The 72089-nt window shown below is 37.7% G+C and overlaps 1 protein-coding gene and 3 pseudogenes across 1 annotated transcript; 2 read left to right on the top strand and 2 right to left on the bottom strand.

Annotated features, from left to right (window-relative positions):
• The first annotated feature begins 13432 nt into the window (after positions 1–13432).
• LOC118608546 lies at positions 13433–13550 on the top strand (annotated as a pseudogene).
• Positions 13551–36538: 22988 nt separating this feature from the next.
• LOC107503926 lies at positions 36539–36853 on the bottom strand (annotated as a pseudogene).
• Positions 36854–61451: 24598 nt separating this feature from the next.
• DYNLT3 (dynein light chain Tctex-type 3) lies at positions 61452–71669 on the top strand. Its single transcript, XM_016132737.2, has 5 exons — positions 61452–61584; positions 64015–64056; positions 68750–68873; positions 69531–69608; positions 69900–71669. The coding sequence occupies exons 1-5, from the start codon at positions 61555–61557 to the stop codon at positions 69974–69976; spliced, it is 351 nt and encodes a 116-aa protein (XP_015988223.1). The 5' UTR covers positions 61452–61554; the 3' UTR covers positions 69977–71669.
• Positions 67550–67678, bottom strand: LOC118608551 (annotated as a pseudogene).
• Positions 71670–72089: the final 420 nt, after the last annotated feature.

Raw genomic sequence — 72089 nt, 5'->3', positions numbered from 1 at the left:
AAAGCCAATAGAAAAGCTAAATTTGCTTTGATTACAAGTTCTCTTAATACCTACGATCAGTTATTTAACAGATATTTATTGAGCATGGTCTATATGCTAATTACTGTTCTAGGTCCTAGAGATAGAGTAGTGAACTCAAAGGCGAAGCCCTTGCTCTTATGAAACATACATTCTATTGGGGAGGCAGGGTTGACAGCCAGTAAACAAGTAATTATGTAATATTTCAGATGATACATGCTAGATAGAAAATAAAGTAGAAAAGACATCGCGGAGTACTCTTATTATATATAGGGCAGTCAGTGAAGGCTTCATGATAAAGTAATTTTCAAATATGTTATAATGCTTTGATGTCTTTAGATTGGAAGATGTGACTTCCCACTTCTATGAACTATGAATAAATATTCACACATTAGGGCACTTAAATCTATTTGGTCCATCTACAGAATGATGGGAGAAGAGAAGACACCTATTAAGTACCTACTATGTGCTGAGCACTTTATATACTATATGTGTTATCTCACTTAATTCTCACCATCACCCTATGAGGAATTACTGACCTCATTGTATAAGTGGGGTCGCTGACCTTCAGTGAATATAAAGGAATAACCCAAGGTCATATCATTGTTATGTGTCACAGGCAGGATTTGAACCCAAGTCTGTTGTGATTCAAAGATTTGCAGCTAAATTTGGATGCCATAGATAGCTACTAGAAAGTGTCAATTAGAGGACTTATACACTGATCTTGAATATTAACTGATGTAAGTTCGTTTTTTATTAAGATCTCTCTTAGGGCACACACAACTTTCCACCTTGTATTTATTTATATGTATGTCAATTCTAACCAGGAGGTTACATAAGCTTTTCAAGAGTGAGATGTGCCTGAATCATCTTTGGTGTCTTATAGAGTGTCTGGCCCACTAAAACACATGTATAAAACCTTGACTGAATGAAATAAACTCAGAAGCTTAGAATTAAGTCAGTAAATATTAAGTCTCTCCTCAGACAACAGTAATGTTTTTCGAACACTAGAAAAAATCTACATGTCACCTGCTTCTACCAGGGTAATTAATAAAGACCTAAATCAGAAGCACTTAAATAGGATGAGAAATAGGATTTGCACATAAAATTCACAGCACTGTATTGACAAAGTGGGCTTAATTATTCTTTGATTGTTGGTGGTGTTGGGGGGGGTTGTTTTTTAAACACATGGAACCCCACCAACTGCTAGGCATGAGTTCTATGAAATCTTGAGAGATTAGACCTTTGGAATCAGACCTTGGTGTTCTTGAGAAGGTGTGCAATGTTGTTTTGTTTAATGTTTTACGTTTACATTTCTTCCAGACTCCAGTCATATCCACCCTTTCTAAACCACTAGAAAAGTGAACAATGAAAACTCTGTGTTTGAACCTGCAGCCATTCCCATTCTTCAGAGTAGAACCCAAAAGTTCTTTCCTTCTTGGAGACGCTACTTTGGGGAGCACTTATAGCCAAGCAAGTGGAATATTTTTTACACACAGAAGACTGAACTAGTGGGAGAAAACCATAAAATGTTTCCAAGTGAGACAATGGGTTCTGTAGAACAGGGCAGGGGTCCCCAACACCTGGGCAACATGGCCTATTAGGAATCAGGCTACCCAGCAGGAGGTGAGCAGCGGGCAGGCTAGCGAAGCTTCATCTGAATTTCAGCCACTCCCCAGGGCTAGCATCACTACCTCAGCTCCACTTCAGATCACCAGGCATTAGATTCTCATAGGAGTAGCTGTCCCTGGTGCCAACAAGGTTAGGGACCAGTGCTGTAGAATGATGTAGAATGGTGTTTTTTTAACACACCCAGGATCCATTCAGCAAAGCTTATAATGATTATAAAGAGGTTTTGCTTCCTCTGGCATGGAGGAGAAAGGATTTAGGATATGACGAGGATGATTCTCAAGGAGGGAGCATATGTGGGCCTCTGAAACAAAGCTACAGGCCAGGAGGTAAGGAGAATGAACCCTACAGAACTCCTTGAAGAGGGACAGGGCCAATGGATTAAAAGCACAATATATCTGATACCCGGTTTAAAATTTCCTTTCTGCATTGTACTTCCCTGATGTTATCTCCAAACCTTAAGCAAGACAACTTTCTGTTAGCTTGGCTCTGAGAAACAGGCATCTGTCTATAGTTCAGGGATGGAACAGGTCAGAGAGAGTCAGTGACATGGAGAGTCAGACAGCAGAGGGGATTGAGAGAAGCCGATGTGTGATCAGCTAAGTGAGGGTACAAGAGACAATTGGGTCAGACTTGTGACACATATAAAGACACACAGGGCTCCTCAAGCATACTGGGTAAGGAAAGTGGCTCCCAGCATCCCAAATAAAAAGCCACGCTCCTGGCTTTTTAAAGGGAGAAGTAATGCCGCCCTTCCACCAATCTGAGGACGGAAGAATCTAGACACATTTGGATGACACAGAAGAGGTGCCTTGTTTCCAAGGGCAATAAAGGCCATTGCCAGAAGTTACATGATGTAAGACAAACATGTGCATATGGAAAGTGCATTCTGTAGTCCCAGGTAAAGCACAGCACAAAATGGAAAGAGAATCTATATTTAAACACTCCATAAAGTACATCTACATTTCCCCTAGGCTAGTATTTACTTATGTTATTACTTCAAATTCTCCCCTATAAAATGTATCAACTGTTAAGTCCTAATAATTTTGTTTTACTGTCACTTGGAATTCCCCCCCGCCTCTGCAAAAAAAAAAATTGAATTTTATAATTGCAGAAAATTTGAGAATCTTTGTCTTAGAAGCTCTCCACCCAACATCATTTTAAGAGAGAAGTGAAAATTGCCACAGAAAAACCTTAATGGTCAGCCCCCCCCCCATAATAAGCCCATGTAATCTCAGAAGAGAAAGCACATGCCAACATGTCTGCACATCCAATACTTCTGGACAATTTTGGAAATTTGATTTTTGGTGTTTGAGACAGTGATGAGGTGGTAGGGAGGGGGAAAATTCTGGCTGATGTGTTTTGAAGTGAATATCTCAGATATGAAACTCAAAAAGCTGAAAAAGGATTGCTGTTCCACCAAAAAAAGAAATGAATAGCAACAGGAAATAAGCAACAGTCATAAAGTAATAAATCAAAACAAATTCTAAATTGGTGGCATTTCATTGCCAGAGTGATTTGCTCCTCTTCCTTCCAACTCCTCATTCTATTAACAAAGGAAGCAAAGTTGCCCTGACATCTAGGCTTCTTGGGTATCCATCTTTTTCGTCATCACTGTTCCCTCGTACATTTACAAAAATGTTTACTTAATTCAATGAGGTGGAGGCGGTAGCTCTCTACTTGATGTAAAAGTGAGTTACACTGTATTTTGTTATCAGGAAGGATAAAGGGCTATGGAAACATTGTGGTATGGAAATAATAGCTAAAACTTATTTAGTATTTACTGAGTGTCACATAAGTGAGGTAAAGTCATATGTCCATGTTATAACCATTAAGTGGCCAATAGCGGAATTCCAACCTCCATGCTTTAATTGGTATGGATTCACATCCTGGCTCTGCCTTCATGGACCAGATTTGATCTTAATGACATGGATGTTTCTGAAGTCCTGTATTTTGTGACCTTAGTGGAGTACCATACTTAATTTCCACCCATTTGGTTCTTCCATCAAGAGGGTGTTCTGGCATTCTTGGTAGCACAGTGAGAGTAACAGAAGTCCCTGGATTAGCAATCCTTTCCATTTGCTTAAACTTTCTAAGAGACACCAACAAGGCATTAAAAAAGGCAATGTAGTGTAGAGGTTAACAACACAGACTTAAGAGCCAGAATGTCCCTTTGTGAATACTGCCTCCTCCACTTAATTGCTTATGACATTAGGTTACTTAACTTCAAATCTCAGTTTCCTCATCTCCAGATAGGAATAATAATGGCATCAACCTTTTAGGGATATAGCAAAGATTAAATGAGATAATAATCCAAACCCACAGTGTAAAGGCCATACTGCTTCAGTTCCTCATACACATAAAGCAGAAGTAGGCATTTGGAACAAAAGACCTTTGCCCCCCATCCCTGGAGAGAAGAAAGGAATCATGTGACCCTTTTAAAGGTAAGAGAGAAGTCAAAAGTCAGACATACCAGTGCAGGAAGCTCTAGTGAAATACAAGGAATTTTGCTGCCCTAATACTGTAGCTTTATGCTGGAGGTTCTGGGCACCATATCCCATCAGCTGAAGACTGTATCTGTATGGCACTAATGTAAGGGCCCCTTGGCAAGGCAAAAAATACAAAGGTAGAAGTGTATATATCATCAGTGACCACCGATTATACCAGTTGGCTGGAGAAGATTCTATAGGGAGGGGACTAGTGGGAGACACTGTGAGAAGTGTAGGTGGAGGCCTATCTGTGGAGGTTGCCTTTTCCTGGCCCAAGTCTTAATTCAAATCTGGCACTTTTGTGAAGTTTCAGACTTTGCCATGTTATATATATATTTTTTTTTTGTAACATACAAGGAAATTTACTTGGAAAGTTACGAGAAAATTTTTGATAATATACAAGGAAAATAACAATTATTGGCTACCACAAACTCCTAGTTAGCTGAGTGGGTTATTATTCTCTAAGATTTTCCATCAATACGCAAGGGATATTAAACCACATAACTGAATGTACAAATTTATATGGGTCAAGTAGCATCTTGGCAATATCAGAATATCTTTTGATCTTCCAAGTAAATATTCTGGTCACATTACCACAGTTGGGAATGTTTATAGACTACATGCATTTCTGAAGCGCGCACACACACACACACACACACTCAGATGTATTTGTTCCTACTTTTACTGGTAACCAGTCAAGGATCCAGATATTGGCTATACAAATGAACACTTAATTTTTTACCCAGATGTATCAAAATCCACCTTTTAAAATACTACACAAATGTAAACTTTTTCAGTGTTTGCAGCATTAGCGACATCATGGTTTTGCCTATTAAATTAAAACACAAAAAGATCACCAAAATGTTCCAGTAAATATTTAGTTGGAACAAGGATAAAAAAGAATAAAGATTTCATATGGCCAAGCTCACAACTGGCCATTTACAAATAAATATACCTACACCCAAAGCCTTTTCATTTAGTGGAAATGTCTTCTATCAATCAGTAACTGCCATGTGACACAGACCACACTTCAGAGGGTCATTCTAGCTTGAGTTGAGTTGGAGGGTAAGGGTAAGCTTAAAATCGATTAGCACAATTCTGTGACCGTTTGGGTGTTTAGGATACTTAGGCCAAAGAAATTGGTATATGAGTGTGGGGGATGAACAGAGATATATTTCTTCCTTTATATCTTCCCCACATAAGAGCATGAATATGCTTTTCCATATGTCTTTGCTTGTGGCTTTTCATTTATTACAGAGAAAGTGAAATGGGGTCAACCTCCTTGTTTACAATGTCCATGGTAATTAAATAAAGTGTTGTTTCACTTGGAATTAATCACATGCTACTCACTCTGCCAGATGCCAAGGAGAAAAGGCAGGGATTATCTTCAGTTAACAATATCAGACCAAACTGCTTTCCTGGAGCTAAGACAGACATAGCAAGTATGGTATAAAGCAATTAAAGGGTCCAGGGGGCCTCTCCTCAGAATTTCAAGTCCTGGGAGTATCAACACCTTGACTATCCCTATGCAGATGGCAGTTAATCAGGGAATCAGGAAGTTGAGTTCTTTTCTCTATGCCTCTATGACAGATCCTAGAGAATAACTCATTCACACTTACTCTAAACCCCTTTTAGCAAGTATTTTGTACTGCAGAGGCTAGACAGCTATAAAGAAAACACATCTTCTAGACTCCCTTGCAACTAAGGTTCCAGGTATGATTTAGATTCTACCAGTCCGATGCTTCCACACGAGGAGTGGAATGAAGAAGTAAACTGTGCAAGGGATATTGGTGATTCTTGTATGCAATGGACTAGAGAGACAGCTGGTTCCTCTGGAAAAGCTGGTGAAGGTTATTCCTACTCTCTAGCATCACAGGTGCTGAGAACTAGGAGGCAGCAGTAATGAAGTTTCTGCTATATGATATAGTTGGCAGTTCTCCTGGCCAAGTAACATCTAAACCATGTCCTCTGGCCCTCCTGGGAATTCTGTAAACTATCTGTATCAGTTATTCATGGACACAATAATACTGTATAACCAACCCGAAATTTCAGTGACATACAAAAATAAGCATTTATTTAGCTCATAGATCTGCAGGGCTCAAACAAGCTAGGCTTATATGTCTGTAGTCAGCTGCAATTGAGCTCACCCACACATCTGGGTGTCAACTGGCTGCGAGCCAATCTAAGATAGCTTCAGTTGGGACTTACTGGAATGACTTGGCTCTGCAACACAGGAATCTCATCCTCCAGCAGGTTAGCCTTGGCATGCTCTAGCAGACGACAGAGTAGCAGAAAAAAGTAAAAATGGCATATGCTTTTCAAGCCTCAACATGCGACATATCTACTAACATTTCATTGATCTCATAGTCAATCTCAGAATCAAGGGACATAAAAATATTCTCCTTTAGTGAGAAAAACTGCAAAGTCACATGCCCAAAAGATATAGGTAGAGAAAATTGGGGCCAGAAACACCCTACCACCTAATAACTCAAAATAAACCCTTCTGCTTAAACTAGGCAAAGGATTTGGTTGTTTTCAACTAAGAAACTTGACTGATACAGCCACACTGCTTGATAATCAAGGTTTAAAACTCACAGATGTGGCAAAACTCCACCAGAAAACGACCTTGGAAAACTGAATTGTTTCAAACAAATATATTGATTAAGAATTCTAGGATGGACCTAATCATCTTTGGTCTGCTCCTGCCCTCCCCTTTCTTATTTCTCTTTCATTACCCTACTGTCCCTCTCTTGAACCTTTTCTTTAGAGTCTGAAGAAGCAGAACGACAAATATATGCTAATACATACATTGAAAATTTCCAGAAAAATATCAAAAACAATTAAGAGGGGATGCCTCTGAATAGGGATACAGGAGTGTAGAGTGGAAAGTAGTTCTAATTTTCACTATGTGCTCTTTGATGGTTTAATTTCTTTTTACCATGTTAGTGAATTATTCTTTTTGTTAAAAAATTAAACCAAATTTTTTACAAAAAAAATGGAAATATAGATGGTAAAACAAAATCCATGTATAAACATTGGTTTTACTCATTTTTGTGCTTAGAAGCTATAGGGCTAGCCATAGTTAGGTACAAAAATGCATGCCACTGGCCATAAATAAGATTGGGATTATTTGATTAAAAATTTATTACCATGAGTCCACACTGATATAAATAATTGAACAGATAATTAAATGGAAGAGAAGAGACAACTTTCCCATGCAAAATTCCAAATAATTTACATAGATTCTCCACAATTAAGGAGACTGATCGTAATTCCCTACATCTCAAGTGCGGGCTGCACACAATGAATTCCTTTCAAAAAGGACAGTATGTAAAAGGGGGAAATAAGTAACTCTGCAGTGGAGAAATTTGAAAAACACTACTTCAGCCAGGTGGTCAAAGTCAACATCAATAGTGACAAGTCATGTTGACAATATGTGCACTTGATATGGTGTGGTGAGAATGGCATTTCACCTCTGTGGTCTTCATCCCAAATGATAACCCCAGTCTAATCAAAAGAAAAAAAAAACCACCAGACAAATCCCAATTGAGGGACATTCTATAAAATATCTGACCAGTACTCATCAAAACTATCAAGATCATCAAGAACAAGAAGACTGAGAAATGGTTACAGTCAAGGGGAGGCTATGGAGACATGAAGACAAAATATGTGGGGTCTTGGATAGGATTCTGGAACAGAAAAAGAACAGGTAAAAATTAAGAATATGTGTATAAAATATGGCCTTTAGTTAATAATAGTGCAACAATATTGGTACATTAACTGTAACAAATGTACCATTAGTGATATAAGATTTTAATAATAAGGGAATTTCAGTGCAGGAGTATGGAAACTCTCTGTACTATCTTAACAATTTTTCTGTAAATCAAAACTGTTCCAAAAAAATAAAGTTTATAAAAATTTATTAAGTCTAGAAAAGTTAAAATAAATCCATCAATAAATCAATCAGTAGGTATTGTGGAGGATACAAATGTCATTAAGTACCTAATTAGACTCATACAGAAATTTCAAACTGAAGCCAGGTGTTTGTATAGCTCAAAAAACCGACATTAAAAGGTCTACAGATCACTAATGAGACCATGTGAAAGAGGCTATGGGATGAATAAAGAACTGTCCCTGATCTGCATAGTAATTTTACAATACAAGGTTCACTATACACTTGAGCAGCCTTTTAATTTAGTAGGCAGGGGGAAAGTGTTTCTTTTATTCTTATATTTTAAGACTAGGCTATCACTGAGAATAAGTGTTTTTACTAGAGAGTTAGGAGGGGTGCCTGTGTTCTGCTCACTACAACTCACCAGAGGAAAGGCCTCAAAGGTGAAGAGACTCAGGGAGCCAAAGCTCACCCTACATTGTTACGTGGGAGTCACTAGAGAGTTATTTGAAGATGAACAGCTCTTAGTAGAGAAAATAGAGTGGAAAAGGTAGACTGATAAATGCAAAGGTAAGACCAACTCCTTTCAGAAGGAGGCAGGATATCCTAAAGTGTGAAGACTTGTCTACAGGGCACTAAAAAGTACAGTAATCTTAAAGAGATCCATGAGGTCAGAATGGGAATTGGGATACAGTGGCCCCTCCCCTCAGCATCCATGAAGAATACGAATTATGTGCTTTTCTTGTGGACTGTGGTTTAGATAACTTGGGTATTCACTTTAAAATTATCTCCTTCATCTGTTGAAATTTCCTTTATTTTGCTTAGAGCAAGTTTCTCAAGGTGGGGTCTATGGATTCCAAAGGTATATGGATAAAATTTAGATTGTCCATGAACTTAGATGGGGAAAAAATTACATCCTTATGTTCACTAATCTCTAACTGAAATCTAGTACTTCAAATATGAATGTAGGCAACAAACCACAATAGTGTTAGTACCTGTGACTTTGTCACCAATAGAAATCACAGACACTTGTTATGTCACATTAGTTACTGCAGATATTGTGAAATATTATCAATGCTCATTCCTATTTTAAACTTTGGGTGGCCATTAGAGCCACTGCTAGATCTTGTTCAATAAGTTTAAAAAGTATATATATTACTATATCACAAATTTCTTTTTTTTAATGATCTGATAAATGTATTTCAATATAATTTGGGGTTTTTTTGGTAATCCAGTGTGTTTATCAGGGAGGCCATAGGCTTCCTCAAATGGTCTGTAGCACAAAAGTATTCTAAAGGTTATAAAGCATGGTCCAGAGCTTAAAATCTGGTACAACTTTACAGTTTGTGTGGTAGCATTATCAAGGAAAACAAGAAGCAGGTTTGAAACTATAAAGAGAAATGTCATGTTAATAGCGTCACTACTCCCTACCATTATACTACTTCCCAATACATGCTTGTGTGCACAGACACATATACATACACACACAGGGAGCAGAAACAAGGGGGATTGTAGCCCATGAGTGCTGTGCCAAGACCAGCAATAAATTGACAGTTGGATCGTGCACAGCAGAGAGCAACGAGGGACCTCAGGGCATAATAGGAACCACAGGCAAGTGGATGCTGGAGCAGAAAGGACCCAACAAACTATTGTTTTCTAAATATACTAAGAACTTGACCCTTAAGGACCATAGGAAAACTGAATCTTGTGCACTGCCACACTAATTGATTACAATACACTTGGGAACACAAAGGGAAAAAATTATATCACATGATGAAGAACATTGACTCTGAGAGCCATTAGTTCACAATGAGGGCTACAGTAGGTTTTCACTGAAGCCATCTGATATTATATATAATATAATATAAATAATATAAATAATATAAATAATATAATATAATATAATATAATATAATATAATAAAGGTAGTATTTCAGATGAATGAAAAAAGGAGTTATTTAATTATTGGGAAAACTGACAAGTCATTCAAAAACTTGAAAGTTAATATATACCTAATTCCTTACATTTAAAAAATCCCGTATGAATTAAAGATTAAAAACAAACATTAAAATGCATAAATACAAGAAAAAAATACTGGATAATATGCTCATAATCTGGAAGTAGGGAAGTTATTTTAGGAAAGAGACAAAATTTAGAATAAATAAAAAAAATATTTGACTGAATTATTATTTAAATCTTCAGTTAAAAAACACAAACGAGCAAATATAAAATAAAATCATGAACTTGGAAAAATTAATTGCAACATCTAGGATATAAAATTAATGGCATGTATATGTAAACAATTTCATAAACTAATAAGTAATATAGTACTTCTCGATAGAAAAATTTATTATAAGGCAATTCACAAAATAGAAATACAAATTTTCAGCAAATATATTTTAAAAATTTAACCTTACTAATACTTAGACAGATATATAATGATGCAAAAAATAAAGTTATTTTAATTTTTTTTAGTTTTTATTTGTTAATCACAGTTGACATTCAATATCATATTAGTTTCGGGTGTATATCATAGTGGTTAGACATTTATATAATTTACAAAGTAATCCCTTTGATAAGTCTTACGCCATCAAACAACATATATAATTGTTATAAAATTATTGACTGCATTCTTATGCTAAAGTTTACATCCCCATGATTATTTTGTAACTACCAATCCGTAACTCTTAATCCACTGCCCCCTTCACCATTTCTCAGAACCCAATCTGACAACCATCAAAATGCTCTCTGTATCTCTGAGTTTGTTTCTGTTGTTTGTCTATCCTGTCCCCTACATTCCACATATAAATGAAATCATATGACATTTGTCTTTCTCCTTCTGACTTATTCCACTCAGTACAGTACCCTCTATGGCCATCAATGTTGTTGCAGATGGCAAGATTTTACTCTTTTTTTTATGTCTGAATACAATCCCACTGTATATATGTACCACTTCTTTATCCATTCCTTCAATGATGGGCACCCAAGCTGCCTCCATATCTTGGCTATTGTAATCAATGCTGCAATGAACATATGGATGAACATGTGCTATCAAAGTAGCATTTTAGCTTTCTTTGAGTAAATACATAGAAGTGGTATAGCTACGTCTTTCTTTGTCTCTTGTTATACCTTTGTTTGAAAGTCTATTTTGACTGCTATAAGTATTGCTATCCCAGATTTTTGTTAGTTTGTGTCATTTTTCATAAAATATTTTTTCCATCCCTTTATTTTCAGTCTGTATGTGTCTTTTGATCTGAAATAAGTCACTGCTAGGCAGCCTTGTTGTCTCACCCATTCAGTCATCCAACATCTTTTGATTAGAGCATTTAATCCATTTACATTTAAACTAATTGTTACTAGACATGTAGTTATTGTCATTATATTATTTATATTTTTTATTTTTTTTCTTCTTCTTAAAGAAGTTCCTTTAATATTTATTGTAATAGTGGTTTGGTGGTGATGAACACTTTAGCCTTTTTTTTTTTTTGTCTGGGGCGCTCTTTATCTGTCCTTCGATTCTAAATGATAGCTTTGCCAGGTTGAATAAACATGGCCGTAGGTCCTTGCTTTTCATCCAGTTGGATATTACGTGCCAACCCTTTCTGGCCTGCAAAGTTTCTTTTGAGAAATCAACTGACAGTCCTATGGGAGCACTGCTTTTCTCTTTTTGCTTTTAAGATTCTCTCTTTGTCTGTAACCTTTGGCATTTATTATGATGTGTCTTGGTGTGGGCATCTTTGAGTTCATCTTTTTTGAGACTCTCTGGGCTTCCTGGGCTTGTACATATATTTCCTTTCCAGGGAAGGGAAGTTTTTAATCATTGTTTTTCAAATAGGTTTTCAATTCCTTGCTATTTCTCTTCTCCTTCTGGTACACCTATGATATGAATGTTGGTGTGCTTGATGGATGTTGCCCCAGAGACCACTTAAACTATCCTTGTTTTTTTTTATTCTTTTTTTTTGATTGGATCTTTTCTGCTGTCTGATCTTCTAACTCACTGATTGGATCTTTGACTTCTAATATGCTGTTGATTCCTTCTAATGTATTCTTCATTTCAATTATTGCATTATTCATTTCTGATGGGTTCTATTTATGTTTTCTATCTCCCTTTTTATGTTTCATACCTCTTTGTTGAAGTATTCTTCCCCTAAGTTCTTTAAGCATCTATATAATCAGTATTTTAAACACTGCATATAGTGGATCTCTTATCTCCATTTTGCTGTGTTTTTTTTTGTCTTCTCATTTTGGATTTCTCTCAGTGTTTCTTTCCATGTATTAGATAGGACAATCAAGTCTCCTAGTCTTAGTAGAGTTGCTTTATATGGTAAGTGGCATGTGTGACCCAGTTGTACAGTCTCCTTGGTCACCTCAGCTGAGTGCTCCAGATGTGTTCCTTGTATGGGTTGAGTATGCCTTCCTGTTGTAGTTGAACTTTGTTTGCTGTTTGCATGTTAGTGGGAGAGATTGACTCTCAGGCTGATTAATTGTGAGGACTGGACAGCTGGCAAGTGGCTACAGTGGAGGAGCTGTAGTGCAGGGGCTGACCCTATGGAGTAGGATTTATGTTAGCAGGACTCTGGTGCCGTTTAGGTGTGTTGTTCTCAGAGGCTGCCGGGTGTTCTCAGAGGCTTCAGATCTGGCTTGATCTGAAGTTGGCTATTAAGCATTTGGCTCCTGGGGTCTGTTCAGAGGGGTTCCAACACAGGCTAAGTTTATCTGCAGCCTGTGCTCTGCCTCGAGCCAACTGGCATGAGCCACAAAGAAATCCACAGATGTTTTCCATCCATATTGGGCATGGAGGTACCTGGGAGAGGCTAAGCTGAAAACTGATGCTGGCCGCCACTAATGCCAGGCTTGGGGATACTCGGTAAGAGGTACAGGACATGCTTAGGCCAGATACTACTTCTTTGGATTTTGTGAACCTATGAGAAATTTTAGGAAAGTCTGCAGAATGAGCTAAGATGGGCTTCTTCTATTGAAAAGTCACTGGATATACCCTGGGTGGGATCACAAGTTGGTCGAGGCAGAGTCTCAGGTAATCACCAGGGCAGGGCCAATGGTATTAGCCAGGTTGATGGAAAATTAGATATGGTATCTATCTACCAGAGTCTGCAGGTTGGGTTGGAGGAGGGCTTAAGAAAGGAACAATACCTTCTCCTAGAACTTCTGTTTGGGAGAAAGCTCCCCCTCTAGCCCTCACCCTAAAACTAGACAACTCGGTGTCTCCTTGTATGTCTTTGGCTTCTTTCAAGCTGCTGCCTCAGCACTGAAGCTCAGAGCAAGTGAATTTGTCAGTGAGTAAGTCCATGTATGGGCCTTTTAAGAGGAGCTCCTGGGACTCCTTCAGCCCTTTATCTTACTCAGTCACTAACTCTACTAGTTTTCACAGAAAGAATTTGTGGATGTCTACAGCCATGCCACTCTGAATGTACCCAATCTTGTCTGATCTCGGAAGCTAAGCAGGTCAGGCCTGGATAGTACTTGGATGGGAGACCACCTAGGAATACTAGGTGCTGTAGGTGTTAACAAAAAAAGAATTTGTGGGGGCTTCTCTTCCCAACACTGGTGCCTCGGGCCAGAGCACCTGGTGTGGGGCTTGGCCCTTTGACTTCTCCAGTGTTACCTCTGAAGCTGAGATAACCCCCAATTCTCAATCAGTGCAGGTGGTGTGAGGCCAACCTGTTTCATATCTCTGCCCCTCTACCTGTTTAGTCTTATTTATAAAACTTTTGTTCAGCTACACATTAGGCAATTCTCATTGATGTTTTGTTCTGTAGGTTAGTTGAAATTTTGATGTAGTTGTGAGAGGAGGCTAGCATAGCACAATGTTTACCTATTCTACCATCTTGACTGAAACTTAGGAGATTATTTTTGACCTAACGTTTTGGTAAAGAAAAGAAAAAAATATATAATTGTAATGTTACAGTGTTAGATGGATATAAATTTATGTGGTACTTTCTGAAAGACAATTTTTAAAATATGTATTAAAATTTTAAAAAGGCATATAGAAGTTACTATGCTGTACTGTAATGAATCTTCCATAAAAATAAGCACTACCACAATTTCGAGTATATAAGGGGTTTTAAAATTTCTTATATTCATATAATGCTAGAAAAATATCATAATTGTAGAGTTAAAAAATTTTTGAAATTCAGTCAGCTATAAACTAGAATAGTGACCCTGCCAGTTATAAGCTCTGTGACCTTGTCAAATCACTTTGAACTTTAATTTCTTTAAGACAAAAATACAGATACTTACTTTGCAAAATTAATAGAATTCAGTGAGGTAATGATTTTAGAATTCTTTATTGGATTGTGTAGTATCCTTCCCCGCCAAATTCAAAATTTATGCCTACTTAAAACCTGTGAATGTGACCCTATTTAGAAATAGTACTTTTGCAGATGTAATCAAGTTAATATGTAGTCATATTAGGGTGGGCTCGAAATACATTTTAACAGGTGTTCTTATAAGAGAAAAATTTGGATAAAGTCTCAAATACAAAGGGGAGAAGGCCTTGTGAAGACAGAGACAGATGTTGGAATGATACATCTGTAAGCCAAGGAATGCCAAGGATTGTCAGTAACAACCAGAAGGTAGAAGAGGCAAAGAAGGATTCTTCCCTAGGACCTTCAAAGAAGCTGTGAGAATGCTGACACTTTGATTTTAGACTACTAAGCTCTAGAACTGTGAGAGAATGAATTTCTGTTGTTTGAGGGCATCAGGTTTATAGTACTTTGTTATGGCAGTCCTAGAAAACTACAACATGTATGCAGCACAGTACCCTACAAAGTAAGAGTTCACTAAAGAAAACTTTTTATATACTGGTGACAAACTTCTTTCTTATCTACAAATTTACTTTATGGTTTATTCTCCCTGTGATGTAGGTGGTTTTATTATTTCCAGGTTTTTTTTAAGCAGGTTAGAATCAAAAAGGTTAAATATTTTGTCACAGGTCGTAAAATTTAGAAGTAACTGACATTTATTTCATATTTACTTGAGTAAAAATACTCAATTTTTATTCATCACTTGACAATCTTGTTTGAAATTTCACCCCAAATGTTGATAGATAATTAGGTGAGCTTGTCTGCACTGTTTTATATTATATTATATATTATATTATATTATATTATATTATATTATATTATATTATATTATATGTTTTGTTAGCACAGCAACTTTGTTGGTGTTGGTTTCATTTTTTTTAATGTTATGTCTTGGAGAGGTTGTGGGGAGAAAGGAACTCTCATACACTGCTGGTGGACTGCAAATTGGTATGGCCACTATGGAAAACAGTATGGAGGTCCCTCGAAAAACTAAGAATTTTTCTACCATATGATCCAGCAGTCCTGCTACTGGGTATTTACCCCAAAGACTTGAAAATCTATATCCAAAAGATATTTGCACACCGATGTTCACAGCAGCATTATTCACACTAACTAGGACATGGAAGCAACCAAAGTGTCCTATGATAGATGATTGGATAAAGAAGCTGTGGCACATACATACGATGGAATATTAGTCATAAGATGAAATACTGCCATTTTCAAAAACATAGATGGATCCTGAGATTATTATGCTAAGAAAAATAAGTCAGATAAAGTTCAGAACCACATGATTTCACTCATACGTGGGATATAAAATTGAAAGCAACAAATGACATGAACGATATTTCAGTGGTTACCAGAGGGATTATAGACGAGGGAAGGAAGACGTCGACAGGGGTAGAAGGGGTCAAATATATGGTGACAGGAGGAAATTTAACCTTGGATGGTGAACACACAATGCAATACACATTGGACATATTATTGAATTGTATACCTGAAACCTATATGATTTTATTAATCAATATCACCTCAATAAAAATGTTATGTAATATCTGATATTATATATAAAAAGAACCTATATTGCATTTAAATTATAAAGAATAATAAATGAGCTTCAAAGACCCCATCGCCCAATTCAAGACCTAGAACATTACTAATGCTAGTGCATCTATTTTATCTTCTTACCTTACTCCCATCCCTATCTCCTCATCAGAGCAAAGCACTAGCCTGAACACTGGATTTTCCTTGCTTTATAATTTATCACGTATGTATGATTCTTTACAATATGCTGTTTAGTATTGTTTGGCTTGGGGCTTATAAAAATTATGCCCAACTGCATGAAGTCTTTGGTGGCTTGGTTTTTCATTCAGTATTTTGTTTCTATATGCATCTATGTTCTTGAATATAACAGTAGTCAATTTTGTTTCATTATAAAATAATAAACAATTATTTAATTTATCTATTTTCCCATCAATCAACAATTAGGTTATTCCAGTATTTTTGTATTATGAACCATGTTGCTAAGGACATTCCTAAAGAGAGTTCCTGGTTCACATGCAGAATAATTTCTCTAGCAGTTATACCTAGAAATAAAATTGCTGGGTCATATGGTATATGAATGCTCAATTTCACAAGATAGCGCCAAGTGTCCTTTTTCAAAGTGATTTCCCCAAATTTGCATTCCCATCAACAAGGTATATCAATTCCTATTAATCTATGTCTATACCAATACTTGATACTATCAGATTTCATAATATATTGTCATCTTTGTACACCACAGATAGCACACTGCTTCATTATATAAGGAGCATAAAAGTGTCAGCAAATTCCAAAGTTTTAACAATATAGCTTAATTCAAGGTCATACAATGTCATAACCTGGAATGCAGAGCCTGAGACAAGGATTTTTATGCAAGTAGTTTTTTTTTTTGGCAGGGGGGAGGGGGGATAGAGGGGATTGATTCCAGGGAAATGAAAGTAGGCAATTGAGAAAAAGGAATAGGAAAAGAAAGTCAATAAATCAATACAAAGTGTATTATTGAGTTGGCGACATCCGTGGGCAACTGGGGCTTAATCATGCTTAGACTCTCTGAAAACCTCTTAGAAGTAAATCATACTAACATGCAGTTCAGAATTATCTGGCTAAGAATGGAAAAAGGGAACTTTTATCCCTGGCTCCCATCCCACATTAGTCAAGGGCCATTGAACCTTTAACTTCCTCATATTCCATAATACACATGTGTGGGTGCCAGAGGGTTCTAACAGGCCTTTGTGTTGAAACATCAAACAAGTCCTGGGGTGGAAAATGAAATATTCACTGCAAGGCTAAGGCAAGGTGCTATCTGGCTACACCCACATGAAACTGGTTACTGGATCAGTGACTTGACTAAAAGGTGGGCTGAAAGGATGTACAGTGAGGCACAAGATGAGCCCAATACATATAGCTACTAAGTGGCAGAGATAGAACTCAAACACATATCTATCACAGTTCAAATATTAGGCACTTGGCATATAAGTGTGTAAACATTGTCCACTGCCTTCAAAATAGCCATCCTTACATTTCTTCTCTGCTAAGAGAACACTAATATGCCACCACAGACCCAAATCCCTTTTTCCACCATTCTAACAACCTCAGGGCTGGCATACATCCAAGAGGTCACTCCACAGTCCAAGATGGCTCTATACATCATGCCTGCATTCAAGGGTAGCAGCTGGAGAAAACAGGACCCTCCTTCCAGTCAAGTCAACTCTCTAGGCAGGCTTCCTAGAAGTCCCACAAAACATAACTTTATCTCTCACTAGCAGAACTCAGTCACAGGATTGTACTTTGGTGCAAGAGATGCTGGATAGCAGAGACTGTTCACTGGATGAATTGCCACCAGGAATAAAACTGGATTCTGTCACCAAGGGAGAAGGTGAGAAAGGATACCAACTAGAAGTCTCTGCCCTAGTATCCATTCAATTAGGGACAAGTTTTCAATCTATACCTCAGTCTTCCTCTTTGTAAAATGGAAAGAAAGTATTACCTCACAAAGTTGTTATGAGGACCAAATGAGATCATGTAAATAAAACTGCACAATGCCTGGTATGCAGAAAAATGATTAATAAACACTAGCTAGTATTAATTCACTTTGGTGACTCATCATCACCAGGCCTGACATTGAGCGGTACAACCTCAGAAAACTGATCTTATCAGTGTTTCTGCATTCATCAGGCTTGAAGGTGCTGGATGCTGACTCACACCCACAACACTACTGTTTAAAGCCAGAGTACTGGCTTAGTATCTGACAATGAGAAATATAACTTCTGGGCAGAACAGACAGCCTGACCAGGTTATTCTGTCCCAGAAAGCAATGAACATGGGGAATCTTAAGGTTGATTGCTGAATATGAAATCAGGAGAAACAGAATTCATTACACAATTCAAAAGTTTAATAGCATTGGGCTCTAAAAGCCTATTGCATCTATTTCTAAAACTGAGCTTGTCTAATGTGGTGGGTCATATGATCAGGCTGGAAACATGACAGGTAAACTGTCCCCTGGACAGTGCTAGGAGGTATACTACCAATAGCTGGCAAAATTCACCAGGACTGTGGAAAATGTGTGAAAGCATTGAGGGTAAACACTTATGGAAATGGCAAATCCATTCTAAATAGAGGCCCTATTATACCTAGGAGGATTTTGGAAAAGTTGTAAGTGAGGGAAATATTTTAGCAAGACCCATTCTTTTGAAAAGATCCCCAGAGTAAACAGGGAAGCAAGAAACCTGCTTTTATCTGTTTAAAAATATTTATTGGATTACAAGTTGAATCCATTTCTAAGTTTAAAATGGAACATTTTAGTTGTTTCATATAGACATAATAGAGAATAAAAATTAAAAACGTTTTAAATTGAGCAAATAGGAAAATATGGCATAATAATATATATAATATACATACATATGTGCATAAAATCTCAATTGTCATTTAATGTACAAAGATCTTTTTTATCCTCTAGGCTGACCATATACCTTGTGCTGACATTATTCTCTAAACAGGGTACAGTAAAAAGTAGACAAGCCACGTTGTATGAAAGAAAGAGTATTAACCTTTGGCATCAAAGCTGATTTGAATCTTGGCTTCGCCTCTTAAAAGTGATGTGATCTGAACAAGTTATTTAATATCTCTGAACTTTCTTTTTTCCTCTTGATAGACTGCAAAAAACTGGCCCCTACTCTTCACCGCTCCCTATATCCATGCTTTTTGCCATGTAACTTTGTAGGGTCCTCCCACTCTGACTCTGACTACATGGCCAACAGAATAAGGTGGAAGTGATGATATGCCAGTTATGAGTATAGGCCTCAAGAAGCCTGTGATTTCCATTTGTTCCCTCTTGCACCTCAGCAACTACCTTGAGAACATGACCGGGCAGCCTGCTATAGGATGAGAAACATGTGAAACAGAGCCTAGGCATACCAGGTACTTCAAAGTTTTCCTAGATCAGTCAATATCCAGGTATCCCCAAGATATTGTAAGCAATCCTAGCCAAGATCAGCTAAGCAATCTAGCCAACCCTCAGTTGACCCTAGACACATGAGCAATAAATGCGTATTGTCATATGCTTCAGAGGTTTTGCGGCAGGTTGTTATACAGCATTATTATGGGAATATATTACTGACATACATGCATCTGATATATTAGAGGTTACAAGGATTAAATGAGGTACTATGGGTACAGTGACCAGCATACTACAGTCAACCAAGAAAAAATAGCTATTATTCTTCTTGACAGATTTCTTCTTTATAAAATACAATCACATTCTTGAGATTATACCCAGTTCAGTAGTGTAAAGTTTTGGATAATTCTAAACCATTTAGTCTCACATTTATAGATCGTCTCTTGTTTTACTCCCACAAGAGAGTAATAACATCCACGGAACATGAATTTTACTAATTTAACTCTCAAATAGCAGGCCAACCATTTTCCCATCTCCAATTATTTTGGAGAAGAGAAACTGATGTAGCTCTCTGTTCCTCTCACATAGAAATAAAAATATAATTAAATTAGAAGTAATTTAATGTGTTTTGAGAATTTTGTAATGCCCCTTGAGATTGTACAATCTCTAGAATAGTTAATCCTTCAAAAAATTCACATATAGGAAGCAAGCAACTAGTCTCTTAAAATCATCTTTGAACTGATATAAGAGCAAGCTGAAATTTAGCTCTGCAGTTAGAGAAGGCACATGAATAGAAACAAATGGGCTGACATGTAGGCTGCATATTCATTCACCACAATTTGTGCAAGAAATTAAGAGAAACCTCAATGAAGCATTTTCTCCGATTTCCTCAGCCTTTGTCCTATGATCAGAAAAAAATAATTAGGCTTGGCAAAAGAAAAAAATGCAACACAATCAGCAATTATGATAGAAAATACTGCAGATAAACTTCACATACATTGATGTATGTAACGAGCTAGACTCCTCCAATATCATAAAGTCTCAAAATAACCAGAGATATGTGGTTCACAAAGTATGGTCCTTAGACAAACAGCATCACCATCACCTGGGAACCTGTTAGACATGCAAATTCTTGGGCCCTACTCCAAACCCACTGAATCAGGAATTCAGAGGCCAGGACCCGGCAATGTTTTTAACAAGCTCTCCAGGTGATTCTAATGCCTGTGAGAGCTTCAGAACCACTAATCTAGACAGAACCATTCTGCCTAAAGTATCTCTGGATTAGCAGCACTGGTATTACCTGAAATTAGAAGTGCAGAACCTCAGGCCCCATCTAGACTTACTGAATTGAATGTGAACTATAAAAAGGTCTTTAGGTGACTTGTATGCACATTAAAGTTTGAGAAGTGCTGTACTTATGCAATGGTTCCTGTTATAGGCTGAATTATGTCCCCTCCTCAAATTTATATGTTGAAATTCTAACCCCTAGTACCTCAGAATTTGGCTATATTTGGAGATGGGACTTTTAAAGTGATAAGGAAAAACTAGGTCACATGGCTGGGCCCTAATCCGATATGGCTGGTGTCCTCATAAGACAAAATTAGGACAGACATGCACAGAAGGAAGACTGTGTGAAAATAGAGAGAAGGCGGCCATGTACAAGCCAAGGAAAGAGGCTTAAGAAGAAGCCTACCCTGCCAACACATTGATCTTGGACTTCTAGCATCCAGAACTGTGAGAAAATTAATTTGTGTTATATGAGTTACTTAGTCTGTGGTACTTTGTTATGGCAGCACGAGCAAACTAATAGTTCCCAAACTCAAGTGCATATTGGAATTATCTAGGGAGTTTTAAAAATCCTATTACCTGGGTCCATTCCCAGAGATTCCACCCGATTTAATTAGTCTGAGGATTAGCCCATACATCTGGATTTGTATAAGCTTTCCAGGTGATTTGCGAGGTGCAACAAAGTTTGAGCACCACTGATAGCCTACATCATTCTTTTGACTGGTGGGAAATCTAAGACCCAGGTTCCTGCGATTATTTAATTTCATTCTCTCAATACTTGCTTAGCTGATCTCCCATAGTTATGTCCCCAAAACTTCTGTAGTACTTCAGGATTCCTATTAGGAAGGAGACTCAAGAAAGCTGGCAGTAATACATGCTCTCTTCGTTTCATGCATCGACTTTGCGTGTGTGTACTAGGTATCATCTTGAACATTTTTTGTAGTACATCTTCCACAGTATATGGATAGAGAAAGCACTCAAAGAAAATCTATTGCTGTAAACTGTCATTACTCACTACCTCTCTTTATGTTCTTCTTGTCCTTCCTGTTAAGTTGCCTTCCAGGTTCCTGGATCCAAATTAAGGACTCTAATATTGTTTAAACCAGCATTTCAGGGCATAGGTGCCAAACCACTAATTAGTTTGTTTCTTGCTAAGTTCTTTCACTTGTCCTTGTGAAGTTGTGAAGCAACTAAAGTCTATAAAGGCACACCTCATTTCATTGTGCTTCACTTTACTGCACTTCACAGATATTGTGGGGTTTTTTTTAACAAACTGGAGGGTTTTTTTTTTACAAGAACCTCTACTACCAAAATGATTATGACTCACTTTATTGCGATATTCACTTTATTTCAGTGGTCTGGAACTGAACCAGCAATATATCCAAGGTCTGCCTGTAGCCTACTCACAGGATAACTACTTACTAAATGTTTACTCTGTTCCAGAAACAGGAGGATCTGACCCATATTTAATACAATGGAAACAATATGAGCTATATCTATACATTTTTTCCTACCTGTAGTCTCTAAAAGTCAACACACTCTACAAAAACAATTATTTAGCATCCTTAAAATACTATACACCTTAGAGGGAAAAACCCTGTTCTGAATGCGCTTTTGCTACAATGATTATATTTGATTTTTTGCTTAGACCAATCATTAATATAATCACAGTTTAAAACAGAACCATTTTCATGACAGTCAAGCAGACTTGCTGGTTAGATTCCCAAAGCCGTTTCCAACTCCCATCTCCCTGGCCACCTTTCTACTATAGAAGCTGAAAAGCTTGATATTTTTCCAGCCTCCCTTGTCACTAAGGACTGCTATGAAGCCCACCTCTGGCCAATGAGATACAAGGGAGATTCTGTTGAGGAACTTTAAGATATTTCTTCTCTGGTAAGAGAAAGTGGCATGAGGAAAATTATTCTACCCCTTTCCATTCTCTATTTCCTGTCTTTGAACTTGAGATAAGAATGTAATGCCTGGAGCTGTTAGAACCATCTCAAAACCATGAGAGCAAGGTACTGACTCAGAACCCTGACATTGCTGGGCCACTGAACCAACAACTCCAGTGCTCTCCTGCTGTCAAGCTTCTCTGTTGAAGCCACTTTTAGTTGGCTTCTGTTACCTGCAGCAAAAAAAAAATCACAATATAAAGATATTTTCTATACATGTCAAACTCTAATTTAGTTACAACAGAGTGGTCTGAGGATCCACACCTTGAGAGCCACAGAATTATAAGGCTATCTTCTAGGAGTGAAGAAAAAGCATGCCCAGGTGGTGTTAAAAGAAATGCAAAGACCATCTGGACTGCTGAATTCATTTATCATTCATTCAACAGACCCACTTTAGTAGGCTCGTGAGACACAAAGATGAGTATTTCTGCCTTTCAAGAAATTTTACTATCTTGAGCAAGACTGCTCTGTAAAACAAGATGGTAAGCACGAAAATTATGCAGATGAGAGATGTTACCAGGTGGGAAGCCTAACTCACTTTGGGGCGCTCCCTGGAAAGAGCTGTAAAAAAATAGAGAACCATCAAAGCTTCAATTCGACTCTAAAAAGTTATCTCTGTGATCTGAGTAAACATGTAAGATCTTATTAATCTTCCCAGGGGAGGGGTTTTCTATAATTACAGACTATAAAGCAAATAACTGTTCAGGAAAGAGCAATTTATGATAGGCGACTCAGTCAACTGCCAGGAAAGCTTCCCCCATCAATCTTCCTCTCTCCCACAAAGCAGGATAAAGATTTGGTATTGTGGGGGAAGGGGAGGAATACTGTCCTCCCATATCAGCAGGGATGCTTGTCTAGAGCAAAAGAATTCTGTGCTGCGAATAAAGACCACCTGTTAACACTGCAGCAAAACAAACAATATTGATGATAAAGCAATCCATCAACATTAGCCACAAATGCATGCATTCTAGGAGGTTCTCTCCTATGCTACTTTTAAGCAAAAACGACAGCAATAATTAATACCTATTTAATAGTTACAGAAACGCTGTGCTTAGCGGTAGAAATGGGGACTCATCCTCCCCGCATTGATTTTTCTGAAGGCAGTTAGTGGAAGCGCAACACACACACACGTAGAGGAAAAGGAAAACTAACATGTAGCTTTACATTATTAAATCCTTTTAAGAAACAGAATAGGCCCTCATTGATTTTCTTACAAGGGAAATAATAGGTTTGGAAGCATCTCTGAAAATAGAGAAAATAAGACCAGCAGTAATCTCCTAAAATTTTCCTGGAATACATTAAAAATAAAATATCCAACAGTTCAATGAAATGTTTCAACATTATCGAGGCATTCACATTAATTGTGCCTCTGGAACATTTTGATTCGGCCAATGGTAACAAGATAGGCAGCCCTGGCATGTCCTGGGCTGGGGAGGGTTGTTCCAAGATACCAACTGAAGCTACAGTAAAATATCTGCCACCTCGCCGAGAATGAGGACACCGCCCTGGCAAAGGGTTCTTCCGCCTCCCCCCGCCCCACTCCATGCCCCGCCAACCTCTAAGAGTCACCTAGGAAGAAAGTGGGGGAGGAAGGAAACCCATCAAGCAAACCAAACATTCCTAGCCCCATAAAAGCCACATCCGGAGATTTGAAGGTACCCGGGAAATTAAGAATATGGCCCCAGAGTTTGCCTTGTTTGGGATATGAGCATGTATTTGATATTCTCTGTTGCGTTTTAAAATTCTAACTTTCTGTCTCTAATGGAGAGAACCAAAGAGAGGAAGCAACGGCAGACAGATATACAGACTGGAAGATCCCCTCCCGCCGAGTCACCAATGCACAAGGCATCAAAAGACAAGAAACTTACCTAGACGGAAAGGCGGTTGGTCCAAGCCTCCGGAAGGGGACAATATTCATGGGAGAGTCGTTGAAGCTGGGGACGAAATGCGAGAGATGAAGTCCCGCTCCTAACCCGGAGGAGCGGAGTGACTCATGCGCTCCGTGCCCGCCTCTCGCGCCATGCGCCCCTCTCCCTCCCCGCCCCGCGCAGGTACAGGGGCCGCGCGCTGGGAGGCGGTCTCCAGCCGCCCTAATCAACTGAGTTCTCTGCCAGACGCCCCCAAGCGGCGGCGCCAAAGCCCACCCAGGCAGACCCACTCCAGGCATCACCAGCCTCTCCAGACAACCGCCAGTCATCGCAGGACCAAAGCCTCCGTCGCGGATCTCGCCTCTCCCCTGCGCCCCCCGCCCCTCACCACCCCAGGACCCGCTGCCTCTGGGTTACCCATCTGAGATCAACACACGTTCCACATGCCATCTGGACAGTGCATGACCAAGGCCCTCCCTCCGGCCGTGCCAGGGGGCTCCAGGATGCACTGCCCCCCAAATCCGCCACTTTCGATCGCCCCCTTTTGGTGGCGTCAGAACCCACCCAGCCCAGAGACAGGTACAGCTGGCTCTTCAAGATCCCAGGTGTATCCTTTACCATAGGTCTCCCCTCTTGTCAGACCCAAACCTTGCAGGGACTCCTTACCCCTCCAGGCTGCCCATCTGACACACTTTACACCTGCCAGCTGGGTTTGGCAATACCCAGATCTTCCCACAGTTAGTGTTTATAGCCGGAGTATCCCTATTACCCATCACAGAAAATGCACAAATTACTCCTACCTGCTTAGAGTCCCTTTCGCAGAGGTGATTGTGAACCTCCCCCTTCTCAGATCCTCCAGAGTCCGAAAAAAATGCAGTGGGGATGATGGGACCCTGGTGCCAAGGGGTACCCTCTTATTCTGATGGATTAAGAAGAGCAGCTGAGGCCGTAGCCCAAGCTTTATTAGGACAATTGAGGCCCTGTAGGGTGCCAGGACTTTGAGAAGAAATATCTCCAGCAAATAAGGATTGGGAATTCTGCCCCAGGGCTTAACATTTTTTTCTGGTAGAGGTTATCTTATTCTGCTGGAGGGTGGGGAGGGAAGTGATGATATCACAGTCCTGCCTCTATCATATCAACTGGCAGGAAGAGTATGTACAATAAGAATCCCATTAGACTTAGCAAAAGTGAGGGATTATAGAGTTCAGAGAGAAATAAATACAAATGGAGAGAGAGTAGAGTATTTTCCAAACTTGAGGACAGCATTTCAGCTGCCATATTTGCTACAACTTGGGTAAGTAATGGAAGGTTACTGCCTCTTCGGAAATGTAGGCAATCTCACCCCAACACACACCCCTCATCATCTCATTACTTTTTGACCACCATTATAAACCTAGATCTCCCCCAGGATGAGCAGGAACTTAATCTTAATTGAAAACTGCAAGGTCTAACATCCAAAACCTTCCTACTCCTGCCTTCCACCTCCACCTCTATACTTTTCATCTTTCTTAACTGTTTTAATTTGCTTTTCTTCCTTTTCTATATCTACTTTCCTGAATATCATCCCTCGGTTTTCTACCTCTACTCTCTAAGTCTATAAGGTCATGTTTCTTTTCCAACTTTATTTCTTCTCTTTTTCTAAAGTCTCCCCTACTCTGCATTCTCCCTTTATATCTTATTTTCAAGTTTAACCCCAATGAAGAGCTTTTGCTGCTTTTTTAAGCTGGTAGGTACTCAGATCAAAATTCTCATCTACCAAAAATCCTACATTCTTCAGAATGTGTGTGTGTGTATATGTGTGTATCTATCCAAGACAATGTGTCTTTTCATGAAAGGTGATCAACCATATAAGTATTACTAGAATTTCTATCATCATCCATTCATTCAACTCACATTTACTGTGCACCCACTATGTGCTAAGCATTGTGTTAGATCCTGTGTTTATAGAGATCAATAAGGCTAAGTCACTACCATCAGGAATATACCAAGGGATAGGGGAAGGGGAGGAGCAGACAATAAAACAAAGTATGTAACAATGCTGTTGTAAGGAAGTGCACAAGGTGCTATAGGAATAAGAAGGTAGCTCATAGCACTCCATGAAGGAGGTGGGAATGATACTGAAACATTTCGCCATAAAGTAACAACTGAACTGAGTCTTATAAAAAGATAGAGTTTCTAGGAACATAATGGGAGAAGTACACAGAACATGAATAATTTACTGTGGATTCTTAATTTGTGTCTCTTTTCTCTTGTGATGGCATTATTCTTTAGGCAGATAGAGTCTAAGAAATCCAAAATTAAGAGAATTCTCATTCCACATAGCTCCAGCAAAGCTCCAGGGATAAATTCCAGTTGGATAATGTGTCTGTCCATCCCTGAAACAATCACCATAGCCAGGTAGGTAGTATATTCTGATTGGCTATCCTGGGTCATGTGCCCATCCCTGTTTGTTTGTTTTGGGGAGATGTGATTGATAGATAGTCTGAACTGATGAGGAAGGTACAGTTAGTTAGTTCCTAAAGGAAAAGATGCTAGGGACGTTGTCGGCAAAAGTAAATGTCAAATACATGTATGCAAGGATTTCCCTGAAAAATCTCTCATTTTGCAAAATAACACACTAAAATTAACAAAGCTTATAGAAAAAAAATAGAGTTAGGGACAGATCACTAAAAATTTATGCAACTTTATTAGCAGAGCATTAGCAGTGTATCTTAGGCAATAACTTGGACAGTTCAGACACACAGCTTGGTATGGCTAGAGGCTATCTCAGGGAATATTAAAAATCCAAGAAACCAATAAAGAGGAAATTCTGGCTCAATAGAGCTGAGACAATGCATATGGAAGCAAAGCTCTAAGCCAGCAAGGCTACCATTAAGGTGGGCAGAGAAGGAAATGCGATCTGCAGGAAGTAAGAACTATACAAGGCTGAAGATGTACTTCTTGGAGAGGAAGCCCTGGGTGAGTACCCTCACTTTTAATTTTCTGAAAATAAAGCTAAAAGGCTCTTGACTCTGCAACAGCCAAATTCAGTCTTTTTTAATCTCATTATGATGGTTATAATTGTTAACTCTAACACAACTTCTATATTATGTTGATGTTGTTCCCCTATTTGCAATTGCATATAAGCTAATTTTATAGAAAATGTGTTCTAACAGAAGAGATAACATATATTTATTTGTTACCTATCAAATATTTATCAAGCACTTGTGATCTAATCCAGTCTCATATTTTTAAATCCAATGATTTGTTAATGACTCCCAAATTGATGTCTTTGGTCTGAATATTTCTGAATTCCAGACACTTATCCAGCAACCTGCTTAACACCCTCACTTGGATGACTAATAGGAATCTGAAACGTACCTTGGTACGACACCCAACTCTCAATATTTCTCCCAAATCTTCTTCTGAGGTCTTCCCTATCTTGTTTAATGACAACTCCATCCATACTGATGCACAAACTAAAAATCCTTAGATCACTTTTTACTTCTCTCTCTTACACTCCACATCTAATCTATCAGCAAATACTATCTAGTCTACCTTAAAAACACATTTAGAATCTGACCACTTCTCACAATCTGCCCTGTTACCATTCATGTTCGACCACCATCGTCTCTGCTGTGCTATTACAAATAGACCAACTGGTTTCCTTGCTTCTACCCTTTGCCCCCTACAGTCCTTTCCCCCACAGTAGCTGAATGACCCTTTAAAAGTACAATTCCAAACTTGTCATTTATCTGTTCAAAATCTCCTATTGTCTCTCTGTCTCTCTCAGAGTAAAAACCTAATTCTTACAATGGTCATTAAGTCCCTTCATGATCTAACCCTTTTCATCTTTCTAAATCTAGCCTTTTCCATGATCTCCCTAGTTTACCTCACTTTATTCATACTTGCTTCCCTTCTATTCCTTCAACACACAAGGCTGTTGCATTGACAGTTCCCCCTGCCTAAAACTCTCTTCCTCTAGATAGAATCAGGGCTCACTCAACAACTTTAGGTTTCTCTTCAAAAGTCATCTCCCTTGGACCTAGAGGGTAGTATGCTAAGTAAAATAAGTCAGACAGAGAAAGACAAATACCGTATGATCTCACTTATATATGGAATCCAAAGAACAAAATAAATTAACAAACAAATCAGAAACAGACTCATAGGTACAGAGAACAAAATGATAGTTGCCAGATGGAAGGGGGGTAGGGAGGGTGGGTGAAAAAGGTGAAGGGATTAAGAAGTACAAATTGGTGGTTACAAAATAGTTACAGGGATATAAAGTAAAGCACAGGGACTATAGTCAGTAATGTAATAACTATGTATAGTGTCAGGTGGGTAGTAGACTAATTGGGGGGGGTCACTTCGTAAATGATATGCTGTACACCTGAAACTTATAAAATAATATTGAATGTCAACTGTAACTGAAAAATAAAAACAAACAAACAAAAAGTTGTCTATCCCTGAGGTCCTGCTTGACTACCTGATTTAAAATACTGTTTCTCCCACCTACCCCTGATCATTCCCTGTTCCCCATTCCTCCTGTATTTCCTCCATAGTTCTTATCTCATCTAATATACTAAATAATGTATTAACTTATATATTGCTTTTTTTTCTGTCTCCCACTTGTACGATATAAACTCCATGAAAACATAGATTTCTGTTTTATTCAGTATGGTATCCTTAGTGCCTAGAACACTATCTGGCATGTAGTAAGCAATCAAGAACTATTTGAGTGCACATTTTCCTACTATGTGCTAGGGACTGTTCTAGGCATTAGGAATATGGCAGTAAATAAAAGAGATAAAGCCTCTCCATCACGTGTATGTGTATGTATTTTCAACTAAAATACTAGCTTCTAGAAAGCAAGACCTATTTCAATATCTTTCAGCCAATCCTGTACTGACAAGCAAAGTTGTAATGCTTAAGAGAATAAATAATGTACGTTAGGTAATAAGGATTCACCTACTTACTAATATTTGTATATAAAGTCTGTCTGATGTGTTGCTTGATTTTTTTTTAATCTGGAAAGTGCAATTAATCATTAAGTCTGATTTCACTGAACACTTTTTTCTTTACTGGTAAATATTTCTGTAGCATCTGGACATTAAATTATCACTAGCTGAGTAAATCTGTAAATCTGCTTTGTCATGCAACTGTTCCATTCTTATCAGTGCCAGAATAAAAGAAAAACGTCTGAAAAGTTAAATTACAATAAAGCCACATGGCACTGAAATAACATGATCATAATTATGGAGTAGCACGCTGGTGTCATGGGGCAGCACATAATTAAATGGCAAATGAAATGAGGAGAGAGAATGTGTAATAAGTTCAGAGGTGGAGCAATAACTGGTGGGTAGAGCGTCTGGATGTAAGAGTTGGGCATTTTCACATTTCCAGCCCATTAAAGGTAGCTCCCTTGGATTTGGGAGGGATCACATTAAAATAACCTGTGGAATTTGCTCTTCCTATGCCTCTCTTTATCTTTTGATTCATTTCTAAGCCTTTGACCCACCAAGGGTGGCCAGGAGGCCAAAGATAACTGCATTGCTTAAGATGGTTCCAGATTCTCCCTCTAAGTATCAGGGAGTAGTTTCTTACTAAACCAAACACTAGAGCAGAATTGTAAAGTGTGGAGGTATTAATTTTGTCCACTTGAATTTCATTATTGTTCTTGAAGGTCTTTCAATCTGCCAGCTGCTCTCACCACCATTGTGGCCCACTGTTCCCTCACTAAAACTTTGGCACAAGGTAGAACAGTTGAGAAAATGTGGAATTTTAAATCAGAACTCTATAACATACCAAGGAAGAAAAAATAAGTATTTTAGAAAGAATAAATTATCTTCGGTAATAAAGAAAAAACATTCATCTATTATATATTTTGGAGGTTCTTTACATGTGTCTTGGATTTTCCTCTTAATAGCCTTAAAAGGTAAGGTAGATAGTATCATAGCCACTTTACTAATGTGGAAACTGAGGCTCAGAATGTTTAAGTGCTTTTTCTTTGGGCACATGAGCCCATCAGTGAAAAAAACAGAATTCAAACTAAAGTCTATTCTATAAGTTTGGTGCTTGTATCAATTAACCACAGCCACACAATGCTGCTGCAACCAGAATAATTTACTCTCATATATCTGTGGATTACATGAGAGCTGATTTAGGCTGAGCTTGGTAGGAGGTGATTCAGCTTCACTGAGTCTGTTAGCATAAGATTAGAAGCCTGGGGGCATGTTGTTCTTATGGTAATTGTAGAAGGGCAAAACACAAAAGAAAACTTGCAAAGCCTCTTGCTAGGCCCAGAACTGAGGTGGAGAAGCACAGCATCGTTTCTACCTCATGCTATTGCCAAATAGAGCCTTTGGCCAAATTCAAAGTTAAAGAACTGGAACACCGCACCTGTAGAAGACGCTGCAAAACTGCATGGCAAAGGGCATCTGTATAGGAAGGAATAAGGAATTGGAGCCATCAATATTTTCAAAGACAGTGCTCTCTCCCATTGTACCAAGTGTTGTGGTGCTATCAAATCCAAGACCCACAGAGCCAATTGAGATGAGTCGTGAGCCTTTATTAGCCGGCTGGCGACTGACTCTCCACCACGCAGGGTTAGAGGAGATCAGCTTCGAGCTCCCAGAAGAGGCAATTTATATAGCCACCAGCACATCCCTGAGCAGATCACCACACCCTGGTTAAAAGAATCAGAAGTAAATCCTTAATGCTGGCTTACTGGAAAATTGTCCACCCATAACATAAGCAACTTCTCCATAAGGGTTTCTCATCTGCATTTTAGCTCTCTGGCTGATACAATGGATGCCTAGTGTCCTCAAACCAGAGTCTGTTAAAGAGAAAATCACAGGCTCAAATGGTGTCACTGGGACTAAAAGCCCATGATATCAGATCTAGATTGAATACCTGATATAATCACAGTTTCAACCTCTCTCAGAAACATAGTCTTCATCAACTGGTCTGAAGCTTTCTGGTCAAGCACCAGGAAGGTAACCTGTCACATAGGCCCTTTTCCATCTCCCATAGAAAGCAGCAGCAATCTGCATGATAAAAACCCTTGCCATTCCCTTCCCTCCAGAAGAATATGTCCTGGTCTAAAAATAATTCTGTTGTTGTTGCTGTTGTTGTTAATAATTCCCTTGCCCCACCCTTCTTCTTAGAAAACCCTTCCATTGTATACAACCCCTGGGAGAGTAATTCTAATGCTAGATGGAATGCTGCCCAATTCATGAATCGCTTAAAACAGCCAATTAGATCTTCAAACTTAAATTTTTTAAACATATACATACTTAAATTTTCATATCGGGTTTTGCATTTTAACAAAAATTTCAACCCCCAAAGTGACCTTGCTACCAGAGAGTGGGTATCCTCTCCTGGCGCGTTGTCCAGGTTCTTGATGTCTCGAACAAAGAATTGAGCAAGACACCGAAATACAGTAGAAAATAGAAGCTTTATTGGAAGGGTAAGTACACTTCCAGATGTAGAAGTGGACCTGGCTCAAAAGAACTGGTAACGAACCCTTCGGGATTTTTATCCCTTTTTGCTGTGGGCAGCTACTTTCCTTAGATGAGTGGGCTTCCTTGATTGACAACTAAGATTGACAGGACTCAGTGATTCATCATTTTGCTTACTGCGCATGTTTTTTCCCAGAATTCAGTCTGTTATAATGATATTAATGACTTCTGGGCATATGCATCATAGTAGCATAGCTAGGTAGGAAAGACATGTTTACTGTTTCCAGGGTTTTGCAAGCATTTTTGTACATCAAGTAGGGGGCAAAAGGGTGTAAGCTGTTTTGAAAGGATTTACATCAGCTATGGACAAAAGGGATGAGAGAAGGTGAAGCGGGGCTAGTTCTGGGATAGGTGTTAGGTCGGTGGGGGAGGGCCAGCTGTATGTCTACCTGGAGACTTCCCAGTCTGATATCAGAATCCAGACCTCCCAGCGTGACATCGGAATCCTGACGCCCAACTTATAAAGGTCCACCCTAAAGCCCTGGTGCCACTACCTCAACCTAGATGCTCAACTGACACTCCCCATTCTATACCATACCCCCACATAACTCTATGAAAACTACACCCTCCCATCCCAGGGCACGACTTCTCTGGCTCCTCTCCTCTTGGGAACAGTGAACCTCGCCCCGGAGCCCTCTCCCAATAAAGGCTTGCTTTTAAAACTTCTCTCGACATGTCGCTTTTACCTTACAATAGGCACAGAGTCCACAAGGAAGAAGGGTCCGCCCCTGTGGATTAGCTGTGGGCAGCAGATTCAGAAGTTCATGTGTAAATAAGAAGCATAACCTCCTGGTTCCGTGCTGCTTGACTGTTCTCTTTTTAATTGCAGAAATAGCCACTTGGAAATCAATCTTAAATTCTAACAGGTACACAGGAATGTGAGCCATCTTCTGCCAGAACTGTTAACACAGCTATTAATAGGCTAACTGTTCTGTCTTTGACTCTCTGGCTACTATAATTTTAATCTAGAACACCTCAGAATTTTTTTCTTGTCGTAAATTCCTAGAATGAAACCTCTGTACACACAGTGGAGGGATGCTAAGGAAACTCTGCCTGGATGTTGAAAGCCAGATCATCCCAGGAGGTGATTTTGTGGGTACTTTACACTCTTCAATTAATCAAAACATAAAGTATCTTACTTACTTATGTTTTGATTGGGGGGTAGATGGGGTAAAGGGGGTCAAATATGTGGTGACAGAAAGAAATCTAACTATGGGAGGTGAACACACAGTGTAAACATATATATGCCTTACTGTTAAAGTGTACAGCTGAAACTTACTGGATTTTGTTAGCCAATGTCACCATAAAAAAAAATTAAAAAAAAAAAACATAAGTATCTTTACCCAGCTAAGTGCTGGGTCCTGAAAGAATATAGGCTCTAAGGTGATAATGTAGGGAGGAGACAAGAGAAATAAAGTGTTAAATCAAGCTACATTCAGAGACTGCCATATGCCGATCAGCCTTGCAGCCAGGTCAGGAGGATACCTGCAGAACAAAGGAAGATTTCTACTGGGATTGCTGACAACCCATTCCCCACACCCTGAAGGGAAAACAGGAAAAACAGAGACTTTAAATGGCATCCTACCCAAAATAAAATTATTCATTCCCTAAAGCTAAAACCATGGGGAAATTTATGGATGAAGGCTGAAAACTTCCAGCGGGCCTTTTACACCACATTTTCTTACATTCTGTCACATATTCTAATCCTTTCTCACTGAATGTTCATATAAAAGGAAAAAGAATAAAGTAAGTCTTTAGTTCCTGTAAATTACAGGAACTAAAGAATAATATATAAACTGGATTCCTCACTCTGGAGCTTTTTTCCTTGTCTCGGCTTTTTGTTTTTACTTTATATTGTCTTTTATTTTCCTCTTCTCCAATAAGCTGTCCTTTAACTTTGGCATGTGTTTTAATTCTTTCTCACACTCAGCCAAGAACCCTTTTCTCTTTCAGTGCAGGGCTTGAGTTCCTCTACTTGGGAATTTTCCCTGCCCTGCATTAATGAGGTTACTCAAGCTTGAGTCCACACTCCACAATTTATAAGCCATGTCACCGGTCTGGCCTCTAGTTCTTCATCTGTTAAAATGGAGATAATCAAGAATAATTATTCTTAGAATTATTGTGAAGTTTAAACAAGATAATCTATATGAACACTTAGTATATATAGTGTTTGACACATTATAGATGCAGAATGAATACTTAGCTGTTATGCTATCCTGTAAGTATAGCTGGGTAGAGGAAGGATTAAAAAATAAAATTGAAATTAGTTCTGTCTCTAAGGAACCAATAATCTATTTCAGAAGAGAAGACATATATTAAACAACAAGAAAGAAATCACAAGATAATTATATTAGTTAAGATTATTTTATTTGCAAGCAACAGAAATTAACTTTGCCTTATTTAAGAAAAAAGATTGAGTGTTAGAGCAAGTTTACTGTAATGATTCAGGGGTCTTCCATAGCCTTAAAAACAAATTCAGCAACTAAGACTTGACACAGACAAAAAACAAGCCAGCTCCAGAAATTCAATAATTACAGCAGGATCCTGGGTCACCTGAATTCAGCCCGTAAGGTGACTTCAAGTCCAACACTGCAATCTCTGGGTCTCTATGCCCCAAGTTTCAAATTTCAAGAAAGAAGAACCTAATTGTCCCAGCTCATCTCACTTTTCTACCACTGGATTGATTCATTATCACAGCCTCCAATCAGACATGGCAAGCCATGGGGTTGCCACCTCCTATGTATTGGAAGACTCTTCTCAGATGTTAATAGGGAACTCCTGGAACATTTGGTCTCCTGTTATCTCTCTGCCCTCATCTCCTACAGTGCTCCAGAGAGGCTGACCTTGTTCTTCATCAAAAAAACACACTATGCCTCAAGAACTCTCTACTTGATATTCCTTTTGCAAGGCACGTTCTTCTTTTAAAAAACCACATGAATCACTCTTTCTTATCTCTTTCAAATGTTTAGTTAAATGTTATCAGAGAAGCCTTCTCCGAGAAGGTTACTTAAAATTGTAACACATCCCCATTCCACATACACATATATATTTCAACTCCTTCCTTTTCTGCTATATTTCTCTCTGAAGCATTTATAAACTTCAGTACCAGTTAGCTACTTCTGCCTAACAAAACACCTCAAAATTTGTGGCTTAAAACAACCACCATTTTATCTAGTTCATGATACAGTGGCTAGCCTGGGCAGTTCTTCTGACCTGGACTGATTCAGCTGATCTCACCTAGGTTTGCCCATGCATCTCTGGTCAGCTGGCAGGTAAGTGATGCCTGAATGATTCAGAATGGCCTCATTTACATTAGTGGTTGGCAGTCTGAGGGATCTCTGTTCTCTACCATGTAGCTTTCTCCCCTTCCAGGTATCTTCCTTGGATGTGTTCATATAGTGGTCTCAGAGTTCCAAGAGCAGTAAGGAGTAAGCCCCAGTGAGCTACACTTTTCAAACCTTGCATGTGTTTGTGTCTTATTTGCTAATGTCCTATTAGCCAAAGCAAGTCACATGGCCAGGCTAAACTTAAGGAGTTGAAAAACGGACTCCAGTTCTTGGTAAGAAGTGCTACAAAGGGTTATTTCAAAGTAACATGATAAAAGGGTATACAAACAGGGATGAGAAGAATTTGTGGTCATACTTACAAATCTACCACATTTTTTAATATATCATGTAATTTTCTTATTTATTTTGCTTATTATAAAAATGACTCTCCATCTATTCGTGAATCTATGCCACAGGAATAATGCTGAGTGGTGGAGATTTGTGTGGAAGAATTAGTTTCAATTTCTTTGCCCACACTGGAGAAAGGATGTCTATTCATATGAGAAGTTTTTTTCCACTCAGCCCATCAATTGCCACATTTGTATGTTACTGTTTCTGTGCAGTCTTTTAACTGTTTTAATAGTGCAATGTCTTAACTGCCCTAGTAATTGCACAGACTAAATCAAAGTCCCACATGAACAATTAAATGCATGCAAATCAACCTAATGGTCTCTCTTAGAGAGATCACTATTATGCAATGAAAATTTGCTCTAACCGACATTATATATGCAAATGAGATTTTAATTTTGATATACTGTCACATGGACATATTTTCAGTTCAATACAAATCTAGTTATAGTCTATCATTAAGGTTGAATCAGTCTATTTTCTAGTGTGCATATGTGTGTGCTTAATATTGATATAGACAAGGGGATTTAATTTTCAGAATAGCAGGTGTTCTATTCTGCTCACCACCTCCCCTCCCCAGATGCCAGCATTATTAGGATAACTTTATTTTAAAGATGGGGACATGATGTCTTGCCCTCCTACATTTTTTATTCTTTTCTCTTCCTCAACCATTCTCAACCTTCCCACTTTCCCTATTGCCACCCCAGACTTTTTAGTTTGTTAAGAGAATTATAAGGACACAATGCTGTCATCACTCTTTTTTTTTCTGGCACATATGAACTATTTATTATGATTAAATACCATTTCCAGTACTGTCTGTTGCTTCCTTCTGTGCCCCCCGCTGTGCCCCTCACCACTGAGCCCCAGAAGGGAGTCTCAAGTAGATGATGGGCAAGATGTGACCTCTCCCCAGTGTCAGCACAGGAACCCATTTCTGAAAAGGCTTTGTCACAGGCAGCGGTGGGGGTGGGGGCTCAGTCCTCCTTGGCTGCTGCCTTCCTCGTGGCCACAAGGACGTTGTTCAGCTCCTTCTGCTTCCTCTTGGCGCAGATGTGTGTCCCCACCTTTTTCTTGATGATCTTCAGGGCCCACTTGTCCTTGGAGACCTTGAGCACCTCCATGGCGCACCACTCATAGGGGGCAAAGCTGTACACCTCTTAGATCATGCCCTGCATGAACTTGTGCTTGGTGAGGTGCCCATAGCGGTAGCTATGCCTAAGCTTGCCCACATTCTTGGTCACCTTGTGACCTTTGTTGATGCCCACAGTCATCAGATAGTGCAGAGCCATGGCTGCCTCTCTTTAATGGCTGCCACAGAGGAAGTTTGTCATCACTCTTTATTGACTCACTTGACCTCTCAAAGTAGAAGAAAGGAAGGAAAAAGAAAAAAAGGAAAGAAGGAAAGAGAGGAAAGGAAAGGCGAGAGCTAGAATTAGTTGAACACTTGCTCTGTGCCAGATATCAAAACCCTAGACTAATTCTGTGAGATAGATATTATTGTCCCCATCTTACAGCTAAGGAAACAAAGGCACAAAGAGTTTAAGTAATGTATTAAAGGTCATAAAATGACTCAGTGGCATATCCAGCTTTGAACCAGGTCTGTATGAACAAAACTTTTCTCAAACCTTAGCAAAGGCGGACTGAAGCAGAACTTTTTGAGGATGTTATTAACAACATCTCCTGGAAAATATTTACGTTTCAGATAAAAATGTTTGAGTACCTTTCTGATAAATGTTGTGAAGTTTAGAGCCCTGTCTCGGAAGTCAAATTTATGCTCATAATGCATTAACCACAGAGCCGACCATCTTTCCTGTCCGTATGCTAGAAGCAGACCTTCTTTATATTACCTATTAACATCAGTATCTAACCGCACTCTCACCTTATTAAAAATATTTTCTGCTTGCACTCTCATACATTGCTGGGAGAAGTATAAATATGCACAGCCACTTTTGAAAACTGTTTGGCAGTCTCTCCAAAAGCTATACTTATGCGAACCCCACAATGCAGCAATTCTGCTCCTGAGTGTGTACTGAAGATAAATTAGTGCATGTTCCACCAAAAGACTTGTATTAGAAGGGTCATGACTGCATTAATTCTAATAGCCAAACACTGGAAACAACTCTAATGTCCAATAAAAGGTAAGTAGACAACTGTGGTATATTCATAAAATGGAATACTACACAGCAACAAAAAGAAATGAACTACCACTACACACAAAACCATAGATGATGTTCACAGACTTTTTTTTTGTAGAGCAAAAGAGGCCATGTGGTATGATTTCATTTATATGAAGTTCAAGAATAGACAGAACTCATCAATGGTTACCTGGGTGAGATTGGGAAGAGGCATGAGGGAGCTTTCTGGAGTAGTGGGGATGTTCTGTACCCTGAACTGGATTGTGGTTACACAGGCATAAAAATTCATCCAGCTTAAGATTAATGTATTTAACTGTATGTATGTTATACTTCAAAAAAAATTCTTTTTAATAACCCTATTCCAGAAAGTTCTTTACCTTTACTTGCTACAAGTTCGAATAAAACCTTCGATACACACTGGGCAATCAATTTGAGAAATTACTTTAACATGTGACTGGCTCAAATGTTACATGCTTTACATTCACTGAATAAAATTGTGCCCTTTTGCTCTTAATTATCTAGTCAGAGGGCAACATATTTCTTTATTGTTCTGCTTAAACTCCATCTTCATCATTAGTATGTCTATAGCTTATGTTACATTTAGCTCTCAGATTAGTAGATTTCTATTCATTCATACACTGTTAACCAGTTAGATAATAATTTGTCTCATATGCCTTTGTTTCTCCCACAGTTTCTACCTCAGTGCAATGCTGATTAAGGGACTGAAGTATAGTTGTTGGATTAAACCACAGCACGAGTTTCTTTATATATTTCACCCACATCTTATTTCTCCAAAGAGATAAACAATTTGGGACAAGTTTAGCATGCATAAATTTCTTCTTAAGCATTCCTTACTCCAAGATTTCCTTTTTCCTACATCTATCAGATGCCCAGAGAAACCAAGGTGATGCTAAAAGACAGTTGCAAAGTATTGCCAAGAGGCCCGTGAAATATAAAAACTACAGTATTCTTTTTTATGGGTAAATCTGAGATATTTGTCTTAAAACATATAATCACAGAAAATCATTTGGATTATATATGGCCATATATGTATTTATGTACATATACACATGAATATCTATCACATATAATATGTATATATCACATATAATTTACATACCATGAATTCACTCTTTTAAAGTATGCAATTCAGTGGTATGTACTATATTCACAGAGATGTGTAACTGTCACCACAATCAATTTTAGAACATTTTCTTCAGTCCAAACAAGAACCCCTTAACCATTAGCAGGCACTCCCCATTTTCCCCCAATCCTTCAGCCCTAGGCAAGCAATAATCTACTTTCTGTCTTTGCAGAATTGCTTATTTTGGATGTTTCATATAGGAGCACACAATGTGTGGCATCTTGTGTCTGGCTTATTTCACTTAGCATAATGTTTTCAGGATTCATACAGGTTGTAGCATGTGTCAGTATTTCATTTATTTTACTTAGCTATATTCCATCATATGGACATATTACATTTTATTTATCAGTTTATCATTTGATAGACATTTTTGATTGTTTCTACTCTTCAGCTGTTATGAATAATGCTCCTATGAACATTTACATACATGTTTTTCTGTGGACATGTGTTTTCATTTTTCTTGGGTGTATGCCTGGAAGTAGAATTTCTGGGTCATATGTTTAACTCTGTGTTTTACTATATGTCAACCTATCAGGGTTCCAATTTCTCCACATCCTCATCAACATGTGTTATCATCTTTTTTTAAATTATGCATTCCATTGGGTGTGAAGTGATATCTCATTATGGTTTTAATTTATATTTCCCTAATGGTAAGTGATGTTGAGCATCTTTGCATGTGCTTATTGGTCATTTGTATATCTTCTTTGGAAAAAATGTGTATTTAGATCCTTTGACTATTTTTAATTGGACTGTGTTTAGATGATTCTTACACAGAACAAAATAAAAATGCAAAACTTAAGAGGACTTGTGATTCCCATTTAATTTTCTTTCATAGTGGCAAGACCAATATACAAATAGGTTTGGGGATATCAGGCATCAGTATAACATAATAAAGGTCATATAGAAAAAAATCTGGAAGTGTAATTGTGATATATTTTTACCTATTTGGAAAACAAGTTGAATCCAGTCCTGCAAGACTGCACATTTACCTTAAGCATTAGCAGCATTCCATTTATTCACTTTTCTTTTAGCTAAAAAACAAAAAACTGTTAAATTGCCAATAAGTGTTCATTTTGTTAAGATTGAGATTAAAGCACCTAGGAGAAGTTAAAGTAATTCTTTTCCACTAGGTGGTCTATTATTAGGCAAACTTCGCTTTGCTTTTTCAATGCTTCTAATAAAGGCTTCTTGGATGATTATCCCCAAACAAAAGCCTGTCTAAAATCCAGGAGTTATTTGGCTTCATATGACCTTACTATAAAAACATTAAAACCTATGTATCATCCAAAATGTCTCTAGGATTAATAATAGTTGTAGTAGAGGAATCAACTTAACTTCTTTTCTTTTTTAGTATAAAAAAAACCTCTAGAATTGTCTGCACTGTATAGCTCAATAGACTGGCACAAACTCCCAAACCTGAAGGAGCCCTGACCACATCGCAACGCAAGAGATTTTTATGATAAAGAAACATAATTCAACTAAATAATCTGCAACAAGCCAAATGCTGCAACCTGAAGTCCCACGGGTCCTGATAGCATCTCAACACTCCACAGCGAGTATTCTCCAGGTCACTTACAGTTCCTGTGACTCCATGCAGAAGCACTCCTGGTACTAACAGTAGTAAGCAGAGTTGTAGTTAATTCAGTATCCTCTGCCAGCCTCATGTCTTTTCTTTAATATCTGGGGCATCTAAGTTTCCCTTGATGCAACATTGACAAAGGAATCAGCAAATGGCCTCTTCTGTCTTTCTCGTAACTCCAATCCTTTAGTGGAACTCACAATCCTTGCAGTAAGTGTCTGATTAGAGTTTTTCACTTCCTGAGGCCTCTCTCTTTATGGCATAATTGCTTCTGAAAACTAAAGAAATAGACTCTGAAATAAGGTCAAGGTGGACCTTTCCCTTTTCTTTCTAAGACCTTAGGATCAAAGAGGTTAGAGTCTTAAAGAGTCAGACCTAACTTCAAACCTTAAATTTGCCCTTTATTGGCTGTAATGCTTTAGGTAGGTTAATTTGACAGGTTATAGGTTACATACTTCGGAATTCATTTTAAGCAGGAGAGAAATTGTAAATGAATGTCAAAAGCTCACAGAAGGAGCTTTGGAAGGATTTGAGGAATAGTCTCTATGCTGAGCTTCTAGTAACACTCACAGGGTACATGGCAGAGCTGTCCCCTTCCACCACTGAGGCTAGCAAGACAGCTGCCCTACACACTGCCTTTCTATCTTCTGTCTTGACATTTATGGTAGGGAAGTGTTTATCATTGTTAAGTATAGTTTGAATTACAAAATATAGCTGTATTTAACAACATAAAAATACTAATAGAGAGGCTCTCACATCTCCCATCTTTAATTGCTTGTGAAGATGGACATATGGAATTGACTGGGGGCACAGTGAAAAAATATTAGATGATACACGAGGAAACCCAAACTCTGTGTCTAGGTCTGCCAACTTACTTGCTCTGTGAACTTGTGCAAGGCACTGGACCTCTCTGATTGTAATAATCTCATCCAGAAAATGAAAGAATTGGCCCAAACAGTTACTAAGACCAGATCTAATACTAGGCAAGCAATCTGTAATTCCTCTTTTTTTTTTTGTATTCAAACAACACAGAAAAAGAGAGAAGAAAGCCAGGTCCCTGGATAACTTTTGAAAGCAGAGTTTCCCTATCTCTCCATCCACCTCCCAGTCAGACTTTACTGTGTGAGAGAAATAAATTGTTAGTGTTTCAAAAAATTGTTGTTATCTGGTCCTTGTTAAAGCAGCCAAACTAACACTGAGTTTGCTATCAGAAGCAGGGCTATATAATAGAATCTGAAATATGCGCCACTTGCCTAGCACTTTCAGCAGCAGGCAAAGAGGAAACAGATAATGCAGGCTGGATAGATGGTGACCCTTATTATGTTATAGTAAACATTTAGTAAACCTGTTGGTGCATTCAAAGGAAGGCCATATGCCTACTGTGCTTGAAGCTCATGAGGAAGTAGTTACAAGTCACTTTGTTGATATGCCTTGGCTTCTTTTAGCAAAATACTGTAGTTAAGAACTAAAAACAGGCAAGGGTTAACCATTTTGCAAATAAAGATGAAAGGGAATACAGTTCTACTAAGGGATGCTTTCAGCATGTAGTCTACAATCTAAATTTACTGAGAATCTGATAATGTAAGGTCTTGCATGTTTGGAAAAACTATGCACCCAACACCACAGAGATAAGACTGTGGCTCCAAGCCTTTCTCAAGAGCATCTCATAATTGTTCTTTGACAGGCAACAGGAGCCAGACCAACAGGAAAGTCCAGATTAAGAGTATTGTCATCTCTCCCAAGCTCAGTGCTTCAGGGGCCTTCGAGGTAGCCACCATTATACTAAGGAAGAAGAAAAATAATTGAGGAATAGGACAAAAGTTGAGCACAAATGTTAGTAAATAAAAGAAAATGTTCGCAAACTTAAGAACTACTGTCCCTGGTTATTTTCCATGGAATTGATTGAAAGCAAATAAACTAGTAGTTTTCTAAATTTTTTTGGTGGAATTACAATGCCAAAACTTGTTTAAACCACAAAACAACCCCTAGTCTCTCAAATCAGTACCAGTACAAATTGGGCTATAAAAATTGTGCAAACCCCAACAAGGGTATACTTTTCAATACCCATTTCAAATGCAGTCCTGCAGAATGAGAGACAAGGAAGTCACTCCCAAAGTAGAACGAACCAGTGGCATTCCACTGACAGGGCAGGAACTTTCATAATTGCTATGCAGCAGAATTCGATAACTGCAATGGACAATGAGTGTTGTGTGTTTCCTATTCTTCCCTTTGACAGAATAAGAGCTGTAAGTGTGCTTATCCTATCCCTCCCCACCATTTGTCTTCAAGTTTATAGGTTGCCAGACTATGAGAATTCACCTCCAAACCTAATAGTCAGAACTACACATCACCCAGAGATGCTGGGTTTTGAGTTAGATAAAGTAACTGCAGGGCTCTTTGGGTTATTTCCTTGGTAAAAGTGATATTCATGGATACTTAAATGACCAGAGAGTGGACTATAGCCTGGACTGTTAAATGTCCCCCATATTCACTCTCTCGTTTTTTTAATACTAGAAACCTCCACTTTTTAAACTGAGTAGCCACCCAGCTACACTCTACATTTTCTAGAATCCTTTGCAGCTAGGCGTGGCCACCATGTTCTGGCATGCAACTCCTGGGTCATATCCTTAAATGGAAGTTTCCTGGCCTGTACTTCATTTTCCCTTTTTTCTCCATGGGTTAAAAAAGATGTCATGATGACGAGCCTCCTATGACTCTGAGGATGAGGAGGATCTAAGGGGTTATCAGAGCAACAAGAAAAAAAAGAATATGAGTCTCTTGATAATGATGTTGACCATCCTTATGTTCTATTAGCTTGGACTTTCATATAGAAGAAAAATCAACGTTCTTTCTTGCTAAAGCCATTGTTATTTAGTACTTGCTAAAACAGCTGAACCAATAATATACACAGGCCACTTCCAAAATTAATTCCAGTTGTAACAATTTAAGTAATCAAGTTATTGAGACATTGATAAGACCAATATAGTTTTTCTATGGAAAGGCATGGTCCCTATGCAATCTCATATTTCTTCTCAAAATATGTTTTAATTGTTTGGTAAATATAATTATGGTAAAAATTACTATTTCATATGTTGCTGAAGGTTTTCAGAGAGTATGTAAAGTTTGGGAAGTTTGTGCTGACTTATTTTCCAGATTCTTTCCTTAGCCATGTCCAGTCTACTGATAAGCCCATCAAAGGAATTTTTCATTGCTGTTAGTATTTTTGAGTTCTAGCTTTTATTTTTATTTTGTTATTATTTATTAAACTTTCCACCTGTCTACTTAAATTACTCATCTGATCTTGCATGTTGTCTATTTTATCCATTAGAGCTCTTAACATATTATTCATACTTATTTTAAACCCACTGTCTGATAGTTCAAAATTCTGTGTCTGAATTATGTGTGGTTCTGATGTTTGTTTTGTCCCTTCAGACTGTGATTTTTATTGCCTTTTAACACAGCTTGATTTTTTTGTTGAAAACCAGACATAATACATCAGATAATAGGAATTGTGGAAAATAGATCTTTAGTGTGAAGTTTCATGTTAATCTGGCTAGGAGCCGGGCTCTGATTAATGTTTGCTGTACCTACAGGTGGCAGAGGCTTCAAGTGCCTCTAGTGTCCTTGTTTTTGCCTTTCCTGTTGACTGTGGGCTTTCTTAAGTAGTCCTACTCAGAGTCTGCATCTTGCTGCTCTTTCATCCAAAACCTATTATTTTATTGGAGCCCTGTTAATGTGCCAACAAGGTGTGAGGGAGGGGAAGCATTCTGTAATCTTATGATGAAGTATTATGATGGGCTTGTGTCTCTGGGCTGTGACATTTATAAGAATTTTTAAGCTTTATTTCTGTTTCTCTCAGGTGAGAAAGAAAGGCTAAAGGGAAATGGAGTATGAGAAATACCCTTCTTCAAAGTGGGATAAGACTCTGGTAAAGTTGTCTCTCCCCGGAGAATAGACTTTGTCATAGAGAATAGTCTGGGCACATCTCACAATGGTTACTCTTCCTCTCTCACTGTTCAGAGTTACCAGATCTTTTTCAGTTCTTCACCATGAGAAACCCATGGGAGTTCTTGGAGGTAAATCTCAAGAAAATATGGGCTCCCTACAAAACTCTCCCAGGAGTTTCTCCTTCTCATCCTAGTTCCATTCAGCCTTCAGTAATTCCTCACAATTACCATTTAAGTATTCCTACCAGTTTATGGCTCAAGCCACTTCTGCTATAGGTAAACAGGTCTTGACTGTGACTCTGGATTTGCCTGTTTCTCCAGACTTTGCGGTGGTGGTTCGCCCTGTAACCTCAGTTTTCTGATGGGTCTGAGAAAAATTCACTCATCTTCCAATTTAGTGTTTTCTTGTCATAAGGATGAAAATGAAAACTCCTAAACTCTTTACATGTTGAAGTTGAAACCAGAAGTCCTACAGCACACTATCTCAACTTTTAATATTATGTTTGGGTGCCATATAGAATTTGAATGATAACTGCAAGTAAGTATTTTATTTTAACCTAGATTTGGCCAAAATGGTTTTTTATTCCAATAGTGGGAACTCGGGATCTTCTGGCAAGCTGTTTATATAAATGTCTGGGTCTGTCATCTCAAAATCATGCTACATAGATGGGAACCCTCTGGGCTAGCTCTAATAGGGCTGACTCTACTAAAACTACCCAATAGGTTCCCAGCACATTTATGAAGATATCAAATGAATTTGATTTTATCTTAGGCTAACTGAATGAATTTCTACTGATATCAGGGTGGACTCATAGTCTCTTGGAAACTTGAGTACATTGGGTTGGGAAAGGGGCAGGAAACAAAATGGGCATCCAAAGTTTAGGGCCATAAAAATCAGTGGAGTCAAGGAAGGTATATACTGGGAACATCAATATGCCAAAAAATTGACTAGCCAGGACTTCCATGAAGTGTGTAATGGTGGCCACAGTGTAATGTCATGGTTACCAGAGTGATCTCAGATCCCACAATGTGGGCTAAGGTTGTGGACTCAGCCACGTGACCCTGAGTTGAGGAAAATCTTGGCTCCCAAATGATCCAAGATGTTCTAGTTTCCTTGGAATAATCAACCTATGTTATTACCCTAATCCACTGTTAACTTGTATGAGTTCACTGTCCCAGACTTCTTCAATATTCCCTTTGCAGCCATATGCTGTTAGCACTGTTAGTTTCTCTTTCCAAGTCTAGCAAATGATCCAAATCTATTCCCACCCACTTGCTCCCTTTTGTACTCTGAGAGTGGGCTATTTCCACTAAAGAGAACCTGTCAGTGCTAATTAGTGAGGAAAGCCTATGTGGCAATGTACAGGTTTAAAAGAAAAGAAAACTCCCCCACGGACGTGCTATGGAACACTTTGGATACACTGACAAGTTAATAAAAAGCTTGATTCAGTGACATTTTTAACACACCACCATGGAAAGTACCAGTGGAAATAAAATCTTTCAAGGAAAAATATGTTTCATTGAACTGCGTGAAAAGCTATGATTGTACTTAAATATCCTCTGTTTTATGGTTTCTGAAGTGATGCATCAAAGAATAAGTGGTAGGGGAGTTGAGTTCCCTCTTAGGTCCCACAACCTGACAACAGCTTCTTTGTGGCATTTGCTAGCGTCATTGTTAGAGAAACTTATCTAGAGGAAGCAGACTGAGTGTTCTGCTTTTACTCTTTCCAAACTTGTATTCACACAGAGCTAACTTGGAGAGAGGGAAAGAGAGGAGGGGAGAGAATGAACCACACTGACACAGATGGATATGTGTACACTCTGGGTGGGGACAAACAGAGTCAGGAGAACATTTGGTATTCACAACTTTGAGAACACCAGGCTCGATATTGTTTATTTCAGATGTGTGAAGGATCACTAGATTTACAAAAAGTTCTCTTTTCTCTCTTTCATCACTCTCATAGAAGTAGTAGAAAGTCATCACTCCCTGCCTGAGTTTCATCGGGGTTTTAACAAGTTGCTTAATATACCAGACATATGACAGTCAAGCAATTCAATGATGAGTCTGTACATTATTACATGACTGGTGAGACGAATGGACAGTTATTATTTATGAAGTGGCGTAAGAGCTCAATGTGCATAGTAGCTAGTAGGGTTAGCAATTCGACCTGAAGAAAAACACTGTTCAAACTTCTAAGTGATTTATGTCCATTCATATTTGTGACTACACATCTACTGACATTTTGAATCATCCCATCTAAGTACTCTAAGGGAAGCCACTTAGTCAAACTATAAGCATTTACGCTTATTTTCATGAAGAAAAAAATATAGTCAGACTTACCATGGCCATGAATTTCAATGAGTAATTCAATAAAATAAACAATGTGGTAGACTGATAGCAAAAATGGTTCCAATTCTGCCCTTTCTGTATCTATGCTCCTTTCATTGTGATATTTCAGCTCCTCCTACCAACAGGTGAAGTCCCTTCCCCTACCTTTTGAATGTGAGCCAACTTTGTGACTTGCTTTGGTCAACATAATGTGGAAGAAGTGAAATTGTTCCAATTCTGAGCCTAGGTGGCAAGAAACCTGGCACATTTCTGCTATTTATCTTGGACTTTTTCCTCTGTATGAGAATGAGTCCAGGCTAGATTGATGGAATATGAAAGGCCACAGGGAACAGGACCTAGTCATCCCAACTGATTCTATCCTAGACCTGCAAGCCACCAGCTGACTTGCCAGCTGAATAGAGATGTGTGAATGACCAAAGCTGAAATAAATTGATCCCAGCCCCAATCAGCAAAATGCAGATCACTCAGCCAATCAATAGACTTCTATAAAAGTATAGATGGTTATTATTTTAAGGTATTGCATTTAGTAATAGTGAATTGACATAGTCAGTGAATATTAACTTTCTCTTGGACCTGCTGTCTGATTTTCTTTGGAGTCATCCTGATTTCTTTCAGGTTTTAAACATGTGTCATCTCTCATTGCTTAAATTGTTTCACCCCAGAAATTTTAGCTTCCAATATCCCTTAGCCTCCTCTCATTTCTCATCATACCTGCTTTTCAAGTTTATTGAAAGTCTGTATTTGGTTTCTCCATTTTCTTGCAGCGTGTCAGCTCTCTCTTGTTTTCATTTCTGTGGCACACACTACATTGGCTTACTCAACTTCAATATCAAACCCCTCTTCCTGAGCCTCCTTGTACAATAGAGGCTAGAAAATGAAGATTTTGAATTTTCTGTCTCTTTTGCAACAGGAGTGCAATAGGGTGCAGTTCTGTCCAAAGAAAACAGGGCAAGTCCCAATGGAAAGTCCCTTTCCAAACAGAACCTCAATAAGAGAAAGTCCTTGATTCCTTGCTTTTTCTTTCTGCCTGGAACTCAGATGTTATGATGCACTTGTTCAGCAGCTATACTGCAACCACAAAGATCAAAGCCATGTGACAAGGATGAATAAGAATGATATATTGATGTTAAAATGATTATATTGCAGAGTTACAATATGATCTGATATCCCTTCTTTAGGATTTTTGTTGTATGAGAAAAATGGTCTCTTATTTAAGCTGTTATATATGCTAGCATTTTTCTGTTGTGCATGCTGCATTGTATGGCTGTACTGATACAACTTCCTTCCCTGTTTTGTCCTTATGTATTTAATATATTTCACCTTCTATCACACTACCCTGTGACATTCCAAAGTAGAATCCCTCCAACTGCCCATCTTTTCCTAGACCTGAATTATGAAGCCTATCTAGAGAGATCATGCAAGCATATATTCTTATCACTATAAACTTATAATCCTTAGCTTTAGCTGGTAAAACATCCTGACCTTTACTCAATCCTGGAATAAGCCTTCCCCCTCTTTACCTAATAGTAGCAATTAATGTTTATCATTCTTCTCACTCTTTGCAATATGACTTTGTAAAGTTCCCTGACCAATATCCGTTTGTTATACATAGAGGCCATAATATGGAAACTCCCTATTTCACTTCTCTTTATCCTATTCCTTCTTTTTTGGGAACTTATCTTTATTCCAACTCTTATTTCTATCTTCTCAGTTCAGTGGAGAAGTACCCCTGCTTTTAAACAAGGTGATTTCCTCTTCCTTTGCCCTAGTGGTCATCTCCTTCCACTTGCTCAGGGATCACTCTGCATAAGTCATTCTCCTTTCTTCTGTGTTTTTAACTACTCCCTTTTTGCTGGTCTGTCTCCTAAGTATGTAAAGGTATTCATATCTCTACCATCTTCAGATAGAAATCTTCAAATTGCATAATTCAATGTACTATTTTCAATCCTTATTTTCTTTTTCTGGGATTCTACACCACTGATCACTCTCTTCTTGAAACTCTGTGTATTAGTCATCTCTTGCAGCATAACAAATCACCCCAAAACTTGGTGACTTAAAACAACAATCATTATTTCAACATAAGTCTGTGGGTCAAGTGGGGGTTGGCTGAATTAGGTTGGGCTCAGTTGGGAATAGTTAATCCCTTTCCTGTGACCAGTGAGCTATCCAGACTAATCCTTCTCATGGCAGAGATGCAAGAGTATAGGCTCAATTGTGCAAGCTGCTTTACAAATGCCTGTGTCACATCTGCTAACATTTCATTGACTAAAGTATGTCATGTGATCAAGCCTCGAGTCAGAGTAAGAAGGCTCTGAAAATATACACAGTAATAGGAGTAAATATAGAGAGCGGTGAAAAATGAAAGGCATAAATGCAATTTACCTACTCTATTACTTCAGTGTTTGTATGTATTTGTGATTTAACTTCTATAATTGTTCTTTCTCTGTCTTTTGGGGGCTATTCTACTGCTTGTACCTTGGATATGAGTGTTTCCTAGTATTTTAACCTTTGTGCTCTTTCGTTCCCCCTCATGCAATATCCTCCCTGTCCCACCCCACAGGTGATCTAATGACCCTCTCTATATTAAGGACTCCCAATTTTATATTTCCACAAGTACTCATTCTCTAGTCAAATGGAAACATTTATAATTTTTCTCACACATTTTGCCTTTTCATGCCTCCATGAGTATGCTGTTACTTCTTCCTGGCAGTTTCATCTTCCTTAGCCTGGTTAACTTCTCTTCTTTTGAGAATCAGCTCAGCTAAAGCATCATTTTGCCTTCTTACCCTATCCTTCAAGGTCCAGGCTAGTGTTAGAACATAGCAGTTCATCAACAAACATTTTATTGAAATAGTTATTTAAAATAAAAATAATATGCATTTAATTTTATTTAAAAAAAATATAGTCTACTGGGCAAAGACATAACACCAAAATTTGTTTAGACTACTTTAGATGAAAGGTGACACAGAAACAGACTATGTACTGTTTTTCCTTCTACTCCTCTTTGATAGAGATTCACAGTGTGATATGTGATAGCTAGGAGTGAATGACTCATTTTATTTATACTTCAAATATACCCTTCAAATGATAGGCCTTAAATATTTTTTTTTCCTTACTAGATGACATACTGTATTCTGGAGTTGACCTTTTGTATCTTCACTTTCATTTTATATGTAAATGAGTGAATGCTTTTCTTTGGGGGAAAACACACTAAGTTCAATCATGCCTTCAGTATCTAACATGGGCATATATTTCACAATGCTCCAATAGATAGAATAGAACAGAATAAATAAATATAATTCTATCAAAACATTTTCTTGTACGTTTCCCTTTTTCAAGTTGAGTTTTATTATTTAACTTTATGATAAACAATTCACTGGGAAATTTACACATTACTAGTCCCTGGGTAGCACAGTGTAGTATGAATGTCATAAACCTGACAACTGTTCGAAGACATAGACCGTGTTGAATTAGAAGTAGACAAGCAACTACAGATAAGTATTTCAATAGAACCACTGCTTTGTTGATGAAAGACTACTTATCAGTGTAGAGTATTACAGGGTACTTCAAAAGGAACAAAATTATTGAAATTGAACCATAAAACACTCTGGGTTCCATAACACCACTCTGCCTCACCACACACCCTTCTTATTTCTCATTCATTCATTAAAAACCAAAAAACAAACAAACAAAGAAACAAAAAACTCCCAAAACATTATTGAGCCAGACATTGATCTCTGCCCTAGAAATACAGTGGGGGAAGGATAGACCAGTTCCCTGCCCTCATAGGATTTACATTTGAGTGTGAGATACAAGACAAGCTGGTTGGCAGTTACGATAAACCCTAGAAGGAGTAAGATTAAAAACAGAGAAGAACGCAGCAGAAAAATGTCTTTCTATAGTCTGTGAGCAAGCAAGAAAGAATAAATGTCAAAGATTCAGTAGAGGGATTACCACTTCTGTTATAAGAGAAGCAAAGAGTGGTGGGCATTGCAAGTGTATTCTCAGGTTGCAAGAAGTCAAAGGAGGCCTCATATGATGGATTCAGTTTCTTGGTCAAGTGGGAAGCAATAAGCATATAGTGGCAGGAATGTTTTGGAGTCAGAGGGTTGGAGAGTGGCAGAATGTTTGTACTGGTCGTGATGGAGAACCAGAGTTGAGCAGTCCAGAGAATTATCAGAGGATTCCCCTGCTGCTCCGAAAATCCAGAGTTATAGAGGCCCCAGTTTGTCCATTAAGAGACTTTTACTTCCAGCCTAGATTTAGTCAGAGCAAGGCCAGATGAGTTGGCCCAATTTAAGTGTTTAGCTGCATTAAGCTTTTAGACAACAAAGAATTAAAGAAAATCATAGCTTTCTTTACTTTGTGATGATTCCTAAAATAAATAGCCAAAAAACAAATTCCAAAATGACTCCGGGAGAGATATCTCTCGTGAAAAGCCCCCAGGGAGGGCCTTCTTCACATCTGAAATTCCTACCATAATGACCAAGGCCCTTGCCACAGTGACTGGCAATCTCCAGGCTCTGAATCCCCCATTACAAAAACATTAACAAAGTGTGCAACAGAGATAAGACCCATAGATGAAAACCCTTTATAAATAGCTTTTATTGTTCTCCACGTTCTTATCTGTGTCTGGGAAGAGACGGTTGAGCTTTGAACATTTCATCAGTGCTGATCCTTAGTTTTTATACCTTGGAATAAAAGAATAAGAAATGTGTTTACTCATGTTTCTTCAGAACATTGTTTAACTCTATATCATCCATGTCTTTACCTAAGGAGGATGGAATATAATGATGACTGCACAATGAGAAATCTATCCGCAATCCCTTAATGTTGACTAATATCAATCTATATGTTTATATTTGATTATGCATATGTAAACCAAGACTGCATCATGTCCTGAATAAACCTATATGCTTAGTGCTAGCACTTAGCAAATGCTTTCTTATGTGGAAACCGTGACACAAATGCTTATTCTGTTCATATTCATTGTTATTTCCTCCCTGTCAATAAGTTGTCTCATTTTAAAATTAACCACTTTAAAAGTTCTCATCAGGCCTATGCATAAATACTTATAATGCGCTTTCACTATGAAAAGGGTCATTAGCATATAAACTTGGACAATGAATGATTTCCTCTGACAAGCCTGCAGATTTCTGATGAGCAAAATGGCTAAACTTAATGAAGCATTTTATACTTGTAAATACTTTACTCCAGTTCCTCAAAATCATCAAGAAATGTCTTCCATGAGCCATGGTTTAGAAGAATCACAGAAATTAAGAGCTGAGTGAGACTTAATGGGTCTCCTTGCACCCGTTCTTTTCCTGAATCAGTACAGAACTGATTCATACATTTATTATTTAAGCAGTTTATTGTTCCTTTCAGTGCAATAAGGCACTATAAAGGACAGCAGGGTCAGATTATAGACCCCAAATCAAAAGGTCAGCATTTCTTTCCACTAAAATACAGACACTAAATTAGAAATAGATTTTTTTCTCTGTGATAGAAAGAAATACAGGCATACCTTGGAGATATTGTGGGCTCAGATCCAGACCTTTTTGCTGGTGGAGGGTGTTGCCTTCAATTTGTAAAAAACATATCATCTGTGAAGTGCAGGAAAGCAAAGATTAATAAAACGAGGTATGAAAATTCTAAGAGTTTTGAGATTCGTTTCAAGTTTGTAATTTCTGGTTGAAATGGAGCAGGGATTGCCTATAAAAGAAATAGAATTTTTAGTTAAAAAATACTTCAAAAAACTACAAACTTTGCTAGAAATGGCAGGAACAAGAGGGACCAAAACACATAAAATAAATAAATCTTTCCAACCTTAGCCAATAGCAATTGTATGAACAGGTAGACCATACCAGAGACATAAGTATAATTTCACCCTTAGCTACATGAACAAGTAAAGGAAAAAGAGGGAAGGGTATAAGATAGGTGTCTCACATAAAATCTATGAGTCTGGAGGAAAGAGATCAGTTTATATGGAAAAGTCTTTTTCTTCTCTGATGCCTGCTTTCCTCCCCCCAGACAATGTGGTAATCCTGGTACAGTACAATAGGCTTTGTACTCATCTATCCCTTTTCACTTGCATCTCCCAGACCACCCTATATACCAAAAACTTGGGAAAAATACATCAAGTCAAAACCATAGAATCTGATAGAAGCACTATCCCCTAGCTGTGACACCAACACAAAGTGTCTTGTGCTCCTAGTAATCCACCCATCCCCTGGCTTCAGTGCCCACAGTGGGATACAAAGGAAGCACCAAGTAGCAGAGGATCCTCTTTGTTCCTTAGAACTTGGCCTCAAAAATTTTTTTTTTCAATCATCTGACTTTCTGACCCTTTCTCTCTTTCTTCCTATCTCACTTTTTCTAAAACTCTCACCATGGTAATTCTCTGCCCCCATTCAGACCTTGAATGCAATAACCGCTTTTTTGCTACTCATCACTACTTACCCAATTTAGGATCCATGATCTATTGGCACGATCTCTCCCCTGAAAATGTTTTTAATCCCATTATCCTCTCTTCTTCAGTTAAAATCACCTGGGAAATTCCCAATCCCAGTTAATCCTACTTTCTTGCACATGCTTCCAAGAGCTGAACGAGGCTAGAGCCCATAGCCTCAATTTGAAATTACCACCATGAAGCCCAATTGGGCAGCCTGAAGTCTTACTATATTTTCCTAATTCCCTTCTTTACTTTCTGAGAAAATACATCAATCCCTCTCAACTAACTTTCAATTTCTAATCTAATTTCTAATCTAACTTCCCAGTTCTCATCTAACTTCTTTACATTATTCAAATGATTGCTTAAATATTTCTTCAGAGGAGCCTTCCCTTATCACCTCATCTAAAATAGCCTCTCCTCGGTCACACTTTATTGCCCCACTTTGCTTAAGTCATCTTTATAACACAATTACTTGACATCACATACACATATATACATACATATATATGCGTATACACATACAAATATATAGTATTTGCATATTGGCTGACTTTCTTCGCTAGATCATAAATTCCATAGAGACAGGAAATTTATCCTGTTCACCCTCATCTAACACAATATTGACATATTGACATTTTGTGCAAAATAATTTTTGCTGCAGGGGACTGTCCTGTTCATTAGGATGTTTAGCAGCATCTGTGGCCTGTACTGCTTATATACACCCACCTTAGTTATGACAGTCAAAAATGTCTCTTGACATTGCCAAATCTCCCCAGGGGCCAGGCAGGGGCAAAATTTCTCCTAATTGAGAACTGCTGTTCTAACAGAATGCCTGGCACATAGTGTGTGTTAAGTAAACATTTCTTGAATAAATGAGTGAATACTGACCAAACCATAAGCCACAAAAAAACAAGAAGTAATATAACTTATTGTTCTAACTTCTAGCAGAACATTCAATATCTGTATATATACATTCAAACCAAAACCTCAATGAGATAGCATAGATATTTAAAAAATAATAATAGCCTGCCCCTGTGACTCTAATTTGCAGCCAGCATTCAAATCCTGTTTTTTTTTTAATCCTCCAAAAATTACTGCACAGCATAGCAATCCTCACAGATAAGACGTTTCTCCTCACACATATACATTAGCAACCAGTGCCTTTAAAATGGAAAAAAAAGTATATCTCAGCATAGTAACTTCATGCTCCATTTATATCTTCTATTCCCTGCCCCATTGTTTGATCCATGTTCATTCCGAGTAAGCCAATTAAAAAATTAATATTTGCTCTTGATCATCATTTCTGGTAATTAGTAAAATTATTACCTTGCAATTTTCTTTTATAATAATTGTTTGAGTTACAGAAGAAAATTCATTCTGTCACACTGTGACCAGATGTTACTAAGGCCTTGAAATAGTACTGTGTAAAAGTCTTGAGTTATAGTGACATACATACTAGAAACAAAAAGATTATACAAGCAGATGTCTGAAACAGAACCTATAGGGAAGCAGGGTTAGCACTACAAATTGAAGATTTCCAACAGTATTTACATATCATATGATGGTCTACTAGTGAGAACATTAATAACTGTGATTGAAGACTTATTCACTTATTCAAACACAGTAGTCCCCCCTTATCCACAAGGAATGTATTCTAAGACTCCCAGTGGATGCCTGAAACTCTATATACAGTATATTTTTTCTCTACATACATACCTACGATAAAGTTTAATTCATAAATTAAGCACAGGCAGAGATTAACAACAACAATAATAAAGGTGAACAATTATAACAATATAGCATAATAAAAGTTCTGTGAATGTTCTCTCTCTCTCTCGTAACTGAGACAGCTACTGACTAATGGGCAGGTAGCTGGACACAGGGCTGATTCATGTCCTGGGTGGGATGGAATGGGTTGGCACAAGATTTGAGCACGCTACTCAGAATGGCACACGATTTAAAAATTACAAATTGTTTATTTCTGAAATTTTCCATTTAGTATTTTTAGATCATTGTTGGCCATAGGTAACTGAAACTGCAAAAAGCAAAGCCACAGATAAGGAGAGGTTACCATATACAAAATTTTTTATTCCCAAAGTGGTACCTTGTTACTTAAACAATGAACTCTGGTTCTCAAAGATGAATAGTTCTGAAGTGAAATAAATATTTTCTAATTCTGGAAAAGGTTTCTTATGGGAGTTATGTGTTCATGATTTGAAATTGAAAGACTCAGCTATAAAACAAATAGGCATAATATCTATCACAATATTGCAATCATTGTTCACAAAAATAGTGCTGATTAAATTCGCCATGCAAGATAATCTAGCTTCTATAAAGTTTTGTTTGTACTTCAAAAGAATATGTACTTTGAAGTTGTGTTCAGAGTTCTACACATGTCAATTAGATAAAAATGTGCTCACGTTGTTCAAATCTCCTATATCCTTTCTGATGTACGTTTTTGCCAGCCTGTTATGTCATCTATTGAGAGAGTGGTATTAAAATTTTCTGTACAGTTATGAATTTATCTATTTTATCTTTTAATTCTATTTTTACTTCTCGCATTTTGAAGCAATTCAAGTGCATATGAATATAGGACTATTATGTTTGACTCATGAGTCGACACTTTTATCATGAAATGTGTCTCCTTTCTTCTAGTAATGTTTGTCTTAGAGCCTACTTTATCTAATATATATATGAGAACTTTGGATAATGTTGATTGGTATATCTTTTTTATACATTTACTTTCAATGTTTCGGCATCTCCGATATTTTTAATGTCTCTCGTAAACAGCATATAAATGGATTATGTTTTGTTCTGTCTTTGATCTTTTAAATGAAACATATGATTTATTTATATTTATCATAATTATGATACATTTGGGTTAAAATATATCACCTTACTATTTGGTACCCGTTTGTACCACCTTTTCTTCTCCTGCCTTGCCTTCATTTGAGATGAGTATTTTTATTATTCTATATCCCCACTCTATTAGCTTGGTAGTTATATGTTTTTTAAACTTTTCCTTTATTACTTACCACATAAAAATGCCTCCTTGACTTATAAAAATATAAACTTGGTACTTTTACGCACTTCTTTGATATTGAAAGAGCCTTTGAATACCAACTCAATTTCTCTTCCTCTCAACTTACATTATTATCCTGTATTTTAATTTGACGTAATATTAAACTCTGTAAGACATTATCATCACTGTTTTATAGTGTTGGTAACCATTAAATTGGTCCACAAATTTACCTCTTTCATTACTCTTTATTTCCTTCTATATTGCCCAAATTTCTATCTAGGATTATTTGCCTTTTGCCAAAACAATAGATTTTGTATTTCTTAAATTGGTGACTAATTTTCTCAGTTATTTACTTTACATTTTTATTATTTCATTTTCATTTTTGAAGGTTATGTTTGCTGAGTACACATTCTAAGATCATAGAATTTTCCTTCAGTATTTTCAAAGTGTCAAAAATTACATTGTTTGGGATTTCTACTGTCTCTGTGTGGAGGTACATGTCATTTTCCTTGTTTAACTTTTGAAGGTAATTCGTTTTTTGGGAGGGGAAGATGCTACTTTATAATTTTTTTCTTTCCTTTGATTTTCAGCCATTTTACTATGATGTGCCAAAATATTTTTATTTTTATTTTTATTTTATTTTATTCTTTCTGCTTGGGGAAACTTAGGGATTCTTGGATCTGTGGCTTGAGATCTCTGCCTGCCCACATCCATGCTCTACCTCCCTCTGTGGGAAGCTGACCCAAGGATTGGATTACAACAGCTCCCATGCCCTCTGGTTTCCAACAAGGCGCTTCAGTAGATCAGAAGGAGGCAGAAGAGGTCAGGGTAAATATTCCCCTGGTTCCCATTGTGGAAGGCACCTTGTGTTTGATGTATCCCTTCACAAAAGGTCAGTGTTTCTCTCAAAGTGGCCTTCTCCACATAACCATTTAAGCTTCTCTTTCCCCTCAAACTTCTCTTTTTGAGAAAAAATAGGATTTGTTGAAAGTATATTTTAAAAGGAGATGCCCACACTAAGGAAGGCTGCAGCCCTGTGGAATTCAGGAGGTGAAGAGATAAGATAATACACTCCAAAAGGAGGGGTGGTTTTCCAGCCAGAAGTGTTGTAACCCCCCTCAAACTTCTGTACCTAGAAGAGGTGACAGCTCCCAGGTTCTTGTAATGTCACTTGCCATTCACCTGCCCACACTTTTGTAATTAGTCCCTTTGTAAGTGGGCCCCCTTCAATTTATGCTAATTTGAGTGTGCCATCTGATTATCTTGGCAATCTGACTGATACACTAACTAGTACCAGAAGTAGCCTATGATGGTTAATTTTATATCAACTTGGCTAATTCATGGTGCCCAGATATTTGGTAAAACATTATTTTGAATGCTTCTCTGAGGGTATTTTTAGATGTGGTGTACATTTAAATCAGTGCACTTTGAGTAAAGCAAGTTGCTCTCCATAATGTGGATGGGGTAATCTAATCAGTTGCAAGCCTGATTAGAACACAAGGCTGACCTCCCTCAAGCAAAAGGAATTCTGCAAATGGCCTGCTGACTTCATCAGCAACATGAGCTCCTCCTGGTTCTACAGCAGACTACCTTTGGACTTGAATTGCACCTCTTTCCTGAGTCTTCAACCTCCTGGTCTTCCTCATCAGATTTTAGATTCACTGACCCTCCACAAATGTGTGAGCCAATTCCTTAAGATAAATCTCTCTGTCTCTCTCTCTATATATATCTATATATCTATATCTATCTATATCTATATCTATATTATATTTATATCTATCTATATCATTTATATCTATATCTATATCTATTTCTATATCTATATCTATAGATAATTTCTTATTGGTTCTGTTTCTTTGAAGAACCCTGACTAATATAGAATATTAGGAAGTAAAGCCTGAGGAAGTAGATCATCAAACATTAACACTGGGACTCGATTGTTTCTATACTCAAGGAGCACATGAAAAATCTTCTTGCTGAGAAGCAATTGGGCATGAGCAGTTAATGGCATGAAGTGACATGAGTATTCATATCACAAGAGGATGCGACGTAGGTGGAGGGCAAGACATTGGAGATCAAGTGACTGTAGCACTTAGTCTCAAAGGCAACAGAAGATTGTACAGTCCCCTGGCATCTTATAATAAAGTATGGAATATATATATATATATATATATATATATATGAATATAAAATTAAGAACATGCATTGAAAAATTAAGAGGTCTTCATGATGGGTTTGAAGGAATTCCTTCTCTCTCCAAATTGTACAACATGACACTGATCCATCACATTGGTGACATTACATTGCCAATCACAGGGCCCATATAAATGTAATAGGTGTGTAGTTTAAAACATGCTCACTGACAATTAGAGGTGACCCTTCAGCTACTGTATTATTCTAATGTAAGAACATGTTGGTCATATAACCTACCTGAAGCCACAAACATTAGTCATGATCAGTCTCCTTTATATAAGATGGTGAAGTTAAAAGCGGGACAGGATCAAGTAACATAAAATGGCTGTAATATTCCTGCCTCTGTAGCTGGTCAAGAGGATGAATGTTGAGGAGCAAAAGAAGTATACTGTACCATGTTTCTGAACTATTCCTTGTGGATTCTCCCATACCCACTTCTATCTGCTTCCTGTAGTAACTGTGACTAATAAAGATCTTTCATCACTTATGGAAGATCTTCAGCTATTATTTCATCAAATATTGCTTAGGTCTACTTTCTCCGATCTCCTTTTGGAACTCCAATTATGTATGTAAGACATTCTCACAGTATTCCTTGTGTTTCTATGCTTTCTCATATATTTTGTTCATTTATTTCCCATTATTGATATTTTCTTATAGACTAATTTTAAAATTTTACTTATTAAATCTTCAGCCTTGTTTAAACTACCTTAGAACCCATTCTTTAAGTTTTTAATTTTGGTTATGGTATTTCCTACTTCTGGAAATTCCATTTGGATATTTTTTACAGCTTACAGTTTTCAGTCTTGTCTCCTTGAATACATTAAGCGCAGTTATTTTTAAGTCTATTTCTCATATAGTTCATCATCTAGACCCCAGGTTGGGCTGTTCCTATTGTCTATCGATTATGATAATGTTGTTTTGTCTTTTTATGTGCCTAGTTATATTTTATTGTGCACCTGATGATGTATGTGAACAATTATATATCTAATTTGAGGTCTAGGATGATGTTTTCTTCCTCCAGAAAGAATATATATTTGTTTCTGGAAGGTAGTTAGAGGCATTAGCAATGCCAGATCACCTTAATTCAATTCCAAGGATTGAAATGGTTTAAAACTGTGCTTCAGTCCTGGAAAATTCAAGCTTTGTTATTTTACAACCTTACCTTGGAGGGCGTGATCCTTGGAATCTCAACATGAAGTATGATTCTTACTGGAGACCTCCCTTGGCAAGCCATGGAAACTGAATATTTCATCCAATGGCCCATGAGCAAAAGGCTTTGAATTTTCTCACAACCAGGTGAAAAGTTGTCCCAAATGCTCAGCTCATTCTTCTAGGTTTCATTCCTCTCTTAGGTCTTAGGTCCACAATTTCCACCCACATTGTTAAAGATCCATTCCTTTGAGCAAAAGCCTATTATATTTTGTACTGCCTTCCTAGTTATCAGTGAAAGGGTTGGTCCTAATTACTTAGACTACCATTACAGAAGCCTTTAAATATAATTTGAATGGTTTGTAAAATGGGTCTAAATGTTTTATCAGTTACTTCTATGAAGAATACTTCTCAACAATAGATTCTATTAAGATTTTGAGGACAAATAATTATTAAAAACTCTCAAATTGGAATTTTTAAGCATAAATCAGAATATAAAATGTTATGGTCATGAAAGCGAGATTGAGGGCTTCATTAAACCATTTGGAAGATTTTATTTGGAAGTTTTTACAAATTCAATTTTTAACATCTTTTCTACTTTGTTTTTTTCTTATAATTATATAATGTAAAGAAAATATTTTAAACCAAAGATGAAACCAAAGGCCTTTTAGTTTACCCCAATATACCATGTAAATATTATCATCTTTTATATTTGGACCATGGCATCAAAAAAGTTTAAAAGGACTGTCCTACAAATATTTCACTTCTTTTTCTCCTTTCTAGTAGAACTAACTTTTCACTATAAAATATGAAAATGCCAAACCCATGTTTTCCTATGCATTTTGCCAAGGAAGAAATCACCATGGACAATGGAACCCTAGAAGATTCCTGGCCATTTGAGGGAAAGATTTGCCTTCCTAAAGAAAAAATGATCAACCCAAGTCAAGGCCACATGTGAGCATGAGAATAAATATTGCCAGGGGCTGTAGGCAGCTTCTAGAAGCTGAAAAAGGCAAGGAAATGGACTCTACCCTAGAGCCCCCAGAAGGAATACAATCCTGCCGGCAGACCCATTTTAGACTTCTGACTTCTAGCACTGGAAAATAGTAAGTTTTTGCTGCTTTAAGCCACAAATTTTATGGTAATTTGTTACAGCAGCAATATGAAACTAATACAGTGGTTAAGAACTTGGGTGATGCTCTCAGACTACCTTAGTTTAAATCCTTCTTCTACTTACATATGTAATCTTAAGCAAATTAACTTACGATAACAGAACCGAATATGCTGGGTAGTTGTGGGTTTAAATGAGGAAATCCTTGGAATCATCTGGAACTTAGTAATTTTTAAATAAGTGTAACTATTGTTTGGCTAGAACTTATAATTTAGAGTATTTTTAACTTCTCTCCTATAAATCTAATATTTTATTTTTTATATAGTCAGCGAAGAGGTGTGTAGGAGCATCCACTTTAGGAGTTATGTATACAACATCTCATTTGATCCTTACAACCAACCGTGAAAAAGGTATAATTTTAAGTTTTCATATGAAAAAAAAAACTGAGGCTGTGGGAGGTTAATTTTTCAAAGTAAAATAGTGGACAAACCAAAGCGGTTTGTTTACCACTGCATTAACCACACTTATTTGCTGCATGATAATCAACAAATATATGCAAATAACCACAACAGCGGACACTCAATCAATAACGTGAAGTTTAGACTAACACTAGGTCACCCTATCTGATCCACACTGACACAATTCCTAGCTCATCAACAGCTATCCCCAGTTTCCAGAACGGTCGGAGGCTTCGGAGAGAGGCCACTCCCCCCCCCCGCCCCTCCACCCCCATCGCCTGGAATTCTGCGGGCGCTCTCAAGCAGGCAGCGTTGCTGCGACACAAAGGCGGGTCTTACGTGAGGACCGCCCAGGGTCGTAAACCCAGGCGGGTTCATCCTGGAGACCAGTGCGCGGCCGCGGATCTGGACCCGCCTGTCGCTCCGCCCCACCGGGAGAGTTGGTGCCACCATGGAGGAGTATCATCGCCACTGCGAAGAGGTACCGCCCCTCGGCCGCCTGCAAAAGACCCCCGCCCCCGCCCGCTTCAGCGCGGGGTCTTAGCCTGCTGGTCTCCCAGCGCCCGGCAGCCCCGAGAGTTGGGGGGCGGCGTCCTCTGAACTTGGATCCTTTTCTTGGGGCCGGGGATCTCCTCCGCTAGTCCCCGTTTCCCCACCCAGAATCCTGGAGGGTGGGCTGAGAGTCGGTGTGGCAGGGGTGGCCAGGAGCTCTTGAGGCCGGCAATGGGGTCGGGGCCGAGGATTTGAAGGCCTGACTCGCGGTGTGTGGGGTGGGGATGGGGTGGAGGGCGCCGCCCGTCTGCCGGCCAGGCCTTGGAAACCGGTTTTCCCGGCTGGCTGCTTCCTTCATCCCTGGGGGTCCCTAAAGCAAGTGCCACCGCCCTGAGAGCAAGGCCCTGGTGGTATAGCCACTCCACCTCCCTGGCACTCTTGCCTGGGTACGCTGAACGAGGTGCTTTATGGATTTTGAGCCCTTGCTTACTGACTCAGTCTTCTCATATCTTCACCAGAACCCCATGATGTCAGTTGGTATCTTCCTGTTACTTATGGGGACTCTGACTTTCATGGTGGCTAAGTGACTTTCCCAAAGTTCAAACTGCCAGGAATGAGAGATCCTCCATTTGAACCCAGGCCTCTGACCACTCAACTACAACTCTGGCTTCACATAAATCAGTAGGAGGATGAGGCCTGTTGGATCCCAGCATATCCTGTGACAGGCCTGCTGCAAGGGCAGAATAGACAAAGACATTTTCTGTCCAGTGTTAGCTACAGGTGAACAGAGTGGTGAAGAAAAAAGGAGGGGCACATGGTGGAGGTATAGCATAAAATGATATATTATTAGATCCCTGGAAGGAAGGAGTTTCTGGTCCAGCCATGTTTAGGATCTGGGCTTCTGCAGAAGGTAAAACCACATTAAAATTAATTAGTTCTGTGATGCAGGTAGCACACATACTTACAAGTTAGTGGTAAAGTATTCTTACTTTAGAAATTGATCCACAAGCAATTTCACGCTCAGGCATATCCCTCAGCAAGTGCTATCTCCTGATTCCTAAGAGGGCTCTGTAGGGTAGTACTTCCTAAATATGTGTATTTAAAAAGAAATAAAATTACATGTGTTACCATGGCCATCCAGTACATCCTAATTATTTGGTGATCTTCCAAATCAGAGTGAAATGGACAGCCTTTAATTTGTATAAGATGAGGACCTTATTTTAAGGTAAAAGGATCATTTTAATAGGGTTAAAATGTGACGCTTGTCTTCATATTCCTAATTAGGGTATTTTTATTCCTTTGTTGGGTAATTCTGTGGTGTAATTGAGTTTAAAACATTTTACATGTATATTACATCTATATTCAAGACAAGACTTATTCTCAGAATTTACTTGTTTTTTGATTTAATTTTAAGTTGTACAGTGGGATTTACAAAACTGCTGATGTCATAAAGCACCTAAAAATGTCTTCATGGAAACATCATGTATTACCTGAAATATGATGGTATCGATTTCAATCTCAGTTAAAATATCCCAGTTCTCTACTCTAGGACAGACATTTGGATGTCATTAATAGTTGCTTTTAACGCAGGGGTCCATCAAGTCATTCCAAAGGAAAGGCTGAGTTGCCAGACTTATTATGTAGTATTAAAGTGACATTAATTTAGAATGATCAAGTATTTTTATAATCTTTTATTCAGGAGAGCCATATTTTTACCTAGCATAAGTTAAAAACAAAATTGAAGTAATCTATTAAGCATCCTATTCTTATGGATGCCTCATTCTCACTTTGCTGCAGCCATCTCCCATATACTGATAACACATCAGTATACCTACCTTCTGCTGTTTCCTGTGCTTTACAATGCAATGGTTCTCAATCTAGGGTGTTCATCAGAATCGCTAGTAAGACGTGGTTCCATAGTGCAGCGGTTAGCATGTCTGCTTTACACACAGAAGGTCCTGGGTTCATGCCCCATTGGAGCCACAGTCCATGGTCTACGGCCATGCCACCCTGAACAAGCCTGATATCTGATCTCAGAAGCGAATCAGGGTCGGGCCTCATGAGTACTTGGATGAGAGACCACCTAGGAAGACCAGGTGCTGTAAGCATAAATAATAATTTTAAAAAAGAAAAAGAATCACCAGTAAAGCACTTTTTAAAAACTACATGGTTACCCAGGCTCTGCCTCAGACCTAATGAATCAAAATCTCCAAGGAGGTAGGTTAGGAAAGTATTCTGTAATTTTAAGAGTTCAAGGTAGGATTCTAGCAGCCTCAGTAGACCGGATGCCCCTTATCACTATGGTCTCCTATCACTAACACTTGTCTAGGCCAACCTAGGGGATTCTCTGTATCATCATGGTTACAAATAAAGGAAGTCTCTGTTGAAATCAGCTTTATCTTTTGTTTTCCCCCTTTAGGTTGGCTTCAATGCAGAGGAAGCCCACAATATTGTTAAAGAGGTGAGTTATACATCTTGTTCATTTTGAAGCCTTCTGCATTGATTGTAGTTTTAAAAAGCTGTGTTTTGACTTTCAGTACAAAGTTAGAAACCTTAGTATTAAAACAAGATTTTTAATATTTGTTTGCTAACTCTTTATAGGAGTGCTTCTGTTTTGTTGTATGCCGTTAGGCATCCTGGGCCTCACTCTGAAAGTGATGTTAAGTATGAATCTAGGAAACTGGTTTGCTGTTTTCTAAAATTGATGCCGTGTTTGGAACAAAAGAACTTTTATCCCAGTAGACCAAGTATCGCTTTAAATATTAATATTATAAAAGTATTATACTTTTATATATATGTAAATTTGTATATACATGTCCTATAGTTATATGTGTGTGTATGTTAAATAAAGACCCAAGAAATATCTGTCTTTGCTCATTATATGCTTTTCTTTTACCCCAATATAATCAGAAAAATAATCACTTAATACCTTTGAGACACTGGTACGATAGAAATCAAAATCTTAAGAAAAATATTTGAAACATCAAATCTGACCCTTCTGTTAAGCAAATAGAAAAGTAGTTCTCTCTAGGAATCAATTCCGGCATGAGATTATTTTAGGGGCATCACATGCACTATGGGTAAGATATTTATGAATACTTTTAATAATCCTGAGTCATTTTTAACTGTGCCAAATCCTAGGAAAAAATGAGCTGGCTCTACCTGCCTTTAGTCTGGGCTGGATTGGCTTGCCCTCTCAGCATTGAGTGCCTCATCAGTCTGTCCTGAGACAGTACCTCATCTTCCTTAATGTTCTGGGACACAGACTCACCCAGAATTCAATTAGGGCTGGCTTTGTATAACTAGAAGCAACTTGAGGCCTAGACAGGCACCTGAAAATCCTGCCACATTTTAATAGTTCATAATTATGTATCAGAACAATGTAGCCCAGGAATATTTAATTTTTAAAACAGAATGCAAATGTTTTCAAAACCTTGGGAATACAAAAGTACAAACGAAGGCTTTTGGGAAGTGAAAGAGGGGATGGAGGTCATGGGAAGGGCAGGAGTAACAACAACCTCATTGTCAGGAGGGACGGTCTTTGGTTGATGGAACATGAAGAAAAGGATGCTGGGTTATTTGAGAAGCCTTTTAAATAGTGCCTTTTCCCTTACATTCTGAGCCAAATGAAAAGACAAAAGAGTCACTAGAAAAAAATAAAATTTCACCTTTATTATTGGTAAAGGCTGGGTTGGAGATTGGAGCTTGTTTTGTTAACTCTCTACCTGTTCAATTCAGACCTACCTTGGAAGAGGCATCCAAGGGAAAGACTGAGTCAGCAGAGAGACACATTTAGCCAGGCTACTGCCTTTTGTTGGTCTGGTTGCAGAGGGAAAGAGAAACCAAATACTCACATCCAAGGCAGTTGGGAGATTGGCTCTCCCAAATGAGAATGGTGTAATAACAATTGTCACTTACCAACCAGATAACTCACAAGAGGCCAAAAATGTTAAGGAAGAATTCTCTGTGTGGAGGGAAATGCCAGGAGTAGAAAAGAAACATGCTCCTAATGGTGCAAATATATTCAAGTAAAAATAGTGAATTCACTATATTGAGGGAAGGGAGGAGATAGGTGGCAGGTGGTCTGAGGGAACTAAATTTTCATCTCTTATAGCAGGAGCTCTAGGGATGATGTCTATAATTTGTAAATCAAGAAATAGTGATGTAAACATTATTTGGAGATACGTAAGTAACCCTTAGAAGAAATAAAAAAAAAATTAGTTCTCTGATGGTATTTCCTCTAGGGAGTGACACTGGGGAAGGGGCAGGGAAGGGATTCTCACTTTTCATTGTAAGATCTTCTCTTCCACTGGAATTTTAAAACCATGTTCATGTGTTATTATTATGTTTTCTTAAATTAAAAGAGCCACGCTTCTTAAACTGGGATACACATACTCGGTGGTGGCTGGATGAGGTGGCTGGGTGTCTTTTAGAGGATCAGTTTTACTTCAATACTTGGCAAGAGGTAGTTAAGTAATATCAATAATTTAACCAAAAACATTTTTAATGAAAAAACTGACGCTATGAAGTCAAAAGCAGGTTTCACTTGAATTTTTATATGTAATATGAGACTTCAAAGAAATCTTGTGTTTGCTACAAGTGACTTTCAGTTCTATGTCTATCCTCTCCCCTGCTCTCTTCCCATGAGCCAACTCTCTTTGCCTTAGAGGCACTGGAAAGACTTGAGAAGAGAGGGAGAGAGCACTGTTTTAAAATGTTTCAGCACTTTCTAGACGCTTACACAGTTTCAGTGGGTATTTCTGTTTTCTTTATCGCTTGCTGATTTCTTCTTTCCTTAGATTTCTTGTTCTGAACCCCTATGATAATATTTTTCCCTCTGAAGTCTTGGAGCCACTCACTTATCAGTGATATGCATATGTTTTATTTATTGTCAGTAATAGAATTTGCCCACAAACAAATTCTCAAAGAAAAATTGAGTTACTGATGGAGTTAACATGGAACTTAGTCTAAAATAGATTTGATTTTAGATGCCCAGAGAGTCTATCAAAGGCAGTATTACTTCAACAACAAACATTTACTGAGTGCCTGGCATGTGCCCGCATTCTGAGTTTGGCCCTGGGAGTACACACAGGTTAGGACCTCATTACCTACTGAACCTCCTGGTTAATAATACATTTAAGAAAGCTAAATGTTAATTCATAGTAATTAGCAGGCTTATTTACAGCGGGATCCACAGCCTTGTGATGTTTTCTGAAGTTTAGATAGCCCAGAAGAAAAACAAGTGCTCTTAGTTTCCCGTCAAGGAAAGTCAGTCTAGGGAGAGGAAAAGATTTGCCCAAAGGTCAACGGCTTGAGGATGGTAAAGCCAGAATTAAAACCCTGTTGCACTGACCTTTGGACCACTTGCCCTCCTAACTCCGTCATGTAATTGAACACTAGGAGAATAATATGAGCCCTGTTTTTTTCTTCAATCCTTCTAAATTTAACTCTTTTTCTTAAACATTATCTCATTAGCGAAGTTATGCTATCCAGCTTAACATTCCATATTAATTAGTGCCTTTATGAATTTTTATTAAAATCTAATTGTAGTAAATGATCTATGTGTGTGTGTTTGTGTGATTTAGCTGAATTCTATAAGTGAATGAGTGCTTTATTATCTAGGCTCTATCACTTGAATATAAAATAATAGCTGCAAAATAAGTCAGAGAAAGACAAAGACCACATGATCTCATTTATACATGACATCTAAAAAAGCCAAACTCACAGAAACAGAGAGTAAGGTGGTCATTGCCAAGAACTGGAGGGTGTGGGAAATTGGGAGGTGTTGGTCAAAAGGTTCAAATTTCCATTTAGTAGATGATTAAGTTCTGAGGACCTAATGTACTAGGTGGTGACTATAGTTAACAATGCTGTATTGTATACTTGGAAGGTGCTGAGAGTAGATCTTTTTTTTTTAATTATCAGAAATCTTTTTATTTAATTATTTATTTTAAAGCCTACAGCACCTGGTATTCCTAGGCAGTCTCCCATCCAAGTACTAACCAGGCCCGACCCTACTTAGCTTTCAAGATCAGACAAGATCAGATGAGATTGAGCATGTTCAGGGTGGCATGGCGAAAGACTGAGAGTAGATCTTAAATGTTCTCACTGCACATGCAAAAAATGGTGATATGTGAAAAGATGGATTTGTTAACTTTATCATGGTAATTATTTCACAATATATATATGTGTCAAATCAGCACATTGCACACCTTAAACTTATATGATCTTATTTGTCGATTATATCTCGATAGAACTTGAAAAACAAAATAAGCAGTGATGATAATGACAACGAAGATAATATCTAACATTATTTATATACTTACTCTATGGCAGTCACTGTGTTTGAGCACATGGCCCTCATTATGTCATTCCATCCTCACAACAACCTGAATCGATGAAGCTGTTATCTCTCCTTTAAGGATTAGGAAAATAGGGTCTTCAAGAAGTTAAGTCACTTGCAAATTGTTGCACAATGATTAGGTGGCAGCGATGACTTTAAAACCTAAGATTGTGATACTAAACCAGTGCTCTTAATCAGGTATCGGAAGTGGAAGCAAGTAAGCACTGTGGAAAATTATTTAACTTTCCCTTTCTAGAGCACCTGAAAAGTAGCGTTTGTTGATGATTTACTTTTACTAGCAGGCGTGCTAGTTTTATAGCTAAGCAATTACTTAATATGAATGAGAATGTAATTATTATACATGAAATTAAAATTTTAAATTGGTTTCGTTCTTTGTTTTAGCATCTGAAACCTAGTTCAAATCTCAATGGTTTCAAAGCCATTCTTTAACCAATTGATATCACCCTTTTTAAATCTCCACTCTTCGTAATTCTTTTATGACATATCTTATCACCCTTGATTAGTCTTCCTTGTGTTATATAGTTCTCTTATTAGTTTCTCTGCTAGATTAAGTTCTTTACAATGGAAGCCATACCATATTTATCTTTATGTGGCCCATAGTATCACCTAGAGTGAGACAATACGTGCAGAAACGCTTTGAAAATCCTTAAACAATTGCAGTGCACAGTAAATACTCACCAGATACATATTTTCTAAGATACTTTAATGGGTTGTAAATGCATTTTATATTTTGAATACATTTTTGCTGCAATTTGTGTTTAATTTGTTTAATTGTCCTTTGTCCTTTTAGTGTATAGATGGAGTTTTGGGTGGTGAAGATTATAATCAGAACAACATCAACCAGTGGACCGCAAGCATAGTGGAACAATCCTTAGCACATTTGGTTAAGCTGGGAAAAGCTTATAAATATATTGGTAAGTATTGGTGTCCTTCCTCACAAGTTTACTCGCCTTTGTCCTTGTGGGTTTTTTTTTTTCTGAATTTAGAGACTATAAATGAATTGTAGACACTCAAGTCATATACTAATAGGATATGAGGGACTTCTCAATTATTCATCCAAAGATAATATATGGTAATACTTAAAAGATGGAGATCTTTTGCTACACCAAAGCAGTTTAAGCTCCTGCCAACCATATACTTGTCCTTGGTTGCATCTCCTTTTACATTTGCATCAGTTATCTCTTTCCACCAAAACCTGCTGAGTTCTACTGTCTTCCTTTCAGTAGCCCCATGCCTCCTTGCATGTAGGACTGTGAAGTGCCACACAATAACTGTAAAGTAGGAATATTTTCTTCGTTTCTGTGTCTGAAAGTTGCCCATGAGATAAAGCACATAATATGGCCCAGAATTTTCCTGCTCCAGTGGTTATGGGCAACAGACTGGATGCAGTGAGAACAAAATCATGGTAGTAAATAAGATGAAAGGCCCATTAATTTTTTTTTCAATCCATTTTCTGAATTCTCTGTTTTCTGTTATTTTTACACCTTGTAAAGTTCTGAACTCAAACACTGAGATTGTGGATATCTTTTTCTTTATTTGTAAGTGTCTTCATTCTGTGACTTGATTTTTAGTGACCTGTGCAGTGGTCCAGAGGAGTGCATATGGCTTTCACACAGCCAGCTCATGCTTTTGGGATGTCACATCTGATGGTAAGAGACCTTAAGCTGATTCAAACAGAATCCAACTTCTGGCGAAGTCAAACAGTGCACTTATTATCAAATGCTTATTTATCTCTAATTAAATTCTGAAAAGACTGATAAAGTCTTTATTACAGAATTACTTTGAACCTAGTAACTGTGGTTTCAGACAAATGTGAAATGTGAAGATTTAACAGATTGTAGGAAGCAAGATATTAAAACCTATGAAAAATGTATATACATTCTCTGGTAATTTTGATGTTTTGCTGGTTTTTCTAAGTCCTTTTCTGTGTGTGTTTTTAGGAACCTGTACCGTAAGATGGGAGAACCGAACCATGAACTGTATCGTCAATGTTTTTGCCATTGCAATTGTCCTGTGACAGACTAAAAATGTTTTGGCTTTAAATTTGTCAGTGTATCCTTTCTAAAAAGAGTAACAGTTACTTATTAATGTGCTAGATGACACATGTGCAATATGCTTCAAAGCTATCAACAAAAACAATATTATAAGCAAGCAATCTCATAGTAAGTTGGCAGATTATCTCATATTCTATGTAGAATCACTTAGATAGGAAAAAAAATAATGTCAGCAAAAAACAAATGCAGAATCATGGCATGACATGAAAATACAATCATCTTTACACCAGCTTTTCACTAATGTTATGTACCTAAGGGGATAAGAAATTCATTCAGATAATAAAATTCTCTTTCAGTTTCAGAGAAGTTAACAGGGATAAATATAAGAACAAAAAGAACTGCAAGGATAAATCTGGAGAAAATAACAGTTAGCTAACACTTCTTAGCTTTTTATTTTCCTCAGTTGTACATATGACTTAGTGGAAAGTAATTGTTTTTTTTCCTATCAACTAATATTATAGTAGCAACTATTATTAACTTGATTATTATGAGAACTGTTAAAACAGTTTGTAAAATTACAAATTCTTAAATTTCCATCTGAGGATGAATTAAACCTGGTAAACTGAATTCTCTAGTTAAACAGAATGAGTTATAGTATATGATCAGAAATATATGACTAACAGCTGCCTTACAATTCACATATTCCATGTGTAACAAACATGTATTGAATGCTTGTTATGAGCATATTTCTCTGATATTCATTATCATTATCAATATGCTATTCAAATTCTAAGTTTCTTTTCGGTTGGACAACTAACATTTATGTTTGGGGAATAAAAAAAAAGAGTTCTTTTACAAGAGAGAAACAAAGCGAATCTGGTTATCCATGTAGAAGCAAGCAAAATGGAAAGCACATTGCTAACAAAATCATAGATGTAATATTAAAAAATTGCTCCTAGCAAGTAAAAAAATGCATAAAATATGCAACTGTTAACTTAAAAGCCTTATTAGCAGTCTAACTGTACAAGTAGTAAATTTTGTCATTGCTACATTTGTAAATAATTTTAAATACTTATGTGGGGTTCAAATTAAATGGAATAAACGTAAATTAAAAATATACAATCATTAGCAGGTTATTGAAAATCTCAGGGCTTATGAAATGTAGGTAAATTTATTAATAAAATAGAAGATGAAAAATTAAGGTACACAGCTGGTCACCAAATGCGAAATTGATCTGCTATTTAACCTTGAAAACAAAATCAAGTTTGCATGTTACCACTAACACTAATACAAATAGGGAGTGGAACTATGATTCATTGACTTTTGTGGGGAAGGAAAGCTTAGTATTAATACTGACAATATTAAGATCGTATTCTTGTAGGAATACTATGTGCATGTTTGATATTTTTCTGAGTAACTAATTGTTTGGTGTTTAAGAAGAATATTAAGAAAATGCAAAGGTAGAGTTTAATGCAGCGATCTACATTATTGGCATGTTGGAAATTCTCATAGTCATTACCTTTATGTTACTTTATGCTGCTGGCTTTAGTGCCCTTGAAGATTATAATAGTGACCAAACTATCTGTGCAGTTAAGACTAATTTTGATTATTATTGAGGCTTGATCTTAAAAGAATAATAATCGGATATACCTCGTGAACTTGCTGTCTGCTCTGATTCTGGTTAAAATATAATAAAGATTATCTTCCTGTGCTGTACTTTTGCTTCTGGATGATCATTGAATAGTGAAAGAAATGGCATTGTGCATACTCTTAAGAAATTCTAAATAGGAATGAGGAAGAGAAATGAATGTCAGACCATATAGATATATTGTACAGAATAAATACTGTTAAAATAGCAGCTCAAACTCAGGATTCACCATTATAACATAATTAATAGTTTCTATGCTCTTTATTTTATGATATCAATACAAATTTCATTTTGAAAAGTCAGTGTAAAACGTAGTCTATAACTATTTATTAGCTTTTAATGACTATTTTTGGCAAGGAATTTTGTCCTGTTTGCAATTTGCAATTGAGTTGTTGCATTTTTTTAATTAATGACTTTTAAGTATGTAAAATTAGGGTATTCAAATGTTAAGTACTAACTCAGATTTTTGTAAAGCTATAATTTTATGT

This window comes from Rousettus aegyptiacus, unplaced genomic scaffold, assembly GCF_014176215.1.
Source record: "Rousettus aegyptiacus isolate mRouAeg1 unplaced genomic scaffold, mRouAeg1.p scaffold_m13_p_9, whole genome shotgun sequence".
Classification (NCBI taxonomy): domain Eukaryota; kingdom Metazoa; phylum Chordata; class Mammalia; order Chiroptera; family Pteropodidae; genus Rousettus; species Rousettus aegyptiacus.
Note: the sequence above shows the minus strand (reverse complement) of the source record. Positions and strands in the feature narration are given on the sequence as shown.

Coding starts and splice junctions, on each gene's coding strand:
- DYNLT3 (XM_016132737.2), top strand. CDS start 61,555: ATGGAGGAGTATCATCGCCACTGCGAAGAG. Junction 61,585..64,014: donor ATCATCGCCACTGCGAAGAG/GTACCGCCCCTC, acceptor TTCCCCCTTTAG/GTTGGCTTCAATGCAGAGGA. Junction 68,874..69,530: donor AAAAGCTTATAAATATATTG/GTAAGTATTGGT, acceptor CTTGATTTTTAG/TGACCTGTGCAGTGGTCCAG.